The following is a 72,089-nucleotide window of genomic DNA, read 5'->3' on the forward strand; positions in this document are numbered from 1 at the left end:
GAGTGGCTCTCATATTAATAATTGTTGAACTAATAAAGAGCCCATTTTACCTTGTCTTCTCCTTTTGAATGAAATGTTTGCAGATTCCAGCTTAGTCCACGGCACTCTTGTACAATTATTATTTTCATATCGTTCAATCGTGCATGTGAAAGGCAATAATGACGATATTCGATGAACTGGTCGTGGCAAAGAGAAACTGGTATGAACTCGACTTGTTCTGTTTGTGTAAATATGTTTAACCTAGTATCCATGATTTAGTCCATTATGATTAAACATGTTTGCAATGACAATTAGAGATTATAGTTTCTCATGCCATGCATAAGTAGTTAGGAGTGGATAATGATTTATCTTGGATATCAACATTGTATTAAAATGATTGTGATGTAGTATGATGATATGGTATCCTCCTCTGAATGTTCGAGTGGCTTGACTTGGCACATGTTCATGCATGTAGTTGAATCAAAACCAACATAACTTGTATAATATTTATGTTCATGGTGTTCATATCCTACTCATGCTAGTGTCCAATGTTACTTATGCATAATGCATGGTTATGACCATTGTTGCTCTCTAGTTGGCCGCTTCTCAATCTAATTGCTAGCCTTCATCTATACTAAGTGGGAATTCTGCTTGTACATCAAAAACCCCGAACCCAAAAGTTATTCCAGATGAGTCCACCATACCTACCTATATGCGGTATTACCCTGCCACCCTAAGTAAATTTGCATGTGCCACCTCTAAAAAACTTCTAAATAAATATCCTTTTTGTGTGCTTGGATCATTCATGGAACGACAGGAGGTGGTCGGTATCTTCCATGCTAAGCGGGTTATTCTCAGGCCAAGTGTTTATTCACTCACCCTCGCACGAGAAAAGGGCGGTAATAGGGATGCCCAGTCCCAAACTGCAAATTGAAAAAGAGTCAATCTCTCAAATAATCAAACAAAAACTCCCAATGGAGTCAAAACCTTTACTTTTATCGCTTGGGAACTGGCACTAGCGTGCTTAGCAGGGAAGATATTGATAACTGATGGTCGTGAAGTAAATGAGAAGGGTGCATGTCTCAAAATATCATTTACCTCTGTTTTAAAAACTTGAGCTCTGGCACCTCTGCAAATCACTACTTCCCTCTGCGAAGGGACTTTCTATTTACTTTTATGTTGTGTCATCACCTTAAAACAAGCGCTAGAACCTGAGAGCGCGGTTGTCATGACTTATGCATTGTGTGTAGCTAATGTTGGGTGCATCATGACTGGATCTTTTATACCATGAATTACAATGTTTGGTTGCTGCTTGAACTTTGGAGGTGCTCTGCATTTATGTTTTGCGGTCTCAGAAAGGGCTGGCGAGATACCACTATTGTCATATTATATCATGGTTGTTTTGACAACGTGTTGTTGTTTGAGATCTTTTATTATTGCTCGCTAGCTGATTATGTCATTGATATGAGTCATTATAATCTTTAAGAGTTATTGTCGGTGTGGTTAGTTATAATGTTGGCTGAGAACCTGGGTGTTGCTTAAGCTTATTTATGCAAACAAGAGCGAAAGAGTTTGTAAAAGTTTTTATTTTCCACTTTCAGTTTATCAACTGAATTGCTTCAGGACAAGTAAAGGTTTAAGCTTGGGGGAGTTGATACGTCTCCAACGTATCTACTTTTCCTAACATTTTTCCTCTTGTTTTGGACTCTAATTTGCATGATTTGAATGAAACTAACCCCGGACTGACGCTGTTTTCAGGAGAACTACCATGGTGTTGTTTTTGTGTAGAAATCAAAGTTCTCAGAATGGAACAAAACTTTGCGAGGAATTTTTATATAATAAATAAGAATTTTTGGAGCCAAGACTTACCGGAGAGGGGCCCCTGGGTGGGCACAACCCACCAGGGTGCACACCCCTCTCCTGGCGCACCCAGGTGGGTTGTCCCCACCTGGTGGCCCCACAGACCCTGAAACCGAAGCTCTAAAATCCTATTTTTCCAGAAAAAACAAGGGAGAAAGAATTATCGTGATCCACGAGACGGAGCCACCGTCACCTCTTGTTCTTCAACGGGAGGCCAGGTCTGGAGTCCGTTTGGGGCTCCGCAGAGGGGGGGGGGGTCTTCGTTCTTCGTCATCACCAACCCTTCTCCATCGCCAATTCCATGATGCTCCCCATCGGTAGTGAGTAATTCCTTCGTAGGCTCGCTGGTCGGTGAGGAGTTGGATGAGATTCATCATGTAATCGAGTTAGTTTTGTTAGGGCTTGATCCCTAGTATCCACTATGTTCTTAGATTGATGTTGCTATAACTTTGCCATGCTTAATGCTTGCCACTTTGGGCCCAAGTGCCATGAACTCATATCTGAACCATTTATGTTATCACAATTATATCCATGTTTTAGATCCGATCTTGCAAGTTATAGCCACCTACTACGTGTTATGATCTAGCAACCCCAGAGTGACAATAACCGGGACCACTCCCGGTGATGACTGTAGTTTGAGGAGTTCATGTATTCACTATGTGTTAATGCTTTGTCCCAGTTCTCTATTAAAAGGAGGCCTTAATATCCCTTAGTTTCCAATATGGACCCCGCTGCCATGGGAGGGTAGGACAAAAGATGTCATGCAAGTTCTTTCCATAAGCACGTATGACTATTTATGGAATACATGCCTACATTATATTTACGAACTGGAGCTAGTGCCGTATCGCCCTAGGTTATAACTGTCTCATGATGAATATCATCCAACAAGTCACCGATCCAATGCCTATGAATTTATCCTATATTATTCTTGCTAAGTTAGTACTGTTATCATCACTGTTACAGTTGCTACAAAATTACTGCTATCACTGTTACCGTTACTGTTACTGTTGTCACTACTATCAAAACTATCACATTACTTTGCTACTGATCACTTTGATGCAGATAATTAATCTCCAGGTGTGGTTGAATTGACAACTCAGCTGCTAATACCTTCAAATATTCTTTGACTCCCCTTGTGTTGAATCTATAAATTTGGGTTGAATACTCTACCCTCGAAAACTGTTGCGATCCCTTATACTTGTGGGTTATCGGGCATCAAATAACAATTATTTATGTCTAAAACTAATCTCGAAGGTAGATGTAGAGGTAGCGTGCCAACGGCGATCACATCGACCTTGGAGCCATTTCCGACGCGCATCGTCACCTCGTCCTTAGCCAATCTTCGTTTAATCCGTAGCCCCTGATCCGAGTTGCAAATATGAGCAATAGAACCAGTATCAAATACCCAGGCGCTACTACGAGCATTAGTAAGGTACACATCAATAACATGTATATCAAATATACCTTTCACTTTGCCATCCTTCTTATTATCCGCCAAATACTTGGGGCAGTTCCGCTTCCAGTGACCAGTCCCTTTGCAATAGAAGCACTCAGTTTCAGGCTTAGGTCCAGACTTGGGCTTCTTCCCGGGAGTAGCAACTTGCTTGCTATTATTCTTGAACTTCCCCTTCTTCCCTTTGCCTTTTTCTTGAAACTAGTGGTCTTGTTAACCATCAACACTTGATGCTCCTTCTTGATTTCTACCTCCGCAGCCTTAAGCATTGCGAAGAGCTCGAGAATCATCTTGTTCATCCCTTGCATATTATAGTTCATCATGAAGCCTTTATAGCTTGGTGGCAGTGATTGAAGAACTCTGTCAATGACACTATCATCCAGAAGATTAACTCCCAGCTGAGTCAAGTGGTTATGGTACCCAGGCATTCTGAGTATGTGTTCACTGACATAACTGTTCTCCTCCATCTTGTAGCTATAGAACTTGTTGGAGACTTCATATCTCTCAACTCGGGCATTTGCTTGAAATATTAAATTCAATTCTTGGAACATCTCATACGCTCCATGACGTTCAAAACGTATTTGAGATCACGATTCTAAGCCGTAAAGCACGGCACACTAAACTATCAAGTAGTCATCAGATTTAGCTTGTCAGATGTTCATAACGTCCGGAGTTGCTCCTGCAGCAGGCCTTGCACCTAGCGGTTCTTCAAGGACGTAATTCTTCTGTGCAACAATGAGTATAACCCTCCAGTTATGGACCCAGACTGTGTAGTTGCTACCATCATCCTTCAACTTAGCTTTCTCTAGGAACACATTAAAATTCAAGGGAACAGTAGCACGGGCCATTGATCTACAACAACATAGGTATGCATAAACTATCAGGACTAAGTTCATGATAAATTAAAGTTCAATTAATCATATTACTTAATTACTCCCACTTAGATAGACATCCCTCTAGTCATCTAAATGACCACGTGATCCATATCAACTAAACCATGTCCGATCATCACGTGAGATGGAGTAGTTTTAAATGCTGAACATCTCTATATTGATGATATCTACTATATGATTCACGTTCGACCTTTCGGTCTCAGTGTTCCAAGGCCATGTCTGTACATGCTAGGCTCGTCAAGTTTAACCTGAGTATTCTGCACGTACAAAACTGTCTTACACCCGTGGTATGTGAACATAGAGCTTATCACACCCGATCATCATGTGGTGTCTCAGCACGACGAACTATCACAATGGTGCATACTCAGGGAGAACACTTATACCTTGAAATTTAGTGAGGGATCATCTTATAATCTACCACCGTACTAAGAAAAATAAGATGCATAAAAGATAAACATCACATGCAATCAAAATATGTGACATGATATGGCCATCATCATCTTGTGCCTTTGATCTCCATCTCCAAAGCACCGTCATGATCTCCATCATCACCGGCTTGACACCTTGATCTCCATCGTAGCGTCGTTGTCATCTCGCCACTATTGCTTCTACAACTATCGCTGCCATATAGTGATAAAGTAAAGCAATTACATGGCGATTGCATTTCATACAATAAAGCGATAACCATAAGGCTCCTGCCAGTAGTTGCCAATAACTTTCACAAAACATGATCATCTCATACAATAACTTATATCACATCATGTCTTGACCATATCGCATCACAACATGCCCTGCAAAAACAAGTTAGACATCCTCTACTTTGTTGTTGCAAGTTTTACGTGGCTGCTACGGGCTTCTAGTAAGAACCGTTATTACCTACGCATCAAAACCACAACGATTTTCCGTCAAGTGTGCTATTTTAACCTTCAACAAGGACCAGCCGTAGTCAAATTAGATTCAACTAAAGTTGGAGAAACAGACACCCGCCAGCCACCTTTATGCAAAACAAGTTGCATGTCTGTCGGTGGAACCGGTCTCATGAACGTGGTCATGTAAGGTTGGTCCAGGCCGCTTCATCCAACAATACCGCTGAATCAAAATAAGACGTTGGTGGTAAGAAATATGACTATTATCACCCACAAATCTTTGTGTTCTACTCATGCATATCATCTACGCATAGACCTGGCTCGGATGCCACTGTTGGGGAATGTAGCATGCAATTTCAAAATTTTCCTACGATCACGCAAGATCTATCTAGGAGATGTATAGCAACGGGAGGGGGAGAGTGTGTCCATGTACCCTCGTAGACCAAAAGCAGAAGCGTTAGGTTAACACAGTTGATGTAGTCGAACGTCTTCACTATCCAATCGATCAAGTACCGAATGTACGACACCTCCAAGTTCAGCACACATTCAGCTCGATGACGTCCCTCGAACTCTTGATCCAGGAAAGTGTCGAGGGCGAGTTTCGTCAGCACGACGTCGTGGTGACGGTGATGGTGATGTGATCAGCGCAGGGCTTCGCCTAAGCACTACGATGCTATGACCGGAGGAGTAAACTATGGAGGGGGGCATCGCACACGGCTAAGAACAATTGATGTGCTATGGGGTGCCCCTGCCCCCGTATATAAAGGGGGAGGGGAGGAGGCCCCCAGCCTAGAGGGGGCGCTCCATGGGGGGAAACCGAATAGGACCCTAAGTCCTATTCGGCCCCCCTTTCCTTTCTTACGGAGGGGGAAAGGGGAAGGGAGAGGGAAGAGGAGAAGGAAAGGGGGGCTCCCCCTCCCCTAGTCCAATTCCGACTCCCCATGGGAGGGAGGCGCGGCCACCCCTTGTGGTCTGCCTCCCCTCTCCCCTATGGCCCATGTAGGCCCCATTACTTTCCCCGGGGGATTCCGGTAACCCCTCGGTACTCCGAAAATACCCGAACCACTCTGAAACCATTCCGGTGTCCGAATACCATCTTCCAATATATCAATATTTACCTCTCGGCCATTTCAAGACTCCTCGTCATGTCAGTGATCTCATCCGAGACTCCAAACAATCTTCGGTCACCAAAACACATAACTCATAATACAAATCGTCATCGGACGTTAAGTGTGCGGACCCTAAGGGTTCAAGAACTATGTAGACATGACCGAGACACATCTCCGATCAATAACCAACAGCGGAACCTGGATGCTTATATTGGTTCCTACATGTTCTATGAAGATCTTTATCGGTCAAACCGCAATAACAACATACGTCATTCCCTTTGTCATCGGTATGTTACTTGCCCGAGATTCGATCATCGGTATCCCCATACCTAGTTCAATCTCGTTACCGGCAAGTCTCTTTACTCGTTCCGTAATGCATCATCCCGTAACTAACTCATTAGTCACATTGCTTGCAAGGCTTATCATGATGTGCATCACCGAGAGGGCCCAGAGATACCACTCCAAAATTCGGAGTGACAAATCCTAATCTCGATCTATGCCAACCCAACAAACACCTTCGGAGACACCTGTAGAGCATCTTTATAATCACCCAGTTTACATTGTGACGTTTGATAGCACACAAGGTGTTCCTCCCATATTCGGGAGTTGCATAATCTCATAGTCAAAGGAATATGTATAAGTCATGAAGAAAGCAATAGCAATAAAACTTAACGATCATTATGCTAAGGTAACGAATGGGTCTTGTCCATCACATCATTCTCCTAATGATGTGATCCCGTTCATCAAATGACAACACATGTCTATGGTTAGGAAACTTAACCATCTTTGATTAACGAGCTAGTCAAGTAGAGGCATACTAGGGACACTCTATTTTGCCTATGTATTCACACATGCATCAAGATTCCGGTTAATACAATTCTAGCATGAATAATAAACATTTATCATGATATAAGGAAATATAAACAACAACTTTATTATTGCCTCTAGGGGATATTTCCTTCAGTATTATCTTTGAATTCTAGTCTCCTTTTCAATTTTCAAGGCATTGGATTTGTATTTGCTCAGAAGTAAAATGAGAGAAAAAAGAAGAGGAAGGGAAAACAATACACCAATGAAATTATTCCCTTGGATATCGGAGTACTGTTTTTTGGATATTAGAATTGAGAAATGGAGGGGGCAGGGGGGTTGGTACAATTCAGATGATTGCTTAATATTGAGTGCTTGAAGTAAAGTTGAAATGACTCTACAATAAAATAATAAAACCCGTGTATGAAATTTAGTGTGTTCAAAGTTATTAGGACTTAACCAATCTAAGAGTACTTGCATTACTTACTATGAAATAGGAGTGAGTGATCCTTCAACATATTTTTTCACTAACTAAACTATGGACTCTTTTGGCATTCTCTTTGTTTAGAGACACATGTTGGTCAGATGTGAATTTGTTAAAAAATGTGTACGTCTTTTTAATAGAGAAAAATTAGCCTCTCACATAAAGAACCTTTAAATAGTGGAACAACATGTGAAGTATGAGTGTATGCCACAATATCAGGATCAAGTTTTATAAAATCACCACTATTTAGGGTGGAAATTTGAGAAAGCCACAATTATTGGGGCTAAGGCTAACAACATAGAATAAGCTCGCGGTCTTACTCTATCTAGTCATACAGAGACTCAGACAAGGTTGAACCCCGACTGTCTTTGATTCTACCTAGCGTTCAACCCTCACCGACCCCTGTTGCTTATTCCCGCTTCACCAAACTCACGCCTCAAAACTCGTTATTGACTCTTTCCTCGCCGCCACAACCAATAATCACCTCTTGGCAAGTGGTCCACATCCCTGATAGTGGCACCATCTGCGTTGAAATCAGATCCAGGCCGCCATCTTTTTAAGGTGTTGTATTATCACTAATTGTGTGGTATGATCATTAATGTGCTTCGTGGAGTCTCTGCTAATAACTGCTTCATCGTGCATGGCCTTTAGCCAAGGAGCGATGAGTTTCGCCCTCTCATGGCCAAGGTCATGTCAACGAAGCTGCTAGTCATGGACACGATACCAATGGAGAACACCCTGCCACCATTACCATGTACTGGCGAGAAACCGTGGTGAGCTTTTCTTAGAGTTTTACACCACACTCACTTGTCGATTTTGGTGCACTCTCGCCTGACTGTAATAGAGGCGAGTGTTATGCTCGTGCTAGGGCTCATGCCAATCATGATCGAACTTCTAGGTTGCACTCTCGATGCTCAAGCTTGTGGCCAATACTAGCGCAACCTTCTTCGTCGACGTAGTCGACTATGCCATCGTGCTTGCTCTTTTCGCCACATGCACTGATAGGTGGGATCCAAAGGTCATATTTTCTGATCAACTATCTGAACTGATCGATCTGAGTGGGCTACCGATGAGTCCAATATTTACGTTTTTACCTCATTTTGTGCTTTAGTAGTAGGCTTTGCCAGATTTTACTTCATTCGCGCAACTCTTTTTGCTTGTTTTTGCCAAGATGCCACTTACGAAAGTGTTTGGGAGTTTTGAGGAAAGAATATCAAGATATGGTGATAAAATCACACCAATTAACATGATAAAATATTACTATAAATGAATAAATCAAAAGGGAGAAGAGAGATGGTTCGCAGAGGAGTTCATAGTGCTTGATGACGCTCGTACCACTTGTCACAATGCACACCAGCGCCTCAGTCTAGTACAGTATTTCACCCTTGCATGATCAAATCGAGGATCAAACATCGATAGCAACTAGAAACCACTCTAGAACGCAGAACCATAGCCTCCAGAAGGCATTGAGAGGGGAAATCGGTAATGACGACTCCGTCATCGCCATCACCTTGTGCAAGGAGACACGGACATCAACCATCTTCATCGCCATCCCATCTCCATTCCATTGTAGTACCGAACCCTAGTGGATCCCTACGTGTATTACTTTGATTTATCATCCATGTTTGTCATCGCTATTCATATAATGCTTGCCATGTGTGAGTAGTTTTCTTAGTTCTCATGGATATGGATGAACCTTGGTATGTATAGGTGTCGAATGCTTATGTGGATATGAGATTCTCTGTTGAATGCTTGATTTAATAACCGCCGTGAATGTTGTGAAGGAGTCCCACTCAGTATTTTCACCTTGAATACTACAGAGCATATTACTGTCTTTGTAAATGCTAAGATGTTGAGGTCATTCGAGGTGATAGCAAAATTCTCTCTACCCTACCTTTGCAACTGATAGGATAATAACAGAGAACTCTTAGTGCGGTCACGTCCAAGGGAAAACCCTTAATTGTCGTATTGAGAACCGGAACTGGGAAACCACACTAGTGATGTGTGTGGTACAAAGTCTAACTCGAGTAGAACATATACCCTATGTTTGTACCCGGATCCGCCTAATTACAAATATCAACAGTGGCTCAAGTATCCAACCTAGAACTATGCAATAGCATATGTTACGTTAGTCATGTACCGATGAGAAGTCCGGACTCCCTGAGAATGCCTTAATTCTCTTACTTATTTTATCGCTTTATTCACCTCGTTGTGCTCTTTTACTTCTTTTATGCTATTTACTTTTGTTTGCACTCTACTCAAAATTATCACAACCATTCACCTTCATTTTACTTTGCGTCTACTTAACTTGCAGGCACATTTCATAAGTCTCTATAAAGGACAAAATCCAATTCATGTGCTGCATGTAGGATCGATACTCTTATTCAAAAAGACTACAACTAAACCGTGTGTACATGCAAAGCCATCAACTACCTTTAGCCCCAATAATTTGGTTTTGATGTTTTTTTCCAGAAAGTTGTTGTTTTCTAAATCTTTCGTCTGAATACATGTGGTTCATTGATATTCACTCTTGAAGGTTTACAAAGACTTTTCTCCATCGTCTTCAATACTCAGTCTTTTTTCAGAAAAAATTACATTCTATTCATCAACTATCAAGATAGTACAAAGAACATAAGAAATAAAAATTACATTCAGATCCGTAGACCACTTAGCGATGAGAGCGAGCCTTAGGCTCACCACCGCCAACGCCCCTCCCTCACCGGAGCCAGTCAAACTTGTTATAGTAGACAGTCGGGAAGTCGTCATGCAATGGTCCTACAGGACCAGCGCACCACAACCGATGCCGATGAAAAGAAGCATAGATCGGAAGCATCCAACCTGTAGACACACGAATAGGGACCGGATCCACTGAAGTTGAACGTCGGCCAAATCCCGTGAGATCTGTCAGAGACAAACCTCCACATGCCCTCCAACGATGCTAGAAGCACCGTTGTGACGAGGCCTAGGCGGGGATTGTTGGGGAACGTAGTAATTTCAAAAAAAATCCTACACACACAAGATCATGGTGATGCATAGCAACGAGGGAAGAGTGTGATCTACGTACCCTTGTAGACCGACAGCGGAAGCGTTAGCACAACGCGGTTGATGTAGTCGTACGTCTTCACGGCCCGACCGATCAAGCACCCAAACTACGGCACCTCCGAGTTTTAGCACACGTTCAGCTCGATGAAGATCCCCGGACTCCGATCCAGCAAAGTGTCGGGGAAGAGTTCCGTCAGCACGACGGCGTGGTGACGATTTTGATGTTCTACCATCGCAGGGCTTCGCCTAAGCACCGCTACAATATTATCGAGGATTATGGTGGAAGGGGGCACCGCACACGGCTAAGAATATGATCACGTGGATCAACTTGTGTATCTAGGGGTGCCCCTTGCCCCCGTATATAAAGGATCAAGGGAAGGAGGCCGGCCGGCCCCTATGGCACACCAAGGAGGAGTCCTCCTCCTAGTAGGAGTAGGACTCCTACTAGGAGGGGGAAAGAAGTGGGGAGGGAGAAGGAAAGGGGGGAGCCCCCCCCCCCTCTCCTAGTCCAATTCGGACCAGGGGGGAGGAGGCGCGCGTCCCACCTTTGGCTGCCCCCCTCTCTCTCTGCTAAGGCCCATATGGCCCATTACTTCTCCCGGGGGGGTTCCGGTAACCCTCCGGCTCTCCGGTTTTCTCCGAAATCACCCGGAACACTTCCAGTGTCCGAATATAGCCATCCAATATATCAATCTTTATGTCTCGACCATTTCGAGACTCCTCGTCATGTCCGTGATCACATCCGGGACTCCGAACTAACTTCGGTACATCAAAACTCATAAACTCATAATATAACTGTCATCGAAACCTTAAGCGTGCGGACCCTACGGGTTCGAGAAGAATGTAGACATGACCGAGACACGTCTTCGGTCAATAAACAATAGCGGAACCTGGATGCTCATATTGGCTCCTACATATTCTACGAAGATCTTTATCGGTCAGACCGCATAACAACATACGTTGTTCCCTTTGTCATCGGTATGTTACTTGCCCGAGATTCGATCGACGGTATCTCAAATACCTAGTTCAATCTCATTACCGGCAAGTCTCTTTACTCGTTTCATAATACATCATCTTGCAACTAACTCATTAGTTGTAATGCTTGCAAGGCTTATGTGATGTGCATTACCGAGAGGGCCCAGAGATACCTCTCCGACAACCGGAGTGACAAATCCTAATCTCGAAATACGCCAACCCAACATTCACCTTTGGAGACACCTGTAGAGCTCCTTTATAATCACCCAGTTACGTTGTGACGTTTGGTAGCACACAAAGTGTTCCTCCGATAAACGGGAGTTGCATAATCTCATACTCATAGGAACATGTATAAGTCATGAAGAAAGCAATAGCAACATACTAAACGATCGGGTGCTAAGCTAATGGAATGGGTCATGTCAATCACATCATTCTCCTAATGATGTGATCCCATTAATCAAATGACAACACATGTCTATGGTTAGGAAACATAACCATCTTCGATTAACGAGTTAGTCAAGTAGAGGCATACTAGTGGCGTTTGGTTTGTCTATGTATTCACACAAGTATTATGTTTCCGGATAATACAATTCTAGCATGAATAATAAACATTTATCATGATATAAGGAAATAAAATAATTACATTATTATTGCCTCTAGGGCATATTTCCTTCAGTCTCCCACTTGCACTAGAGTCAATAATCTAGATTACACAGTAATGATTTCTAACACCCATGGAGCTTTGGTGCTGATCATGTTTTGCTCGTGGAAGAGGCTTAGTCAACGGGTCTGCTACATTCAGATCCGTATGTATCTTGCAAATCTCTATGTCTCCCACCTGGACTAGATCCCGGGTGGAATTGAAGTGTCTCTTGATGTGCTTGGTTCTCTTGTGAAATCTGGATTCCTTTGCCAAGGCAATTGCACCAGTATTGTCACAAAAGATTTTCATTGGACCCGATGCACTAGGTATGACACCTAGATCGGATATGAACTCCTTCATCCAGACTCCTTCGTTTGCTGCTTCCGAAGCAGCTATGTACTCTGCTTCACATGTAGATCCCGCCACAACGCTTTGTTTAGAACTGCACCAACTAACAGCTCCATCGTTTAATGTAAACATGTATCCGGTTTGCGATTTAGAATCATCCGGATCAGTGTCAAAGCTTGCATCAACATAACCATTTACGATGAGCTCTTTGTCACCTTCATATATGACAAACATATCCTTAGTCCTTTTCAGGTATTTCAGGATGTTCTTGACCGCTGTCCAGTGATCCACTCCTGGATTACTTTGGTACCTCCCTGCCAGACTTATAGCAAGACACACATCAGGTCTGGTACACATCATTGCATACATGATAGAGCCTATGGCTGAAGCATAGGGAACATCTTTCATTTTCTCTCTATCTTCTGCATTGGTTGGACTTTGAGTCTTACTCAATTTCACACCTTGTAACACAGGCAAGAATGCTTTCTTTGCTTGATCCATTTTGAACTTTTTCAAAACTTTGTCAAGGTATGTGCTTTGTGAAAGTCCAATTAAGCGTCTCGATCTGTCTCTATAGATCTTGATGCCCAATATGTAGGCAGTTTCACCGAGGTCTTTCATTGAAAAACTTTTATTCAAGTATCCTTTTCTGCTATCCAGAAATTCTATATCATTTCCGATTAGTAATATGTCATCTACATATAATATCAGAAATGATACAGAGCTCCCACTCACTTTCTTGTAAATACAGGCTTCTCCAAAAGTCTGTATAAAACCAAATGCTTTGATCACACTATCAAAGCGTTTATTCCAACTCCGAGAGGCTTGCACCAGTCCATAAATGGATCGCTGGAGCTTGCACACTTTGTTAGCTCCCTTTGGATCGACAAAACCTTCCGGCTGCATCATATACAACTCTTCTTGCAGAAATCCATTCAGGAATGTAGTTTTGACATCCATTTGCCAAATTTCATAATCATAAAATGTGGCAATTGCTAACATGATTCGGACAGACTTAAGCATCGCTACGGGTGAGAAGGTCTCATCGTAGTCAATCCCTTGAACTTGCCGAAAACCTTTTGCGACAAGTCGAGCTTTGTAGACAGTAATATTACCGTCAGCGTCAGTCTTCTTCTTGAAGATCCATTTATTCTCCATTGCTTGCCGATCATTAGGCAAGTCAACCAAAGTCCATACTTTGTTCTCATACATGGATCCCATCTCAGATTTCATGGCTTCAAGCCATTTTGCGGAATCTGGGCTCACCATCGCTTCTTCATAGTTCGTAGGTTCATCATGATCTAGTAGCATGATTTCCAGAACAGGATTACTGTACCACTCTGGCGCGGATCTTACTCTGGTTGATCTACGAGGTTCAGTAGCATCTTGTTCTGAAGTTTCATGATCATTATCATTAGCTTCCTCACTAATTGGTGTAGGTGTCACAGAAACAGGTTTTTGTGATGTACTACTTTCCAATAAGGGAGCAGGTACAGTTACCTCGTCAAGTTCTACTTTCCTCCCACTCACTTCTTTCGAGAGAAACTCCTTCTCCAGAAAGTTTCCGAATTTAGCAACAAAAGTCTTGCCTTCAAATCTGTGATAGAAGGTGTATCCAATAGTTTCCTTTGGATGTCCTATGAAGACACATTTCTCCGATTTAGGTTCGAGCTTATCAGGTTGAAGCTTTTTCACATAAGCATCACAGCCCCAAACTTTCAAAAATGACAACTTTGGTTTCTTGCCAAACCACAGTTCATAAGGCGTCGTCTCAACGGATTTTGATGGTGCCCTATTTAACGTGAATGCGGCCGTCTCTAGAGCATATCCCCAAAAAGATAGCGGTAAACCAGTAAGAGACATCATAGATCGCACCATATCTAGTAAAGTACGATTACGACGTTCGGACACACCATTACACTGTGGTGTTCCGGCTGGCGTGAGTTGCAAAACTATTCCACATTGTTTCAAATGTACACCAAACTCATAACTCAAATATTCTCCTCCACGATCAGATCGTAGGAATTTTATTTTCTTGTTACGATGATTTTCAACTTCACTCTGAAATTCTTTGAACTTTTCAAACGTTTCAGACTTATGTTTCACTAAGTAGATATACCCATATCTGCTTAAGTCATCTGTGAAGGTGAGAAAATAACGATATCCGCCACGAGCCTCAACATTCATCGGACCACATACATCTATATGTATGATTTCCAACAAATCTGTTGCTCTCTCCATAGTACCGGAGAACGGTGTTTTTGTCATCTTACCCATAAGGCACGGTTCGCAAGTACCAAGTGATTCATAATCAAGTGGTTCCAAAAGCCCATCAGTATGGAGTTTCTTCATGCGCTTTACACCGATATGACCCAAACGGCAGTGCCACAAATAAGTTGCACTATCATTATCAACTCTGCATCTTTTGGCTTCAACACTATGAATATGTGTGTCACTACTATCGAGATTTAATAAGAATAGACCACTCTTTAAGGGTGCATGACCATAAAAGATATTACTCATATAAATAGAACAACCATTATTCTCTGATTTAAATGAATAACCGTCTCGCATCAAACAAGATCCAAATATAATGTTCATGCTTAACGCTGGCACCAAATAACAATTATTTAGGTCTAATACTAATCCCGAAGGTAGATGTAGAGGTAGCGTGCCGACCACCATCACATCGACTTTGGAACCATTTCCCACGCGCATCGTCACCTCGTCCTTAGCCAATCTTTGCTTAATCCGTAGTCCCTGTTTCGAGTTGCAAATATTAGCAACAGAACCAGTATCAAATACCCAGGTGCTACTGCGAGCATTAGTAAGGTACACATCAATAACATGTATATCACATATACCTTTGTTCACCTTGCCATCCTTCTTATCCGCCAAATACTTGGGGCAGTTCCGCTTCTAGTGACCAGTCTGCTTGCAGTAGAAGCACTCTGTTTCAGGCTTAGGTCCAGGTTTGGGTTTCTTCTCTTGAGGAGCAACTTGCTTGCTGTTCTTTTTGAAGTTCTCCTTCTTCTTCCCTTTGCCCTTTTTCTTGAAACTAGTGGTCTTGTTGACCATCAACACTTGATGCTCCTTCTTGATTTCTACCTCCGCAGCTTTCAGCATTGCAAAGAGCTCGGGAATAGTCTTATTCATCCCTTGCATATTATAGTTCATCACGAAGCTCTTCTAGCTTGGTGGTAGTGATTGGAGAATTTTGTCAATGACGCAATCATCTGGAAGATTAACTCCCAATTGAATCAAGTGATTATTATACCCAGACATTTTGAGTATATGTTCACTGACAGAACTGTTCTCCTCCATCTTGCAGCTATAGAACTTATTGGAGACTTCATATCTCTCAACCCGGGCATTCGCTTGAAATATTAACTTCAACTCCTGGAACATCTCATATGCTCCATGACGTTCAAAACGTCGTTGAAGTCCCGATTCTAAGCCGTAAAGCATGGCACACTGAACTATCAAGTAGTCATCAGCTTTGCTCTGCCAGACGTTCATAGGTGTTGCTCCAGCAGCAGGCCTGGCACCCAGCGGTGCTTCCAGGACGTAATTCTTCTGTGCAGCAATGAGGATAATCCTCAAGTTACGGACCCAGTCCGTGTAATTGCTACCATCATCTTTCAACTTTGCTTTCTCAAGGAACGCATTAAAATTCAACGGAACAACAGCACGGGCCATCTATCTACAATCGAACATAAACAAGCAAGATACTATCAGGTACTAAGTTCATGATAAATTTAGGTTCAATTAATCATATTACTAAAGAACTCCCACTTAGATAGACATCCCTCTAATCCTCTAAGTGATTACGTGATCCAAATCAACTAAACCATGTCCGATCATCACGTGAGATGGAGAAGTTTCATTGGTGAACATCGCTATGTTGATCATATATACTATATGATTCACGCTCGACCTTTCGGTCTCTGTGTTCCGAGGCCATATCTGTATATGCTTGGCTCGTCAAGTATAACCTGAGTATTCTGCGTGTGAAACTGTTTTGCACCCGTTGTATTTGAACGTAGAGCCTATCACGCCCGATCATCACGTGGTGTCTCAGCACGAAGAACTTTCACAACGGTGCATACTCAGGGAGAACACTTCTTGATAATTAGTGAGAGATCATCTTAAAATGCTACCGTCAATCAAAGCAAGATAAGATGCATAAAAGATAAACATCACATGCAATCAATATAAGTGATATGATATGGACATCATCATCTTGTGCTTGTGATCTCCATCTTCGAAGCACCGTCGTGATCACCATCGTCACCGGCGCGACACCTTGATCACCATCGTAGCATCATTGTCGTCTCGTCAATCTTATGCTTCCACGACTATCGCTACCGTTTAGTGATAAAGTAAAGCATTACAGTGCAATTGCATTGCATACAATAAAGTGACAACCATATGGCTCCTGCCAGTTGCCGATAACTTGGTTACAAAACATGATCATCTCATACAATAAAATTCAGCATCATGTCTTGACCATATCACATCACAACATGCCCTGCAAAAACAAGTTAGACGTCCTCTACTTTGTTTTTGCAAGTTTTACGTGGCTGCTACGGGCTTAAGCAAGAACCAATCTTACCTACGCATCAAAACCACAACGATAGTTTGTCAAGTTGGTGTTGTTTTAACCTTCGCAAGGACCGGGCGTAGCCACACTCGGTTCAACTAAAGTTGGAGAAACTGTCACCCGCTAGCCACCTTTGTGCAAAGCACGTCGTGAGAATCGGTCTCGCATAAGCGTACGCATAATGTCGGTCCGGGCCGCTTCGTCCAACAATACCGCCGAACCAAAATATGACATGCTGGTAAGCAGTATGACTTATATCGCCCACAACTCACTTGTGTTCTACTTGTGCATATAACATCAACACATAAAACCTAGGCTCGGATGCCACTGTTGGGGAACGTAGTAATTTCAAAAAAATTCCTACGCACACGCAAGATCATGGTGATGCATAGCAACGAGGGAAGAGTGTGATCTGCGTACCCTTGTAGACCGACAGCGGAAGCGTTAGCACAACGCGGTTGATGTAGTCGTACGTCTTCACGGCCCGACCGATCAAGCACCGAAACTACGGCACCTCCGAGTTTTAGCACACGTTCAGCTCGATGACGATCCCCGGACTCCGATCCAGCAAAGTGTTGGGGAAGAGTTTCGTCAGCACGACGGCGTGGTGACGATCTTGATTGTAACATCCCAAAATTCTAAATTTTGGAATCTTATATTAAATAATTCTAATTTGTTTATTTGATTGTTGAGTGATTGATTGTGTGAAATTGAGTGGAATTTGAAACTTTTTAAAAGTTTAATGAGAGGGAATGAAATGACTTTCCCAGGCTTTCTTTTTGACTTTTGATCTCTGGGGATTCAAATTCATTTTATCATCATAACACTAGTGTGAAGATGACATGACTTCTTCCATTTGAAATGAAAAGGGTTTTTGAAAAAAAGAATATTTGAATTCCATCTGAAAGTATTTCAAATTCATAAACTTTATGCAACTCAATGATTTTCATGAGGGAAGATAAAATGACTTCTTCAAAGTATATGAAATATGAGTTGGAAGTATGAAGAAAGGTTTGAAGATGGTTTGAATTTTTTTTAAATTCAAAACCATTTGGAGTTATTTGGTTTATTTCGAATTATTTTTCTCCAAAATTAAAATATATGGAAAATAGGGTAAAATGATTCCCTACATTATAAAAATGGAGAAAATTTAGTTTGAAATAATTTTGGTATCTTAATGTAATTTTATTTGAATTTTAATTGCATCAGTAGCACTTTTTGATTTATTCGAATTTATGTGAATTTTATTTCACCATGTAAAAATGTACATGTTGTAGGATTTATTCTTCCGGTCATTTTGATATATAATATGTCTATATAAAAGTATTATTGTTTTTCCTTTATTTAGTTTTCTTGTCTGTGCTTTATAAAAAAAATTAGCCGAAGCCAACGGACCAAGGGCCCACCTAACTTTCTCTCTCTCTCTCTCCCTCGGCCCATCTATGCGCCAGGCTGGCCCAGCAGCCACGCGCACGCCCGGAGCCCCTTCGCCTCGGTCGCCCGCTCCCTCCTCGCTCGCCCTGTGCCGCTGACCGCTGGGGCCCACTGCCCGATCGCCCCGCCCGCATCTTCCTCTTCTTCCTCCGCACGCCAGAACCACCGCCGCCGCCGCCGTATCCCGGAGATCGCGGGATCCTCCCCCGATTCGCCCCCTCCACCAAGGAAACCCCTCCCCCTATATATATACCCCTCCCCTCACCCCGTTCTGCCCCTTCCTGACTCATGAACCCCTCTCCATCGCCTGCAATCCCTCGCCGAAGCCCGAGCTCCGCCGCCACGCCATTGCCGCCGCAGCACTCGACCCCGACCACTTTGCCGCCACCTAAGATCACCATCGTAACCCCATCGCTCGTATGCATCTCCCCGTGCCTTCGCCCGAGCCCGAAACCCACCAGAGCGCCGTCATCCGCCGACGCCCGAACGCCATCGCCGCCTCAACCTCACCGTCGTCCTCCTCTGACGTCCCCGAGCTCACCGCCGACCACCATCGGCATCGCCGTTGTCTTCCGCATCGCCTGGGCGTCTTCATCGTCGTCGAGGACCACCGGAGGCCTCATCTGCATCGTCCCCGAGCCGCCACCGCCGCCGACGACCTCGCCGGAGCTTGCCCCACCGCGGTGAGCCATTCCCCTCCGTCCGATCTGTTATTGACGCGCTAGATTAGATCTAATGAACGGTTAGGTTTTTCTGTTTATAGATCGGTTTAGTTCCGGTTCGTTTCAGTTTTTTTCGGTTCAGATCGGTTCAGGTCGAGTCGGTTTAGCCGATCGGTCTTTCTGTTTTAGCCCGTACACGTTTCTACTATTTTCCGCTCGAGCGTTGTTTAGTTTCAGCTCGCACACCCCGTAGCGCCCGTTAGTTTTTTTTCATTTATGTTTTAAAAATAGAATAGTTCTGATTTTATATTGCTTATAACTTTTTATGTTTTAGATCCAAATTGATTGATTCTTTTTGCATTAGATTCAAAATTTGTTGAAATTTCTGTTTGTGCCATTGGATTTCAAATTTGAGTAGTTTAAAATTGAATTTGTTGAAATTTATCCAAATCGCTATTTTGGCCGTATCTTGAGTTTTATGAAATATTTTTGATTGATTCTTTTTGCTACTATTTTGTTACTGTTTTGTCTATCCAGTAGCTTATAGTTATTCATTTTTTAGTTTAATTTAATTAGGTTTATTGCAAAAACAGTACTGTTTTGCTTATGTAGTTGTTTTAGTCATATAATTAGTGTTTTTAATTATTTTTAGTTAATTCCTTTTGTAATTTTTTACATGTTGTCATATGTTTATGTTAGACTGCAGTAGATAAATTTTTGTAGTTATTTACTAGTGTTTAGCTACTATTTTAGTATTTGTTTGTTTAGTTCATAGTGATAGTTGATAAAAGTAGTTCCATTAGTTTCAAAAGTAACTCTTTTTGCCACTTCATTATATGTTGTCATTGATTCTGTTATTTAGGAGTAAATTAGTTTGATAATTATTTTAGTATTGTTTACTTTTGTCTTTTGCTAGTTGTTATAGTTGTTCTGGTGTTAACTAGTCAGTTACAATAGTTTTCATACTAGTTCCTTTTGCTAGTAAATGCTTTAGTAAATTTTTTGTTGTTGTTTTATTAGAATTTTATTTTCTTTACTGTAGAAAAGTTATTAGAGTAATTTAGTGATGTTATGTAAGATTTGTGTGAATTTGGTCTCCACTAGTTTTCCTTGAAGTTTTCTTTCGAAGTTTTCCTTTGGTTTTTATTTGGTTTTCTTCTTGTTTTTTATTGTTATTTTGAGTGCTAGTATTGTTTGCTAGGACGATTGCTTATATGATTACCATGTTTGACTATATAGATTTACATCGGAGTGACGAATAGTTTTATCAAGTTTCCGAGAGCGTTTATATCTTCATCAACATACCAGGCAAGTTCACTTTGACCATGTTTTTCATACCTATATTTTTATTGCATTTAGTGTCATCCTTGCAACAACTTCTCCAGTAGTGATATTGATTCTTGTAGTTGAGTAGAATGCATGAGGTAGGAACCCACCTCCCTGTTACCAAGCCCGGGACGTATATAGTTTTAATGCTACGCTGTAGTAGACGGGGTTTGGTATGAGTGCTCGGGAGTGGTGTGAGAATGAAGGACTTTACGTCAAAGACGACAACTTCATGATGGCATCTGCAAGGACTGCATCTTCAGGACTCCTCAAGATTTCGAGACTCGAGACAAGAATTCAATACACACTACTGGGTGAAGGACGGTTGACGGGCACCCTGGAGAAACCAGTGGTTGGCCGGGATGCATGGAGAAGCGCCATGACATCTTGCGGAAAGCTTCACCCAGACTCAAAGAGACGGAAGGATACTTCATGCCCCGGAAGCTTACCTGTGCAACCGCAAGTCACTATGGGCTCTGGCTTGGTTGACCTTAGTTGTGACTCTGGCTGGGACGGTGCTAGCAGATGTAGAACTACGGTAGGATTGGATGAGCACCGGACAGTGGTCAGAGGAACTCTTCGGAAGACCATGTTTCGGTCATCTTGTTCTCAAACACCCTGAAGTGCGAGAATGTAAAGAGAGGGATCGAATCTTGCGGGTAAAGTGTACAAACCTCTGCAGAGGGTTAAAACCTAATCGATTAGCCGTGTCCCCGGTTACGGACAATTTGAGCCTCTGGACTTGGATCTATCTCGGAACTCTCAACACCGGACTGATAACTTAATTGTGGGCAACTTATGATGATTTGGGCTATGAGACATCGGTTGGCGGAACCATGTCATGACAGAAAACTCCGTAGTACAGACTCCTGATATTCCTTTGTTGTAGGGAAAATAAAACCAGCTTTTACGCAAAAACATCAGACACAGAGCCACAAAGCCATATTGCATATAGAATAGTTTTATCATCTGTTTTCCTCATATTGTGATCTTGCCGGTACATTCAATGTACTGACCTACACGGCTGCAACGTCTCATGTTGCAGATATGTTCCTTCCGACGAGTAAGAGTATGGTACAGGGTTACGGTCTACACTCAACCTGCCGATGGCGTTGATGGGACTCCACACCTGATTGTTTGTTTCCGCTGAGACTTATGAGGTATATATCAGTTTTACGTTATTTATACATGTGATTGCACTTTGATATATACATTGATGTACTGTGTGTGCCAGCATACCGATCCAGGGATGGCACAGATACACAGAGGCTTGACCGTCTGAGGTCGGGTCGCTACAGATATGGTATCAGAGCACATGTTGACTGTAGGACGTGACCCTAGAAATCGGAAAGCCCCTAGGACAGGAAATCTCTAAAACTTTATTTTCAAAAGAATCCATTACTTCTCATCTTTTCTGATTTTATCAAATATCCTCTCTTACCTCAAATAGTTAGAATATACCCCTTTCCCTTTTGACCACACGGAGGATCAACTAAAGCCGCTCCAAGAAGGACAAGATATCGGACAACCGATGACCATTTCAGAGTAAAGAGGATTTCACCATGCATTAGAAGAGTTGAAGCTACAACGGTTGAAGACTCCGAAGACTTGAAGAATCTGAAGAATTATTTGACCTTTAGAAGACCAACCCCATGTTATATACTTACGTTAGATGCGACGATTTGTGAGCTGTCATTTGTTTGATGTTTTCCGACAGCCACAAATAAAACCCATTTTCAAAACTATTGTTTGTATTGTGTGTATCCCTCCCCACCCCTCTCTTATCTCACCCTAAAACCCTTGGACCCAGTAGATGATGAATGAAGTTGGACTGGTATTCTCTGGACCGAAAACCCAGTCAGAAGCAGAACCATGGATTCAGAACATGGAAAATCACTTCGGGAGCAATTTGATTTCAAGGAAGAATGAAGTATCGTACGCTCTCCAGTACTTTGAAGGAAGTGCTGCGACATGGTGGCAGATGCATCAAGCTATACAGGGATGGGATGGAGCAAGGACTTGGGAAGAATTCAAGAGGACTCTGACAAGATCCTGTCTTATCCGGAAGCACCATGATACCCCAAGAAATAAACCTTGTGCCTGCAAGATTTGCGGAGAAATAGGACACACCCAGGAGGAACACAAGGATGGATGCCCTCATTGTGAGGAGAAACACCCAGCTGAGGAATGCCCAACTAGTCAGGTGACTTGTTTCTTGTGTGAAGGAACCACCCACTACCCAGCTCAGTGTCACATTTACCCACAGTGCAACAAATTATTCAGAAGCAGGAAGAAGGAATGACAGAAGCCCTCCGAGAAGTTATGAAAGAACCTGTGATTAAGGAAAGTGTTGAAGACCCTGATGGAGAAAGCCTCAATAGATTTTACTCCAATGCCTGTTATTCATGTGGAGAAGAAGGACATTTTTCACAGTATTGCACCAAGGAAAGAAAAGAGTATCTGGGATACTTCCCGACAGAAGCAGTGGAGTTTGATCCACGGGGAATAGAACGTTTGATCAGAATGAAGAAAACCAGGAAGAGAAAACAAAGACACCCTCAGAACAACCCAATTTCTGCAAAGAGGGACAAGAGTCATATTACCTGTTTTGAATGTAAGGACGTCGGGCATTATGCCAATGATTGTCTCGAAAGGAAGCAAGGAACTCAAGGAGCAGGCACCATCACCAAGAAGCCTCGATACATGCCGGAAGTTATTTGTTTTCGTTGCAAGGAAGCAGGACATTTTGCTAGGGATTGTTCAAATCATGAGAAAGCTGGAGCTGAGTAGTAGAGATGTTGATATCAGTAATAAGGGTAGTAAGGAAAACACTTTTTCATGAGAATGCGGGGTTGAGTTATGTAATAGATTACTCAGAGATTGTAATAATTCATGACTCAATAAAGTTGATATGTCATATGCTGAAAGGCTTTAAGGAGTTGTTATGTTTTATCTTGGAAATTAATATTATGGGTGAACATGGAAGAAAATGAGTTGTGATGCATAAACTGGATGTTGGAAATTGAGTTTGAAGTTCTTGTTTGGATGATATGAATGTGTACCCAAGGAGATATGTACCTTATTTTGTGCACCATTTTTGATTTTACAATTGCAGATGACGGCCCTTTATGAGTCTTTCCTCAAGGGACCGGAAACGATCATGACCCTGACAAGTGATCATGATTACCCAAAAATCCTGAAGGACATGATGAAGCATATTCACCTTGAAGGAGATGCAGTCTACAAAGGCTACCCCTTCATGCAAAAGGGAGTGGAACTTTGGTATGTGGAGGTACACCTCCACCGTATGAAAGGAGTTTGCCCAAAGACGATGGGGCAGTACTTTTTCATCTCACGTGTACCACAAGCAACTTTCTTCGACGCTGTTCGTGAAGCAGCCATGGAAGCCATATGCCAGATCGGAGAAATACTTGAAGCAAGACTCCGTTATACTCAGGAATACCTAACAGAAGTGCATGTAGAGATGATGGAGACGAAGCTCAAGGCCACCATGATGAAACAGAAGATTAAAGATTTCAAGGAGCATGTCGCACAATTCCAGTGGGACTGAAGGATCCTCAAGGAGGAAAAATGAAAAAAATGTGAAGTAATGCTTGACCATACCAAACCATGTGGATGGCGGCATTTGTAATGAAGTACCTTTTTGGAATTTGGATTTACGAAAAATGGTTAAGGATATAATAAAAGATTTGATATGAAAATAATATGATTTATGGATGAACTAATGCATTTCATTTTTAAGTGTGGTAGTACTTCGTAAAGCCACAGGATCAATGAAAAAAGAAAGGCGTTGTTCATGACGGTCCGCAGAAAGGAGCCAGACGAAATAAGTTGGAGTTTGATTATGATGGTTACCCCAAGAGTATGACCAAATGAAGTACTATTGGATTTAAAGGAGGTGTAATGTTGGAATATGGAACAACTGTAACTCCACGGATGAGTTAACACTATGCAAGTGCTGAAGTGGACCCATAACCCACAGGCCCAGGATTTGACCAAGGCACAAGCACAATCTTGTTGAAGGAAGAATTCTGGAAGAATATGTGAATTGATCAGCAGACGTTACATAGGATGTTACGTAAACCCCGAGATTTTGAAGAATGATAGATGTCTTGTTCAGCTTGCAGAAACAATGGATTTATTCGAACTCAGTTCGTCGACAAGAGAAATTCTGCAATGCTTGTGAGTATGCCCAAGTGTTAGAATACGTGATTCGATGTCTGCATATGTAGTAATGGTTCAAGTACGGGATGGATTGGCCCCCATACCGGAGACTTCTATCATGAACTATCATATGTTGATGGAAAATCAGAGAGCCTTGAAAACACTAGAAGAGTGTCGACATGATAAGCCAAGACCATAGAATGGTAGGATGATTAATCCATGTACCAGGCACCTTTTGCCAATCGTAGGATATACGGTGAGATTCAACCAAACCCATTTTTATGTAGGAGAAACCATACATGGTTGACCACCATGGGAATTTCGATAGTTATTTAGTATTGGCGACAGACCGGTCAGCTAAGAAGACCCAGTCTCAGAAGAACGTCACCAGGATGAAAGAACACGTGTTTGAGGAAAAGGTTATGCCCCGACCGGAAGAGCACCCGTGAAAGAGCTATTCCGGAGTATATGAGAACACCAACACCAGCAACACAAAAGGAAGGAGTACATAAGTTTCTGTCAGAAACATAACCCTGCTTTTAAGTGTGGTAGCACCCCAGACCTCTCCGGACAATGGATTTATTGGAAGACCCCCAAACCCTAACCTTTTCTTGCTAGCCTCTTCGAATCTCGAGGACGAGATTCATTTTAAGTGTGGTAGATTTGTAACATCCCAAAATTCTAAATTTTGGAATGTTATATTAAATAAATAATTCTGATTTGTTTGTTTGATTGTTGAGTGATTGATTGTGTGAAATTGAGTGGAATTTGAAACTTTTTGAAAGTTTAATGAGAGGGAATGAAATGACTTTCCCAGGCTTTCTTTTTGACTTTTGATATCTGGGGATTCAAATTCATTTTATCATCATAACACTAGTGTGAAGATGACATGACTTCTTCCATTTGAAATGAAAAGGGTTTTTGAAAAAAAGAATATTTGAATTCCATCTGAAAGTATTTCAAATTCATAAACTTTATGCAACTCAATGATTTTCATGAGGGAAGATAAAATGACTTCTTCAAAGTATATGAAATATGAGTTGGAAGTATGAAGAAAGGTTTGAAGATGGTTTGAATTTTTTTAAATTCAAAACCATTTGGAGTTATTTGGTTTATTTCGAATTATTTTTCTCCAAAATTAAACTATATGGAAAATAGGGTAAAATGATTCCCTACATTATAAAAATAGAGAAAATTTAGTTTGAAATAATTTTGGTATCTTAATGTAATTTTATTTGAATTTTAATTGCATTAGTAGCACTTTTTGATTTATTAGAATTTATGTGAATTTTATTTCACCATGTAAAAATGTTCATGTTGTAGGATTTATTCTTCCTGTCATTTTGATATATAATATGTCTATATAAAAGTATTATTGTTTTTCCTTTATTTAGTTTTCTTGTCTGTGCTTTATAAAAAAATTAGCCGAAGCCAACGGACCAAGGGCCCACCTAACTTTCTCTCTCTCGCTCTCGCTCGGCCCATCTACGCGCCAGGCTGGCCCAGCAGCCACGCGCACGCCCGGAGCCCCTTCGCCTCGGTCGCCCGCTCCCTCCTCGCTCGCCCTGTGTCGCTGACCGCTGGGGCCCACTGCCCGATCGCCCCGCCCGCATCTTCCTCTTCTTCCTCCGCACGCCAGAACCGCCGCCGCCGCCGCCGTATCCCGGAGATCGCGGGATCCTCCCCCAATTCGCCCCTCCACCAAGGAAACCCCTCCCCCTATATATATACCCCTCCCCTCACCCCGTTCTGCCCCTTCCTGACCCCCGAACCCCTCTCCATCGCCTGCAATCCCTCACCGGAGCCCGAGCTCCGCCGCCACACCATTGCCACCGCAGCACTCGACCCCGACCACCTTGCCACCACCTAAGATCACCACCGCAACCCCATCGCTCGTCTTCATCTCCCCGTGCCTTCGCCCGAGCTCGAAACCCACCGGAGCGCCGTCATCCACCGACGCCCGAACGCCATCGCCGCCTCAACCTCACCGCCGTCCTCCTCTGACGTCCCCGAGCTCACCACCGACCACCATCGGCATCGCCGTTGTCTTCCTCATCGCCTGGGCGTCTTCACCGTCGTCGAGGACCACCGGAGGCCTCACCTGCATCGTCCCCGAGCTGCCACCGCCGCCGATGACCTCGCCGGAGCTCGCCCCACCGCGGTGAGCCATTCCCCTCCGTCCGATCTGTTATTGACGCGCTAGATTAGATCTAACGAACGCTTAGGTTTTTCTGTTTATAGATCGGTTTGGTTCCGGTTCGTTTCAGTTTTATTCGGTTTAGATCGGTTCAGGTCGAGTCGGTTTAGCCGATCGGTCTTTCTGTTTTAGCCCGTACACGTTTCTACTATTTTCCGCCCAAGCGCTGTTTAGTTTCAGCTCGCACACCCCGTAGCGCCCGTTAGTTTTTTTTTGTTTTTTTATTATTATTTTTCGTTTCTGTTTTAAAAACAGAATAGTTCTGATTTTATATTGCTTATAACTTTTATGTTTTAGATCCAAATTGATTGATTCTTTTTGCATTAGATTCAAAATTTGTTGAAGTTTCTGTTTGTACCATTGGATTTCAAATTTGAGTAGTTTAAAATTGAATTTGATGAAATTTATCCAAATCACTATTTTGGCCGTATCTTGAGTTTTATGAAATATTTTCGATTGATTCTTTTTGCTACTGTTTTGTTACTGTTTTGTCTATCCAGTAGCTTATAGTTATTCATTTTTTAGTTTAATTTAATTAGGTTTATTGCAAAAACAGTACTATTTTGCTTATGTAGTTGTTTTAGTCATATAATTAGTGTTTTTAATTATTTTTAGTTAATTCCTTTTGTAATTTTTTACATGTTATCATATGTTTATGTTAGACTGCAGTAGATAAATTTTTGTAGTTATTTACTAGTGTTTAGCTACTATTTTAGTATTTGTTTGTTTAGTTCATAGTGATAGTTGATAAAAGTAGTTCCATTAGTTTCAAAAGTAACTCTTTTTGCCACTTCATTATATGTTGTCATTGATTCTGTTATTTAGGAGTAAATTAGTTTGATAATTATTTTAGTATTGTTTACTTTTGTCTTTTGCTAGTTTTTATAGTTGTTCTGGTGTTAACTAGTCAGTTACAATAGTTTTCATACTAGTTCCTTTTGCTAGTAAGTGATTTAGTAAAAATTTTGTTGTTGTTTTATTAGAATTTTATTTTCTTTACTGTAGAAAAGTTATTAGAGTAATTTAGTGATGTTATGTAAGATTTGTGTGAATTTGGTCTCCACTAGTTTTCCTTGAAGTTTTCTTTTGAAGTTTTCCTTTGGTTTTTTATTTGGTTTTCTTCTTGTTTTTTTATTGTTATTTTGAGTGCTAGTATTGTTTGCTAGGACGATTGCTTATATGATTACCATGTTTGACTATATAGATTTACATCGGAGTGACGAATAGTTTTATCAAGTTTCCGAGAGCGTTTATATCTTCATCAACATACCAGGCAAGTTCACTTTGACCATGTTTTTCATACCTATATTTTTATTGCATTTAGTGTCATCCTTGCAACAACTTCTCCAGTAGTGATATTGATTCTTGTACTTGAGTAGAATGCATGAGGTAGGAACCCACCTCCCTGTTACCAAGCCCGGGACGTATATAGTTTTAATGCTACGCTGTAGTAGACGGGGTTTGGTATGAGTGCTCGGGAGTGGTGTGAGAATGAAGGACTTTACGTCAAAGACGACAACTTCATGATGGCATCTACAAGGACTGCATCTTCAGGACTCCTCAAGATTTCGAGACTCGAGACAAGAATTCAATACACACTACTGGGTGAAGGACGGTTGATGGGCACCCTGGAGAAACCAGTGGTTGGCCGGGATGCATGGAGAAGCGCCATGACATCTTGCGGAAAGCTTCACCCAGACTCAAAGAGACGGAAGGATACTTCATCCCCGGAAGCTTACATGTGCAACCGCAAGTCACTATGGGCTCTGGCTTGGTTGACCTTAGTGGTGACTCTGGCTGGGATGGTGCTAGCAGATGTAGAACTACGGTAGGATTGGATGAGCACCGGACAGTGGTCAGAGGAACTCTTCGGAAGACCATGTTTCGGTCATCTTGTTCTCAAACACCCTGAAGTGCGAGAATGAAAAGAGAGGGATCGAATCTTGCGGGTAAAGTGTACAAACCTCTGTAGAGGGTTAAAACCTAATCGATTAGCCGTCTCCCCGGTTACGGACAATTTGAGCCTCTGGACTTGGATCTATCTTGGAACTCTCAACACCGGATTGATAACTTAATTGTGGGCAACTTATGATGATTTGGGCTATGAGACATCGGTTGGCGGAACCATGTCATGATAGAAAACTCCGTAGTACAGACTCCTGATATTCCTTTGTGGTAGGGAAAATAAAACCATCTTTTACGCAAAAACATCAGACACAGAGCCACAAAGCCATATTGCATATAGAATAGTTTTATCATCTGTTTTCCTCATATTGTGATCTTGCCGGTACATTCAATGTACTGACCTACACGGCTGCAACGTCTCATGTTGCAGATATGTTCCTTTCGACGAGTAAGAGTACGGTACAGGGTTATGGTCTACACTAAACCTGCCGATGGCGTTGATGGGACTCCACACCTGATTGTTTGTTTCCGCTGAGACTTATGAGGTATATATCCGTTTTACGTTATTTATACATGTGATTGCACTTTGATATATACATTGATGTACTGTGTGTGCCAGCATACCGATCCAGGGATGGCACAGATACACAGAGGCTTGACCGTCTGAGGTCGGGTCGCTACATTGATGTTCTACCGTCGCAGGGCTTCGCCTAAGCACCGCTACAATATTATCGAGGATTATGGTGGAAGGGGGCACCGCACACGGCTAAGAATATGATCACGTGGATCAACTTGTGTATCTAGGGGTGCCCCTTGCCCCCGTATATAAATGATCAAGGGGAGGAGGCCGGCCGGCCCCTATGGCGCACCAAGGAGGAGTCCTCCTCCTAGTAGGGGACTCCTACTAGGAGGGGGAAAGAAGTGGGGAGGGAGAAGGAAAGGGGGGCGCCGCCCCCCCTCTCCTAGTCCAATTCGGACCAGGGGGGAGGAGGCGCGCGGCCCACCTTTGGCTGCCTCTCTCTCTCCACTAAGGCCCATATGGCCCATTACTTCTCCCGGGGGGGTTCCGGTAACCCTTTGGCTCTCCGGTTTTCTCCGAAATCACCCGGAACACTTCCGGTGTCCAAATATAGCCGTCCAATATATCAATCTTTATGTCTCAACCATTTCGAGACTCCTCGTCATGTCCGTGATCACATCCGGGACTCCAAACTAAGTTCGGTACATCAAAACTCATAAACTCATAATATAACTGTCATCAAAACCTTAAGCGTGCGGACCCTACGAGTTCGAGAACAATGTAGACATGACCGAGACACATCTCCGGTCAATAACCAATAACGGAACCTGGATGCTCATATTGGCTCCTACATATTCTACGAAGATCTTTATCGGTCAGACCGCATAACAACATACGTTGTTCCCTTTGTCATCGGTATGTTACTTGCCCGAGATTCGATCGTCGGTATCTCAAATACCTAGTTCAATCTCATTACCGACAAGTCTCTTTACTCGTTTCGTAATACATCATCTTGCAACTAACTCATTAGTTGTAATGCTTGCAAGGCTTATGTGATGTGCATTACCGAGAGGGCCCAGAGATACCTCTCCGACAATCGGAGTGACAAATCCTAATCTCGAAATACGCCAACCCAACATTCACCTTTGGAGACACCTGTAGAGCTCCTTTATAATCACCCAGTTATGTTGTGACGTTTGGTAGCACACAAAGTGTTCCTCCGATAAACGGGAGTTGCATAATCTCATAGTCATAGGAACATGTATAAGTCATGAAGAAAGCAATAGCAACATACTAAACGATCGGGTGCTAAGCTAATGGAATGGGTCATGTCAATCACATCATTCTCCTAATGATGTGATCCCATTAATTAAATGACAACACATGTCTATGGTTAGGAAACATAACCATCTTCGATTAACGAGCTAGTCAAGTAGAGGCATACTAGTGACGTTTGGTTTGTCTATGTATTCACACAAGTATTATGTTTCCGGATAATACAATTCTAGCATGAATAATAAACATTTATCATGATATAAGGAAATAAAATAATTACATTATTATTGCCTCTAGGGCATATTTCCTTCAGGGATAACCTTATTTCATCTTTAAAGAGCTGCCATCGCTTGCCTCTCAGAGCAAGAAACAAACCCTAACAGAACTCACGAAAACATCCAAAAATAAAGTCCTCCGACCAGTAAGGGTCTGGATCCACTGTGCCTCCATGGCCCTAAGACTACAAAAGATGAGGCAGACTGTCGACACAGGAAACCCACGCATCGGGTTGCCCTTGCATACGAGCGAAGGAGTACTCTTCAATACTTAGTCATTGTAAAAACATCAAATCTCTTAATACACGCCGAAAGATAAATCTTCCGTCATGCTAAACTCATCTTCTGTATATCTAAAAGATCCCAATAAAATAAACAAGCCATATCTTACTCCATCCGTTTTTATTTACTCTGCATATTAGATTTGACTGAAGTCAAACTTCATAAAGTTTGATCAAGTTTATAGAAAACACTATAAACATTTACTATAACAAATGTATATGATGTGAAAGTACATTCAACAATGAATCTAATGGTATTGATTTGTTATTGTATATGTTAATATTTTTGTTTATAAACTTTGTTAAAATTTGCAAAACTTGACTTTCAATAAAGCTAATACGTGAACTAAATAAAAATGAACCTACTCCCTTCGTTCCATAATGTAACATGTTCTACATTATGAGACGGAGTAGTAATAAATTAAATTCATTCAAGCTGGTTGAGGAAAAGAGCTGAATAAACCGCAGCAAACCTACAAGATCCAATAAACCTGATTTCTTTCCCTCTCCCTCCCTCTGTTCTCTCTGCACTAGAGAGAGGAGGAGTTGGCCAATCCGGACAATACATTATCCTCTGCCCCCTCATCCATCCCTCCGCCCTCTCCATAACAGCGCAGAATTCTGCTCTGCTCTGCTCCTCCCTCCCCCTGCATCTCCCGCCCGCCTCGCCCGACCCCTCTCTCGCCCCCCTTCCCAGCCGCCGGAGATGGCGACGCTGAGATGCACCAACCACACCCTCCTCGGCTCGCCGACCTGCCTCGCGCGCCCGCGCCGGGCGGTGGTGCGCGCCGCCGTCGCCGTCCAGGCCGAGGCGCAGCCCAAGGTCTCCCTCATCCGGATTGGCACGCGCGGGAGGTGATCAATTCGAACCCTTCGTCACAGATTCTCGGTTGCTTGGTGTACAAGAATCGCGTCTCTGGGTGTTAACTCGGTTGGATTTGGGGGCGGCAATGTGCCGGAGGCGCCCGCAAGATCCTGTCTTTGTTTCCCTAGGAGCTCCCGTTTCGAGATGCGGCTCTGACCGACCCGATTGCGTTTCTAGGTGCCAGATATTGCCTGATTCTGACGCGAATTGTTGAGGACGTTTACCAGGATTTGCATTTTAGCTGGGGCTTCGATGGAATCGTGGAACATCGGTAGCACCACGCCGTTGACCTTAATCGTGCTAAATAGTGAACATTTTCCAGTCAGCAAAACTGCACCTATACATGTCAGCAGCTCGATTCGGGGTCAACGTGAGATGTTTCAGAGATTTTTAGTTCGGTGAACTTGCTCTGGGTTTCACGTGGATGTATACAGAGTTTCGTTTAGCTTCTGGCCACCTTTTGCTTGTTTTGGCCTACTGAATTCATGATTTGACTTGGTGGAAATTTGTGTGGCTTCGGCCTTCATTTTTAGGGGTGGGAGACAAATTCAAAGTACAAAAGCGTCCTGTCGAATTCTAGCTGTCTTTTTCAATGTTCAGTTCGATGTGTTTTTATTTCTCTCCTCTGTACCAAAGTGTCTTGCTTGCACATGCAAGTCTATAATCCAAATTGCTGACTATGTAGGACAGTCCTCTTGCTCTTGCACAAGCCCGTCAAACCCGTGACGAACTGAAAGCTGCACACACGGAGTTAGCCGAGGATGGTGCCATTGAGATTGTCATCATAAAGACCACAGGAGACATGATCTTGGACAAACCCCTGGCGGATATAGGAGGCAAGGGTTTATTCACCAAGGAGATAGACGATGCGCTCTTGCAGGGAAGCATTGACATCGCGGTCCACTCGATGAAAGATGTCCCAACATATCTACCCGAAGGCATGATATTGCCCTGTAACCTCCCACGAGAAGATGTGAGAGATGCATTCATATGCCTGACTGCAAAAACTCTTGGGGAGCTTCCTGCTGGTAGTGTTATCGGAAGTGCTTCCCTGCGGAGGCAATCTCAGATTCTCTATAAATATCCATCACTAAAAGTAAGTCTACTTGTGATGACTGCATTAGTGCAATACGTCTTTCCTTATGTTTTGTTCCTTGTTGTTTTTCATTCTAAAAATAATCTATGCTAACCCATCACTGTTAAACTCATATTTTTCTTTTCCATACATAAAACTGCCTGAAACTTGTATAAGGACATACTCCCTCCGTTCCAAATTAGATGACTCAACTTTGTACTAACTTTAGTACAAAGTTAGTACAAAGCGTGGGTCATCTATTTTGGAACGGAGGGAGTATATCACAGATTGCTATTTTGAAGGGATGTTGTTTCATGTCCTTATGTGCCAAGCAGTATTCTTGCAAAAAAAAAAAATCTTATCTAAAACCCATCCAATCCCACTGTAAATCAGTCTTCTACTTTAGTAATATGTACTGCTTTATTATTTTACAAGCCATTTTTATTAGAGACTCTTCTTGGTTAATTTTGGGCTTAACAATAGTGAATTGGTTTTCAGGTTGTTAACTTCAGAGGAAATGTTCAGACACGGTTAAGGAAACTTAAAGAAGGAGATGTACATGCTACATTGTTGGCACTGGCTGGACTAAAACGGTTAGGCATGCCAGAAACTGCAACATCTGTATTATCAGTAGACGAAATGCTTCCAGCAGTCGCTCAAGGCGCTATTGGAATAACTTGCAGGAGCAATGATGATAAAATGGTAGGTCGTCTAATGTTTCAATCTGCTAGCAGAGTAAAAATCTTAGATGCTGCATGCATGCATAATGCCATACCCAAATGTGGTACCAGCTGTGTTATGCCGCTATGTTTTAATACTTCAATTTTGCATGTGCCTCTGATAACCTGATAGGTTCAAGTGTCTATTTTGTGGTCTTTATTGGCCATTGTACCACATCATGTTCTTACAAAGATGCAGTTGTGTTCAATTCTGCATTGTCGACCAACTCTTCATATTTCACATCTTTATTGAGGTTTCTTAACATGCTCCCTCTTACCTCCCCTTTTCACTTGAGAGGTAAGAGTACAAAATAGATCTGAGCCGTTGGTTGCATTGAGTAGTGGGTTTGATTAACTCTTACCTTCTTACCTGATTACCTCCCATGTGAAAAGAGGGGGTAAGAGGGAGCATGTTAAAATTGCTCGGCTATTAGCCATTTTGCCTAGCTTGCCTCCAATCATTTTTTTGTTGTTGAACTTTTACCACACCATGTTGAATATTTTAGTTTTCGAAATTACTCAGAGAGCATGGAGTTAGAACATTCTGATTTCCTATTGCATACTGTTGTTTCATTCTGTGTTGTGCGTAGGTGCCCTGAGTTTCATTCTGTGTTGTGCGCAGAACACACCAGCCAATTGCCTGAGTTTTTCTTTTGTTTACACCATCTAGTTAAAGATGCTGATCCCCCCTCTTTCCATTTTTTGTGTGTAGATGGAGTATCTGTCCTCTTTGAATCATGAAGATACCAGATTAGCTGTTGCATGTGAAAGAGAATTCTTGTCTGTTCTTGATGGTAACTGCCGAACTCCAATTGCGGCATATGCTTATCGTGACAAGGATGGGAACTGCTCATTCCGGGGGCTATTGGCTTCACCAGATGGCTCTATAGGTATGGTTTTCTTTTCAATTAAGCTCATATGATATGAACTAGCCATATTTTGTTAGGCAATAATTTCTGTGTTTGTGCATGATTGTTCTTATAGTATACGAGACGTCAAGAAGTGGAACATATTCTTTTGATGACATGGTCGCGTTAGGTCAAGACGCCGGCCACGAACTGAAATCAAAGGCCGGACCTGGTTTCTTCGATGGCTTACAATAGGAAATCCGCCATGCCCTAATAGCGTTCATTTTTTTTACCATCTTCTCGTAGTTATGATAGAAGTTTGTACTACATATTGAGCTGTACCAATCAAATTTGTATCTCTGTTTTTTTGGCTCTGCGGGTTAGAACTTAGAACACGGTTTAGTGGTTTGTTATCCTTCGATTTTCATCGAGTTCTGGAAGAGGCTTCTGCTTGCAGTATTGTTGTAACATTGTAATGTGATGTAATTTTGCAGATGTTTTGCTGTTTCAGGAAATAACCAGTTCTGAATCCGCTGTTTGCCAAGGTTGTTTATTTTTCTTTATATTCATTTTTGAATGGTTTCCAGGACGTCTCTCATGTAGTATGCTACCACGCTTGTGCTACCTAATACCGATCATTGTTTTTTTTTTGCCAGGATAGTACGATCATATCTACTACTCCCTTTGTAAATAAATATAAGAACGTGGAAAAGTAGTGATCTAAACGCTCTTATATTTCTTTATCGAGGGAGTACCTTGGAAAAATGCCAAAAAGTCATGTTTAAGTCTTGCAACAAATTTATATGACGCAATCTATCTTGGTGTTAGAAATGATTTCATTATCAAAGCATCCTTTAAAAAAATGACTAAAATGTGGCACTTCTCTTAGGTTGGGAGCAGCGGTAGCACATTGGCACTTATGATTATGAGAATTTCCTGTGTCATATTATGACAATTTAATATGTCCACATCATATCAAGTCATGAGAACTTAAATTCACAAGATCACATGTACTCCCTCCGTCCCATAATGTAAGACGTTTTTTGATACTACACTCTGATAGGCTGACAAATGAACTGCTCAGTAGAACAGGAAAGAGCCCCCTCAAGAAGAGAACAACAGGTTGGCAACACAGACTGATAATCTTAACACAAGAGTGCCTGGCCCTCACAGGCTCGCAGCTAACGACCGTTACAATTGCAACATTCCAAGTTCATCAGGGTGGTAGATTGCTTGTTAGATTGGCTCTTGCTGGAACTAAATAACAGATTCACTATGTAATAGATCTTGGTCAACTGTTCTGATTCTGCCTGGCTGACATGTTAGCCATGTCTTCAGCAGTCACTGGCTTGTGCATCTGCACAAACAGGAAGCTTGAGTTAAGACAATCTGATAAAGTTTCACAAGTTCTTTTAGTAGATACCACTACGTGTTACCATACCTAACCGGCTAACAAAATGAAAGGAATATTGGCCAAACAAAGATACATCATGTTGGTCAACTGTAAGCTCAGCACAAGTAGGTCCAGGAACAACACATTACAGAATCAATCAAACGAACAATAATGTTTAGTTTGCAAAGCATTGTCCATTTAACAGTCACGAAGAGAATGTGGAACTTGGAATGCGGAGTTACTAACATAATCAAACAAGCCAAGCAAGGGTACAAGTTAACTCATTGTATGGGCATAGATCATATTGACTTCACCAGTGTCTTATGAACCTTACCCTGACTAACATGGTCAATGGTCGTCTGCCAAATATATGGGGGATGGAAGCTAAACAGTACAAAAGCATAACAGCTCGTCTGCTCAAAATGGATTAAACAAATTCTGGAAGAAAAATAACACTCACTGCATACACAATGGTTAACATAATCAAACTCACCAAGCAATTAGTAGAAGTTAATTCATTCTATGGGAATAGCTCATATTGACTTCACCAAAATTTTGTCTTATGTACCTTACCCTGACTAACATGGTCGACAGTCATCAACCAAATATTTTATTATGTACTTTACCCTGACTAACATGGTCAACAGTCATGTACCAAATATCATCAACCAAATCTCTACTCCTAATGGAGCAGTTGGTAGTCTCGCTTCCAGGTTTTTTTTCGTCCCACCACTTTCGTCCGGTTTTTTTTCGTAGGTTAACCGTCGTAGATTTTTTTCGATGCTGGTTTCTTATTCACCGGTTTATTTACCCCTCAGCTCTTTCCTTGCAAATCAGCACTTTCCAAACGTGCACGCAATCACGGATCTAAATTTACTAACTTATTCAAATCAACCGATACCTTCCATTATTGCAAATTTCTTTAGGAAACAAATAATAGATTTTAAGGAAACAAATAAAAGATTTTAAAGACGCATCATACTTTACTAACAATCACTAAAAATCAAATCTAAATTAATTAACCTTACCTTAAATCACTCAATCACTTTAATTAGAAAACATTTTCTTTCCTAACTGCACCCCGCTTAGTGTGCACATAACAATCCGAAGTAATTAGAGTCACATGATTGAATCCATTTATTTAGAGCGACATGATTGAATTCATTTATAACAATAATCCTCACCAAAAGTGCGTTTAGCAATTTTAGAGGGCGGACCAAAACTCTGCCATCCGCTCACCCACGTTTGTTTAGGTACAGGAAAAAATGGCATAATATATGGAAACAACACGACCGGGGCGGCGGCGCAATCTTCGGGGATAGGGGATTGGAGGAGAAGGATTGGCCTGGCAGCATGACCGGGGTGCTTCCCCGCGGCCGCGGCCGTCCTCGCGATGCCACCTACCCGAAATCAATGCTGCTCCCTGCCGTCAGCCGAGGCGACGCCGCCTGCCCTCCTACCCACGGTCCGCTGCCGCGTGCGGCTAAGGCGGGAGGAGTAGCGACGGGGTCGAGGTCCTTCATGCGTTCCGGGATGGAGGCCATGATTTCATCGAGGTCGTTGCTGCCTCCTACACTAAGGGTGTGTCGCCGAGATTGAGGCGAGCATGAGGAGCTGTGGCCACCGCCATGGTCACCCCATCGCAGGGGATGGAGCACGCCGCTGGCCTACAACTTGTGGAAATCACTGTTTCTCTTCAGGTCGCGTGGTGACCGGATCTTGCCGATGTGTCCCTCCCCGACGACCTCCTCTTTGCCCGGTTGGCCGGCATGGATCTCGCCATTGCTGCCCTCAACTTCTCTGCCTCGAGCTCGACGGTCAGCCACCATGGATCCCCCAGCTGGAGGGTCACGTGAACCAGCCGTCCTCCCATGCTGCAGCGGCGAGAAGGTGACATGGCTCTCCGTGCACGAATAGTGGAGTTCAGTCAAGTACTTATATACTTGGCCTCTACTGCTGATCCATGTACATGGAGAAGAACAGACAACCGCTCATTCATGCTTCGTTCCACTCCTTTGCGCTACATTACTGGAGGTGACATTTTCCTATCTCTCTATGTTGTAACAAGCCTGCTGCCTGCATAGTTAATGGATTTTTTATTTAAATTTATCGCTGCTTAGTGCTTTGTTGCAATTGTTCACCCAAGATTCTTATATATAATCTGAGCGTATGTAGGCATACTTAGCTTTGCTATTCCATTTTTTCTGGCGCATAGAAATAAGAGTATTGTCCAGATTAGGTATTCAATTGAGTATGGTATTTGGATTGCTATCAGAATGTCTTTTCTATGCATGTGATTTCTCACATCTGGTTATAATATTTGTGAAGACGTGCATTGCACGTGCACTTGGAAGCGGGCCCGTGGCCCGCGCTGGACGGCGCCGACGCCGACCCGAGCCACCTCGTCCGCGTATTCTTGGAGCTTTGGCTGGTCGATTTTCATGAAATTAATTCCCTCAGTTCTGGTGGCAAATATAATACACATAATCCATATTGTTATGCATTAGCGTGTATGTGTGAAATAGATGGATTATGGTCCCGTACCCAATAAGATGGATATGTGTGTGTGTTAGAGAGAGAGGGAGAGGGGGATAGAGAGTGAGGAAGAGGGAGGGAGAGTGTGTGTCTGTGTGTGTGAGGATTTGATGGTAAAAAAGGTCGCCAATGTCGTAATATTGAACTCTTAAAGTTAATGTGGCCCCGTTGCAACGCACGGGCATTCTTCTAGTATTTTATTATGTACTTTACCCTGACTAACATGGTCAACAGTCATGTACCAAATATTTTAGGGATGGAAGCCGAACAGTACAGAAGCATAACAACTCAACTGCTAAAAATGGATCAAACACATTCTGGAAAGAAAGGAAAAAACACTTACTGCATTCGCAATGGCTAACCAATGAAAGCACCGTGGGAGAGGATCCTCTGCTGATGGCATGGTGTCATGGTTCCAGTAAGTTATGTTCTGGAATTCTGCACGGGATACAAAATTGCTAGCCTCCTCATCCATGCCCTGAGCATCCTTTTCTTCGTTCTTCTTCTTCTCCAGTACATAACCTACAGGTAAGTTTCAGACCACCAAACTCGAGCAACATACAAGAAGATGGTGCCAAACTCAGACATTGTACTGAAAACATGGAAGAGTAGAGTGTGACCAACATCATATCATACCATCGCTATAGTCCAGAAATACTCTTTTTTTTTGACAAGTGAGAATGAGATAGTAGGGGAGAACCCCTACTGCACGTGTGTGTATATTAGTGCCTGTTTGGCAACCCACCAACTTCTGAAAATTCAAGGATCTGCGGAGCGAGGAATTAGCTGCTCCCTGATTTGCAACTACAGCTCCGGCTGCTCCGGAGCGGAGTTGTGGAGTCAGAGTGACTCCGAACAGGGCCTTAATAGTCCAGAAATACATTGTTATATTTATAAACCTAGTATCCCTAGACAATTTTACATTCTGCCAGGAATAAGGCATCTAAGATTTTTGTTTCCATGCGGGTTTGACACAAGATAATAAAATAGTAAAAGACCATGTCACAATTCAATGGCCATTTCTGTGGTGAGCTAAACCAAATTTCACGTCCCTTGCGAAGGTTTCCATTATAAGCACCACCCTGTTGAAATGAATTAAGCCTATCTAAGTAAGTACACTCTGGCACATTTTAATTTAACACAGGATCAGGTCACGATACATCTTTAAATATCCAGATCTCAAAGAAAAGCTTTAACATCAAGCAGTAGCGCGCACATTTCTCATATATGGATAGAAGGACAGCATAATTCCAACAGAGAGAAGTTTGCTTTGTGCAGTTTTTCAAATCTGTTCCAGAGCTCCCAAATCTAAGTATCGTCACCGTTTCCACCGAGCAGAAACAGGTTTACATGGCACCATCAGATCGCGGGAGCTCACCTCGGTAGCCATCGGGGAGCGCGACGGTGGCGCCCTGCAGGTTCCTCCCGCGGAAGAAGGCCTCCTCCACCTTCACCCCATCCACCTCCACGCCTGCGCGCACGCACGCACCCACCAATTCGTCAACCAAACAGACAGAAGGTAGACGGACGAACAGAGAGAGGAGGGGAAACGAGCGAACGGACCAGTGTCCCTCGGCTTGAAGTAGTCGGAGACGGCGGCGGCGCTGTTGTGCCTGATGCCGCAGGGCAGGAGGTGCACCCGGCCGAGGTCGGTCGCCGCCGGGGATAGGTCGACGCCAGCGGCGGCGGGAGGGGTGGCTTGCTCCATGGTTTTGGTTTGGGGGTTTCAGAGCAGTCGCCACGTCCCGCTGGTGGACTGGTGGTCTCTTCGTTGGTGCGGCACCCCTGGTGAGCCGAATAAAGATGGGCCCGGTTCCAGCGGCCCACGGTTCATGCAAGCCCGCGTCTATCCTTTTTCTTCTTATAAAAAAGAAAGAAGTCCATTTTCACCCCAAATGCAGTCTGAGGGACAAATAACCCCACTCAAATTTGGTACGATTATAGCCCCCAAATCCTTGAAACTGGGTAAATCTCACCCTTACGTGGTTTCCGTTTGATTTTAGGCGGTTTTGGGAATAGATCGTGTGACGTGGCATGGTATTTGGGGATGCATAGATAGACAGTAAAGCTCGCCTGCTCCTCATGCACATCGTCTCTGTCGCTCGTGGCGCCGCCTCCTGTACGCGGCGTCGTTCCCGCTGTTCCTCTCGCTCTACGCGCTCCTCGAGGGCACTGGCAATGGTGGCACTCCCTTCACGGCCTACGATCCGATTGCCGCGCGGTGGGACGGGCTGCCGCCGCCGCCGATCTCGTTGCCACCCCCGCGCTCTACCACCAGTCGTTCCTCTCTCGCTGGCTGCCGCTCCAATCCGTGGCCGCGGCGGGGCGGCTCATCCTCATCGTGGGGTTCACTTAGCCGCTCCAGCCGGCGCTTTGCAGCCCACTCGTGTTTGACCCGGCCACCGCGCCCGTGCCGCGCTGGTTGGTCGCCCCGCGCAGTTGCATGGCGGGCGCGGCGCGCGGCCGCCTGTTCGTGGCGAGAGGCATGGGCGCTAGCTCCGACCTCGCTGTCGCGCGCTCCGGGTCGACAGGGGACCCCGCCACGCCGTTCGCGCCGTGGGAGCCGCTCCCGCCACTGCGGGACGGGCGGTTCAGCCGGGACGCCGCGGATGTCGTCTGCGCGGGTGGAAGGTCTGCATAGTCAACGTACACGGCAGCTGCGCCAAGGAGGGCGCCGTGTTCGACCTCGTGGCCGGCCGGTGGGAGGACATGCCGCCTGGCATGCTCGCTGGGTGGAAAGGTCCTGCCGCGACGTCCCCGTGACATCGCGCTCAACGCTTCCGAACGAGGATTTGGACGAAGAGGTAAAACATGTACGAGGAGAAAAGCAGGGTTGAGGATTTGGACGGCAGATGCAGCGGCGTCCTCGTAGCCATGGTCTACAACGACATGCATTATGAATGAAGGAAAAAGAATGAGCGAGGATGACTGGTCTGGTGCCACGTCAAAAGAGTCAAATGTTTAGCTTCTAAGAAAATAGAGTCAAATGCCTAATCATATTCTAAAACCGCCTACAATCTGACAACTCAGCAGCAAAACCACCTAAGGAGGAGATTCATCCGGTTTTGAGGATTTGGGGGTTGAAATCGTACCAAATTCGAGTTGAGGGGAGTATTTGTCCATCAAGACGCATTTTAGGGTGAATGGACTTCTTTTTATAAAAACAGAGAAAGGCCACAACCTTTTAGTCCAGAAGCCCAGAAGCCTCTTAGTCCCCACGCAGCATGCTCTTCCCTAAAAGACAGGAGAAGGGTTTTTACACCGCAATGTAGCCCGAACTTGGGTAAACTGCCGTGTCTTCGTTCGTCCTCCCTAGCTCAAGCGCGCCGGAGCATTGTCGTGAGTTTGTGAGTCGCGAGACAAAGCGTAGCGGGTACAGCGAGCGCACCCCAGAGTTCGAATCTTGTTGGGTCCTCGGAGCCTCGATTCTGACAGGTCGCCGCCGCGACGACGAGGTCAGAGCAGGAAAGCCACATCAGGGCCAGCATCGTCGCTGCCCTAGCCCTGATTGGCGAACCAGCCACCAGATCCGCCGTTGACCGAACCTTAGGAAGCCACCAGAGACAGAACCAGGGCATATTTATTGGCCGCCGCCATCATCATTGAAAACGTACCAGCGGACAAGCACACACGTAGCCCTAACCTATCTACACTACATCGACAGGTTCCTTTCCCCTCCCGTCGCCGAATAAGGGTGAAGGAGCCCCTCCTTTCGCTGGTGAAGAACGCTGGCAGGCGGTTCGCCTCCGGTTACGCCCCTGCAAGAGAGGGGAAAGCGGAACTGACAATGTTGTACAAGGACTGGCCTTCCAAACAGGTACAGGGTGGGTTTAGGGTCACTATTGACAAGGATCGATGAGTATATGGTATGGACTTTAGGGATTTATACATTGAGGTTCATTTGCGTCACGCTCTACAATCTCAGGGTTTAGAACAGACTTCACTCTGGACCGACCGACAGTGTGCGTGCGCGGTTGCGGGGCGCTTCAGGCGAGTCAGAAGCCAGTCTCGTGTGAAGCGAGACATATAACTCGTGCTACCCCTAAAAAAACTCCCGTGCTGAAATCTGGCTGTAGCAAATCCTGTGGAGAATCAATATTACTCGTTTTTTTAGGGAAAGCCATCATGGCGGTTTATATTTCATGTGAAAACAAGGATACATCGTTCGATAAAACATCCACTAGAAACGCTGGAGGCTCGGTCTTCCAAACAATAGTTCGAGGTGTCTTCGAGTTCCTAGCCAATACATCTGCCGCCATATTGGCTTCCCTAGGACAATGATTAAATACTATAAAACTGAAATTACGAGCTAAGAAAGAGCACTCTTCATAGATGGCCGCCGCCGGCCCGAGGGAGTTCCCACCGCTCTGCATAACCTCAATCACCTCCATGCAATCTGCTTCAACGTATAGTTTGTTGCATCCAGATCATTTGCTAGCAGCAACCCATCTCTCAGTGCCCTTGCTTCTGCCGTCGCCGCGTCCTCCACAAAGGGAATATCACCGCATGAGGCAGCCATGAAAATTCCCATGTCATCACGTAATATTGCTCCTGTATTCCCAGAGCCACTATCCAGATCAAAACCAACATCTATATTAAGTTTCACAGTGCCTTCAGGTGGCTTCTCCCAAACATGTCTCCTAATCCTCGTCTTCTTTTCTCTTGCTCTCGTGAAATTCTTTGCTAATACAGCAATGGCCTGTGCTGATCTGGCTGGGTCCTGTAGGAGATCCTCATGAACGTAGTGGCGTCGTTCCCACCACACGTACCACACAGTAGTGGCCACTGGTTCATTACGTTGGACCCCTGACATCGAAGGCTGCAAATTGCTCCTGGACAAAAATAAATCAGCTAGCGCCGAGCCTCCTTCACAATTTGCAGCAGCACATACTTCAATTACCATATGTCCCAGCCCCAGGATGTGCCACTCTTCTTGAACCCTAGGGCATAAGAAGAGGGCATGTTTGATACTTTCACAATCAGCAGTACATAGAGGACACCGCGAGCTAGTCATCATATGTCTGTTAGCTAGAACCCCCATGTAAGGGATAGCTCCAAGTAAAGCTCTCCACACATGAATTTTTATCTTGGCCGGCACACATAATTTCCAAATGGTTCTCCAAATAGGATTAGTACTTGAGGATTGAACTGAGTTTGTCATTCTCAATTTTCGTCCATGCTGGAGTTCCTATTCTTCATAATAAGCTGACCTTACAAAGAAAATACCATTTTTATTGAAGTGCCAAGAGACAAAATCGCTCATCATTCCGAGGGCCAAGGGAATGTTCAGAATACGTTGCACATCAATAGGCCAAAACAATTCATTAAGCAACTGCTCATCCCAAACTCTATTCTCTTTCATCTATTAATTCAGAAACTCTTGTGATAGCAATATTGCCTCTTGGTGTCATTACTCTCCTTGTAGGACTACTTGGGATCCATGGAACCTTCCATTTATTTATTTGAGAGCCGTCCCCTACCCTTCATATACGCCCTTTTTTAAAAGTTTGAATTCCACTCCATAGACTCTTGCCATGTGTAAGAACTACCCTTCTTAAGATTGCAGTTAAGAAGGTTGCCATCAGGGAAGTACTTGGCTTTCAAAACTCTAGCACAAAGTGATTCTGGTTCAGCCAAAAGTCTATGGAGTGAACAATACATTCTGGAATGAATATTACTCGTTCGCTCGATCATTGGACCTAAAAGCATCTTCAACAGGCACGCTAAACAGGCACCGCGCCGCAAAATCTCCCGTTTTAGTGCGCGCGCAACCCGGCGGATGGCTCCAGCGGGCGCGCAATAATCGCGCGCGCGGTATAAGCAGTTGGGCGCGCGCGTGGATGCGGTTCATCGCGCGGTGTATTTGCGGCGCCCGCTTCCGCGCGCGGCACACTCGACGCTCGCGTTGCGCGCTCTTCTTCTCCCCCTCCAAAGCCTCGCGCGCGCCGGCGCCGGCGACCCGCACCCATGGACGCACGCGCCGGCACCCCGCTCACCCCGTCCTATAGCCGCGACCCCCTCGCCCCCGCCCCCCTCCCCCCCGCCGCCGCCACAAACCCTAGCCCGGGTGGCGTTGGCCTCGCCGCCGCCGGAGCTCCTCCGACGAGCGGCCTCGCGCGCGGCCTCTTCATGCCGCCGCAGATGACCTCGGCGGCGGGTGGCGTCGCGCCGGCGCCGGCCCGAGCCGCCGCCACCCCCTCCTCAAAGCTCCCCAATGCGGCGCGGCCAAAGATTTTAAACTTGGTTGGATGAACTTGTGGGCATGAACTTCATCAATTTGTTTGTGTGAAATTTTTATTGTGTTGAAAATATTCATCATTTTGTGTTGAAAAATGCCATATGCAATGCATCGGCGGGTCACGCGCGCTGCATTTTGGCGCGCTGCTGGAGCGACGCGCGCGCTGCATTTTAGCGCGGCCGCTGGAGCCAGCGCTGCGCGCCGCGCCAAACCAACCGATGCACGCGTGGCATATGTGTTTTTTGCGCGCGGCGCGACCGGAGATGCTCTAATAACACATTCCTTGTGTATACGATATTTAAACAACCCGGCTTTGCCTCAAGAATAGAAAAAAACAATCCGGCTTGGAGTCCAATCCGAGTCCGATCGTCGCTCTATGCTGCCTGCATAGCGGTTGATTTTCCAAGCCTTTTGCATGCACGCGCACCTCCCGAGTCTGTATAAACAGCCTTTGCCTTGCCGCCGAATCATGTACTCGTACAACCACGATGCGTTCCTTTCGCCGTTTCGCGGCGAAAGCGGCCACTGGCGCAAATTCCTCCCCTGGTACCCCTGTCCGCTTATCATGATCCTCCTCGTGGCCGCCTTCTTGGGCCTCCTCGTCACGTTACTCACCGCTGTCCGCCCCGTCCATGTGGCCGTCGAAGACGCCTCCCTCGCCCGCCTCGCCCTCGCCGGGCCCAACGGCACCAGGCTCGCTTACGACGTGTCCCTCGCTGTCTCCGTGCGCAACCGCAACTGGGCCATGCGCGCCGTGCTCGCGCCGCTCGAAGCTGAGCTCTTCTTCGCCGGCGAGCGCTTCGCCCGCGTCCGGATCCAGGGGAGCTCGCGCCGGAGTGTCCGGCCGGGAAAGACCGAGGCCTACAATGTCGTGGCGGCGGGCGAGGGCGGGTGGCAGCGCTCGTGAAGGAGAGTGTGGCGGGTGGCGGGTTCCGGCTGGAGCTGAAGCTTGCCGGCGAGGTCAGGTACCCGCCGCACCGCACGCGCAGGCTGGAGGCCGCCTGCCCGCTGAAGCTGCCTCTGGCGTCGCCCGCGGGGCAGGCAAGGTTCAAGAAGGTCGAGTGCGTGGTGTAATCATGGATGACGATGTAGCCTTCTTCATCTTAGTAGGATGGAAGTTATTTATTCTTTGTGCCTTCCCGTCCTGTCAAATTTGTGTGATGTCCCCCCCCCCCGGGCGGCAGCTCGACGTCTCCTCCCATGCTCCGTACCGGCTCTACCACGATCATAGCCTGCATCACGGCCGCACGCAAAACTCTTCATCAGAAACCCAAAAACCTGATGTTAATCTGATCTTTTTTAAAAAAAAAGAAGGATATACTCCCGGCCTCTGCATCTAGACGATGCATACAACTATATTATTAATTATTCATAAAAACCATACAATGTGATATATCAATAAACCTGAAGCCATCATCTTGGCAACACCGTTGCTACTCCTATCCACTTGATAAAGACGTGCTGAATATACGGACCTAATACCAAACCGACATTGCATCAAAGCCTAACATCTAAAGCCGGGTGTCCCATCCAAGACACTACCTGGATTGGGTCCCACATTGATCTGACACACTCCCAGTGAGCACCGCACGCTGTAAGGGCCGTCACCTCCATCATCCCTCGGTCCATCCTCAGAGCAGAACTGAAGCACCGACCTTGCCAGGCCTATCTGCCATTAACGCCACCATGACGCCAGACAGCTTCCTCCTCCTGCACGAGTCCATCTCCGCGCATCAGACGCCGAGTCTCCACAGCGCCGCGCCTCCAAGATCCGCCACCATCAATGTGCAAGATGAAGCACCGCTCCACCAAAGTCGTCGTCCTCTAGTCTCTCGAGCCCGTGTGCACCTCCAAGAATGACGCCCCCAGGGGGAAAACGACACCAGAGAGCCGCCGTCATCCGATCTACTGATATAGGGTTTTCTCCGGAGGTAGCAGAGAGTGGGCTTGAACTTCTCCACGGCGATGCCTTCAGGAAGGAAACAACGCAGACAGCGTCGCCATCGCCAGCCTTGGCAATAGCCAAAAGCAGGTTTTACCCAGATCTGATCGAAGACCTTCATCTCTCGTGCATGGGTTGCCGCCATCCTTACCGGGATCTGGATGATCCCGCTGACAGATCTCGGTAAGGAGAAGCCCCCCCCCCCCCCCACCGAGACCCGCAGGCCGAGCAGGGGAGGCCGAGACCGCGTCCGCAGACCAAATCCACGATGGATCCGTGCCCGCGCCGCCGCCCCGGAGTCAGCCCCGCGCGCAGCCGTCATCGCCTGCCGAGGCCCACCGCCGCGCGCCCCGCCACTGCTTGCCGAGGATTGCCACCTCGCGCCAAACCGCGAGCGCCGCAGGACACCGTCGCCCGTGGAGGAAGGGGAGCCGGGAGAGGGAGTCCCCCCGCCGCCGCCGTCTGCCACGCGAGTTTCACCCGGGGGCGTCATCCGGCGGCGGCGCGAGGAGGGGAGGCGGAGAGGGTGGCGGCAGCGCCTAGGGTTGGAGAGCCCCCGAGTCAGCCAGGGCGGGGACGACGCGAGGGACCCGCCCAAGTGTATATGTACCATGTTAATCCGATCTAAGATGCTCTTTAGATGTTTTCTCAAAGAAAACAGTACGGGTAATTACTTTCCAATTGCTGCAAGCAGCATGTTAAACATGTCTTAAAAGGATTGCCACCCAGCACCAACAGCCATTCCTGAAATCATACACGCACACAAGTGACATCGCCAATTTGCTCTGAACAGATTGACATACTTAACAAAAAGCGTGAAGCTCTCGATGATGATGCATTTACCTGACAGCACCGGCTGGATGCTGTTGAGGGATATGGTGGCAGCCAGAAGATAGCCCAGTCTTGCAGTCTCCCTGAAGCCTCGGAAGTTGCCTCCTCGCCACAAGGGCGACGACCGTGAAGATGAGCCCGACGGCGGCCGACGTGGTCACGGCCACCACGACCGATAACTTTGCTGCTTTCGGGTGTCTGGCGCCAAGCTCGTTCGCCACGCGAACGCTGGCCAAACCAAAACACGAGAAACAGGACAGGTGAGAGTCATTTCTTCTGCTGTTTGAGAGCACAGAAACTCATCAGAGTCAGAGGAGATGCGCGCGTACCTCACTGCTGTGGCATTGAAACCGAATGCTACCGTCAGTGTCCAGATGTTGTAGTTCGTGCTGTTGCAGCAAAATTCGAGCAAGCATCGGTAGAGATTATCTATGTCCACTTCAACTTTGAGAAGCAAAAACAGACACTGTTGACAGGTGCACTAACCATATGGTCACGGCCCCAACAACTTGAATCACTGGGTTGTTCAAGGAGTGAAGTGCACCATAGGTCCTCGAACCATTTCAGCAGTATCACGTAGGTCCTCGAACTATGAAAATCATCATCCGGGTCCTCAAAGTACAATAGGTGTACTATCATGGTCCTCAAACTATTTCAAAGGTGTTAAGTAGGTCCTTGAACTATTTCAGAGCTGTCACATATACACACACTTATTACACTTCAAGGAATTTTTAGGACCTAGATGACACTTTTCATAGTTTGAGGACCTACGTGACACAGTGATTCAAGTTGTTCAAGCAACCCACCAGAATGAGTACCACATTTCTAAGCTGCAGAACAAAAATACGGAGTAGAAAATACGAGTATATGTCATTCAGTGTTAACTGTACCACACTGAAGAACACGTACATTTCATCCATAATTGGCCGAGAAAGAAGATACGAACCACAGCATGACGGGCGACGCGAGGGAGAACGTGACGAAGCCGCCGAGGCTGGCGAGCGCCTTCCGCGAGAACCCTCTCCACGCCTCCGGGAAGGACCCGCCGATGACGTACGCGAACTGCGCCGAACCGAGGAGCCACCACGACACGTTGCCCACCACGGCCGCCCCGACGAGGCCGCGACGGAGCCTGGCTACGTCGACGACGACCCAGTTGAGCAGCGCGTGCACGGCGACGAAGGCGCCGGAGATGAGCGTCATGACCCACACCCGGCTCTGCGCCTGGAAGAACTTCTGCATGGTGAAGTTGACCGCGTACGCGAAGAGCTGCGGCACGCCCCACCGCGCGTACCGTCCCGCTGCGGGCTGCGGCTGATTATATAACTAGAAGTAGCAGCTTAACTAACGAGCAGCGCGATTATTCGGCTACTGGGTAAGCCCGAAGCCGAGGCCTTGGAGATGACGTTGATGACGATGGAGACGGCGGCGAGCTCGACCTTGCCGATGCGGCCGGCGATAGGCCACGGTGATGAACTCGATGAGGAACTGGAAGAGCCCGGTGAGGATCACCGGCCCGGCGATGTGCCACAGGCTCTTGCACTCCTCCGGCAAGGTCTTGCGGCCGGCCGCCACCCGCTCCTCCGGTGCCACCATATCTATTCTTCCGGCGCACGCATGTAAGAACTCTACTTCGAACGAACCCGTTGCCTCACACGCACACACCAAGCCACCAGCGACGCACACACGCCAAGTTTTGTTTACGTACGGGTCAAGGTTGGGGTCCCACGTTCCAGCTGCTGATCGACCGACGCCTGCAGTGGGCTGCATGCACCGTGTTATGCATGGTTCGAGCAGATCGGCTTCACTTTAGCTACATTTCAGTCAGCTGACTTTTTATTTTGTGGTCAGTCAATTTTCTGTTCATTGGATCATGCTTTGAGATCTGTGTTGTTTTTATTATTTTTTCTGTTTAATTCTGTTGTTTGGCTGGGCTGCAAGGAATCGTTTGACGCGTTGTTTTGCTTAGTCAAATCGGTACCGGCCGATTTCTTTGTCTTGGTTGCGCCCGTTAATTCTGGGTAGCATATTTTATTTTTCTTTTTTGTTTCCTTTATTGGTTATAATTTTGTTTCTTGGGGGTTTTAACTGCATGTAATTATATACACACAAATACTATATAATATGTACCAAAATTTCATGATTATACGATTATTTTTGCATATTCCGAGAAAATGCAATTTCGGCGTAAAGTTGTGTGTAAGTTTTTGTTATATATTTTTCTTCTTAAAGAAAATACCAACGCCACTAATTCATTCTTTTTAAAAAAAATTATTTTGATGTTGTTTTCGTCTTTACTTCATTTTCATTCTACTTTAAGGTTAATACCAATGCCACAATTCATTTGTTCTCAGATTTTGTTTTTGCAAAAAATCTACTTTTATACGATTATTCTTGCATATTGTAAAGAAGCACATTTTTAATGTATATTTCGTGCAAATTTTGTCATTGTTTGTTTTAAAATCTTTTTCGCATTTTTTTGTCCTTAAATGGTAATACCAATGCCGATCATTCATTCTTCCTTAGGAAATTTAATTCTTTCTCTTATGGGTATTTTTGCTTCATTTTTTATTTCTATTTTATGTTTCTACGCATTTCTTTTTTTCCTTTGTTGGTTATTTTTTGTTTTTTGTGGGTTTTTGGCTGAGTGTAATTATATACAAACAAATACTATATAATATGTGCCAAAATTTCATGATTATATGATTATTTATATATATTACGATAACGTGCAATTTCGGTGCAAAGTGGTGTGTAAGTTTTTTTAGTCTTCTTCTTAAAGGAAATATATTATTTTAGTTGCACTATGTGTAAATTATAGTAGAATGCAAAAGATGCATTATTATATGCTTATTCGTTGCATATTTCAAAAAGTGCAATTTCGGTGCAAATTGTGTGCATGTTTTGAAAAAATTTCTTTTGCATTTTGTTTCTTCTTAAAGAGTTTCATTCTTTCTTAGAAAACTTCATTATTTTGATTTTATTTTAGGTTTTTTTATTCTAAAATGGTAATACCAATGCCATGAATTCATTCTTTCAAAGAAAACTCCATTTTTATTGTTTTATTTTCATTTCATTTTTGATCTTGTTTTAGTTTTCACTAATATATATTTATTCCTGCATATTATAAAAAAAATGCAATTTATGTGTAAGTTGTCTGCAATTTTTTCATCATTTGTTTAATTTATTTTCAATTTTCCTTCTTTTTGAATGGTAACACCAATGCCAATAATTTGTGCGAATTTAATTTCTTTCTCTTTTAAAAAGTTCTTTTGATTTTGTATTAGTTTTAGTTTTAATAACTCTCCATCCGCACAACAAAAAAGCTAATGATGAGTGTGTGTGTGGTGCTTGTGTGTGTATGCATGTGGGCGTGTCTTCATGTTTATGTACGCGTGTGCCTACATGTACGTGCTCTTGCGTCACAGGCTAACATAGTTTCGGCCGCCAAAGTCCACGGTTTTCATGCATGCTTTGAGATGAATATGTGAGGCTACAAGGTGGTTAAGAAAAAAAGTGTCTGGCCCTAAAATAAAATCTAGTCGACTGGGCTATAGCCAGTCGATTTTGTGACCGTTCGATTATGCTTGGAGATTTGTGTTGTTTTCTTTTTTTTTCTATGTCATTTTGGTGGTGAGTTGGGTTGTGTAGAATCGATTGACCCCTATTTGTGGAAATTTAATTCTTTCTTTTGTGGGTATTTTTGCTTCATTTTTATTTCAGTTTTATGTTTCTATGTGTTTTTTCCTTTTTTCTCTTTTCTTTCATTTATTTCTTTTTTGTCGTTTTTTGGCTAAACGTAATTATATACAAACAAATACTATATAACATTTTCCAAAATTTCATGATTATATGATTATTTTTGCATATTACGATAAAGTGCAATTTCGGTGCTAAGTTGTGCGTAAGTTTTTCTTTATTTTTTGACTTCTTAAAGGAAATACATTATTTCAATTACACTATGTGTAAACTATGGTACAATGAGAAAAATGCACTATTATATGCTTATTCTTTGCAATACTTCAAAAGGTGCAATTTAAGTGCAAATTGTGTGTAAGTTTTGAAAGTTTTTTCTTTTTCATTTTATTTTTTCTTAAAGGGTTTCATTCTTTCTTAGAAACATTCATTATTTTGATTTTGTTTATGGGTAATATAAATTTATTCCTTCATAGGAAAATAAATTTTCACAAAAATCTACTATTATATGCTTACTCTTGCATGTTATAAAAGGGTATTTGTTGTGCAAATTGTATGCTAAAAAATTCATTATTTGTTTTCATCATCTTCTTCTTAAATGGTAATACCAATGGCACTAATCATTTCTTCTTGAAAAAATTTTATTGCGAAAATTCCCTTATTATATGCTTATTCTTGCATATTATTAAAAAACATAATTTTAGCGTAAATTTTGTGCAAAAATTTCCACCATTTATTTTTTAGTTTGTTTATTCTTAAAGGGTACTAGCTGTAGCACTAATTCATTCTTCCTTAGAAAACAACATTATTTTAAATTTATTTTATCTTCTATATTTTTTATGGGCAATACCAATGCGACTAACTAATATTTTTTATAAAACTTATCATTTGCGAAAATTTGACTGTTATATTCTTATTGTTGCATATTAAGAAAAGCCGCAATTTATGTGTAAATTATGCACAAATTTTGTCATTATTTTTTTGTTTTCTTAAAAGGCAGTCCCAATGTTACTAATTCATTATATCTTAGAAAGTTTATTTTTATTTTAGGCTCGATTGAATAGGGACGGGCATGATTGTGCTTGAATATTACACAGGAGAATCAGATTATGTTACGTACGTATAGTTGCCACCATGAGAATAAGATTAAGTACCTACAGTTTTCATTAAAAAAAAGGTTCTGATACATACATCCGGACGCAGCAAGAAAGAAATACATGCATGCGTGAAGTGAAATGAGTAGTTAGATGATGAAGTGAGCAGGTCGTACAAGAACGCTCGAGTAGAGCAAATCGACTGAAAAAGTTATTGGTCGGTCGACTAACCGGAAAACGGAAATCAGCCTGTCCGGAGTGTCACGACCAAAATCAGCCTGTGTGTATGTTGAGCTTGCCCTTGTTGAATTATTGATTTGCCAACATGAGTTCAAGAAAGAGTGTAATAGCTTGTACATAATGAATGAAAACAATTATTCAAAATTACATAATTTCATTCCTCCATGCAAAAATAACAACACTTCTCTTGCTCCCTCTAGTGATACACATTTGGTACTGTAGATAGGGATAAAAATGGAGTGGAAACTTTCTGATTTATCGGAAGAAATATGAAAATAGAGAGCAAATATGAAAACAGAAATGAAAATTTGCAAAACGGAAGTGGAAATGAATTTTTTATACGAAAAACGGAAACAAAAGCGAAACTGTGTTTTCCAGTGAAACAGACGTGAAAATGAAACTTTTCGTTTTCGTGAATGTAGAATTTCTGTTTTTACTATAGGCTCAAACAGCACACAATGACATAATAAGCAGAATGGATCATTTGAATCCCAACTTCTATTACCACACCCATACTCAACTAGACCCTATACACAATTGTCCAAATACTGTTGCAATACTATGCTAAGTTGCTAATATAATCATATTATTTCCTAGCCATGTTACCAATGTTAGGGAACGTAGTAATTTCAAAAATTTCCTACGCACACGCAAGATCATGGTGATGCATAGCAACGAGAGGGGAGAGTGTTGTCCACGTACCCTCGTAGACCGAAAGCGTAAGCGTTATAACAACGCGGTTGATGTAGTCGTACGTCTTCACGGCCCGACCGATCAAGCACCGAAACTAAGGCACCTCCGAGTTCTTGCACACGTTCAGCTCGATGACGATCCCCGGACTCCAATCCGGCAAAGTGTCGGGGATGAGTTTCGTCAGCACGACGGCGTGGTGACGATCTTGATGTTCTACCGTCGCAGGGCTTCGCCTAAGCACCGCTACAATATTATCGAGAATTATGGTGGAGGGGGGCACCGCACACGGCTAAGAGATCTCAAGGATCAATTGTTGTGTCTCTGGGGTGCCCCTGCCCCCGTATATAAATGAGCAAGGGGGAGGCGGCCGGCCTAGGAGGAGGGCGCACCAAGGGAGGAGTCCTACTTCCAGCGGGAGTAGGATTCCTCCTTTCCTTGTTGGAGTAGGAGAGAAGGAAAAAGGGGGAGGGGAAGAAGGAAAAGGGGGCTGCACCCCTTGTCCAATTCGGACCAGAAGGGGGGGGGGGTGCGCCTCCTTCCTTTTGGCCTCTCTCCTCTATTCCCGTATGGCCCAATAAGGCCCATATACTCCCCGGCGAATTCCCGTAACTCTCCGGTACTACGATAAATACCCGAATCACTCGGAACCTTTCCGATGTCCGAATATAGTCGTCCAATATATCGATCTTTACGTATCGACCATTTTGAGACTCCTCGTAATGTCCCCGATCTCATCTGGGACTCCGAACTCCTTCGGTACATCAAAACTCATAAACTCATAATATAACTGTCATCGAAACCTTAAGCGTGCGGACCCTACGGGTTTGAGAACAATGTAGACATGACCGAGACACGTCTCCGGTCAATAACCAATAGCGGAACCTGGATGCTCATATTGGTTCCTACATATTCTACGAAGATCTTTATCGGTCAGACCGCATAACAACATACGTTGTTCCCTTTGTCATCGGTATGTTACTTGCCCGAGGTTCAATCGTCGGTATCTCAATACCTAGTTCAATCTCGTTACTGGCAAGTCTCTTTACTCGTTCTGTAATACATCATCCCACAACTAACTCATTAGTTGCAATGCTTGCAAGGCTTATAGTGATGTGCATTACCGAATGGGCCCAGAGATACCTCTCCGACAATCGGAGTGACAAATCCTAATCTCGAAATACGCCAACCCAACATGTACCTTCGGAGACACCTGTAGAGCTCCTTTATAATCACCCAGTTACGTTATGACGTTTGGTAGCACACAAAGTGTTCCTCCGGTAAACGAGAGTTGCATAATCTCATAGTCATAGGAACATGTATAAGTCATGAAGAAAACAATAGCAACATACTAAACGATCGTGTGCTAAGCTAACGGAATGGGTCATGTCAATCACATCATTCTCCTAATGATGTGATCCCGTTAATCAAATGACAACTCATGTCTATGGCTAGGAAACATAACCATCTTCGATTAATGAGCTAGTCAAGTAGAGGCATACTAGTGACACTCTGTTTGTCTATGTATTCACACATGTATTATGTTTCCGGTTAATACAATTCTAGCATGAATAATAAACATTTATCATGATATAAGGAAATAAATAATAACTTTATTATTGCATCTAGGGCATATTTCTTTCAGTCTCCCACTTGCACTAGAGTCAATAATCTAGATCACATCACCATGTGATTAACATCGATAGTTCACATCATCATGTGATTAACACCCATAGTTCACATCGCCATGTGACCAACACCCAAAGGGTTTACTAGATTCAGTAATCTAGTTCACATTGCTATGTGATTAACACCCAAAGAGTACTAAGGTGTGATTATGTTTTGCTTGTGAGAGAATCTTAGTCAACGGGTCTGCCACATTCAGATCCACATGTATTTCGCAAATTTCTATGTCAACAATGCTCTGCATGGAGCTACTCTAGCTAATTACTCCCACTTTCAATATGTATCCAGATTGAGACATAGAGTCATCTGGATCAGTGTCAAAAACTTGCATCAACGTAACCCTTTACGATGAACCTTTTGTCACCTCCATAATCGAGAAACATATCCTTATTCCAGTAAGGATAATTTTGACTGTTGTCCATTGATCTACTCCTAGATCACTATTGTACTCCCTCGCTTAACACAGTGTAGGGTATACAATAGATCTAGTACACAGCATGTCATACTTTATAGAATCTATGGCTGAGGCATAGGGAATGACTTTCATTCTCTTTCTATCTTCTGTCGTGGTCGGGCTTTGAGTCTTACTCAATTTCACACCTTGTAACACAGGCAAGAACTCTTTCTTTGACTGTTCCATTTTGCACTACTTCAAAATCTTGTCAAGGTATGTACTCATTGAAAAAACTTATCAAGCGTCTTGATCTATCTCTATAGATATTGATGCTCAATATGTAAGCAGCTTCACCGAGGTCTTTCTTTGAAAAACTCCTTTCAGACACTCTTTTATGCTTTGCAGAATAATTCTACATTATTTCCGATCAACAATATGTCATTCACATATACTTATGAGAAATGCTATAGTGCTCCCACTCATTTTCTTGTAAATACAGGCTTCACCGCAAGTCTGTATAAAACTATATGCTCTGATCAACTCATCAAAGCGTATATTCCAACTCTGAGATGCTTGCACCAGTCCATAGATGGATCGCTGGAGCTTGCACATTTTGTTAACACCTTTAGGATTGACAAAACCTTCTGGTTGCATCATATACAACTCTTCTTTAAGAAATCCATGAAGGATTGCAGTTTTGTTATCCATTTTTCAGATTTCATAAAATGCGGCAATTGCTAACATGATTCGGACAGACTTTAAGCATCGATACGAGTGAGAAAATCTCATCGTAGTCAACACCTTGAACTTTGTCAAAAACCTTTTTCGACAAGTCTAGCTTTGTAGATAGTAACACTACGTACTATCAGCGTCCGTCTTCCTCTTGAAGATCCATTTAATCTCAATGGCTTGCCGAACATCGGGCAAGTCAACCGAAGTCCATACTTTGTTCTCATACATGGATCCTATCTCAGATTTCATGGCCTCAAGCCATTTTGCGGAATCTGGGCTCATCATCGCTTCCTCATAGTTCGTAGGTTCGTCATGGTCAAGTAGCATGACCTCCAGAAAAAGATTACCGTACCACTCTGGTGCGGATCTCACTCTGGTTAACCTACGAGATTCGGTAGTAACTTGATCTGAAGTTACATGATCATCATTATTAGCTTCCTCACTAATTGGTGTAGTAGTCATAGGAACAGATTTCTGTGATGAACTACTTTCCAATAAGGGAGAAGGTACAATTACCTTATCAAGTTCTACTTTCCTCCCACTCACTTCTTTCGAGAGAAACTCCTTCTCTAGAAAGGATCCATTCTTAGCAACGAATGTCTTGCCTTTAGATCTGTGATAGAAGGTGTACCCAACAGTCTCCTTTGAGTATCCTATGAAGACATATTTCTCCGATTTGGGTTTGAGCTTATCAGGATGAAACTTTTTCATATAAGTATCACAATCCCAAACTTTAAGAAACGACACTTTGGTTTCTTGCCAAACCACAGTTCAGATTGTGTCGTCTCAATAGACTTAGATGGTGCCCTTTTAAACGTGAATGCAGCTGTCTTTAATGCATAACCCCAAAACGATGTTGGTAAATCTGTAAGAAACATCATAGATTACACTATATCCAATAAAGTACGGTTATGACGTTCGGACACACCATTATGCTGTGGTGTTCCAGGTGGCATGAATTTATGAAACTATTCCACATAGTTTTAATTGAAGACCAAACTCGTAACTCAAATATTTGTCTCCGCGATCAGATCGTAGAAACCTTATTTTTCTTGTTACGATGATTTTCTACTTCGCTCTGAAATTCTTTGAACTTTTCAAATGTTTCAGACTTATGTTTGATCAAGTAGATATACCCATATCTGCTCAAATCATATGTGAAGGTCAAAAAATAACGATATCCGCCGCGAGCTTCAACATTCATCGGATCGCATACATCAGTATGTATTATTTCCAATAAGTCAGTTGCTCACTCCATTGTTCCGGAGAACAGAGTCTTTAGTCATCTTGCCCATAAGGCATGGTTCGCAAGCACCAAGTGATTCATAATCAAGTGATTCCAAAATCCCATCAGCATGGAGTTTCTTCATGCGCTTTACACCAATATGACCTAAACGGCAGTGCCACAAATAAGTTGCACTATCATTATTAACTTCGCATCTTTTGGTTTCAATATTATGAATATGTGTATCATTATGATCGAGATCCAATGAACCATTTTCATTGGGTGTGTAACCATATAAGGTTTTATTCATGTAAACAGAACAACAATTTATTCTCTTACTTAAATGAATAACCGTATTACAATAAACATGATCAAATCAGATTCATGCTCAACGCAAACACCAAATAACACTTATTTAGGTTCAACACTAATCTCGAAAGTATAGGGAGTGTGCGATGATGATCATATCAATCTTGGAACCACTTCCAACACACATCATCACTTTACCCTTAACTAGTCTTTGTTTATTTTGCAACTCCCATTTCGAGTTATTAATCTCAGCAACCGAACTAGTATCAAATACTGAGGGGTTACTATAAACACTAGTAAAGTACACATCAATAACATGTATATCAAATATACTTATGTTCACTTCGTCATCCTTCTTATCCGCCAATCACTTGGGGTAGTTCCGCTTCCAGTGACCAGTCCCTTTGTAGTAGAAGCACTTAGTCTCAAGTTTAGGACCAGACTTGGGCTTCTTCACTTGAGCAGCAACTTGCTTGCTGTTCTTCTTGAAGTTCTTCTTTTTCCCTTTGCCCTTTTCTTGAAACTAGTGGTCTTGTCTACCATCAATACTTGATGTTTTTCTCGATTTCTACCTTCGTCAATTTCAGCATTACAAAGAGCTTGGGAATCATTTCTGTTATCCCTTGCATATCATAGTTCATCACGAAGTTCTACTAACTTGGTGATGGTGACTAGAGAATTCTATCAATCACTATTTTATTTGGAAGATTAACTCCCACTTGATTCAAGCGATTGTAGTACCCAGACAATCTGAGCACATGCTCACTTCTTGAGCGATTCTCCTCCATCTTTTAGCTATAGAACTTGTTTGAGACTTCATATCTCTCAACTCGGGTATTTGCTTGAAATATTAACTTCAACTCCTGGAACATCTCATATGGTTCATGAGGTTCAAAACGTCTTTGAAGTCCCGATTCTAAGCCGTTAAGCATGGTGCACTAAACTATCAAGTAGTCATCATATTGAGCTAGCCAAACGTTCATAACGTCTGCATCTGCTCCTGCAATAGGTCTGTCACCTAGCGGTGCATCAAGAACATAATTCTTCTGTGTAGCAATGAGGATAAACCTCAGATCACGGATCCAATCTGCATCATTGCTACTAACATCTTTCAACACAATTTTCTCTAGGAACATATCAAAATAAACATATGAAAGCAACAACGCGAGCTATTGATCTACAACATAATTTGCAAAATACTACCAGGACTAAGTTCATAATAAATTTGAGTTCAATTAATCATATTACTTAAGAACTCCCACTTAGATAGACATCCCTCTAATCATCTAAGTGATCACGTGATCCAAATCAACTAAACCATGTCCGATCATCACGTGAGATGGAGTAGTTTTCAATGGTGAACATCACTATGTTGATCATATCTACTATATGATTCACGCTCGACCTTTCGGTCTCCAGTGTTCCGAGGCCATATCTGTATATGCTAGGCTCGTCAAGTTTAACCTGAGTATTCCGCGTGTGCAACTATTTTGCACCCGTTGTATTTGAACGTAGAGCCTATCACACCCGATCATCACGTGATGTCTCAGCATGAAGAACTTTCGCAACGGTGCATACTCAGGGAGAACACTTATACCTTGAAATTTAGTGAGAGATCATCTTATAAAGCTACTGTCGAACTAAGCAAAATAAGATGTATAAAAGATAAACATTATATGCAATCAAAATATGTGACATGATATGGCCATGATCATCTTGCGCCTTTGATCTCCATCTCCAAAGTACTGTCATGATCTCTATCATCACCGGCATGACACCATGATCTCCATCATCTTGATCTAGATCAATGTGTCGTCACACGGTCGTCTCGTCAACAATTGCTCTTGCAACTATTGCTATCGCATAGTGATAAAGTAAAGCAATTATTTGGTGCTTGCATCTTATGCAATAGAGAGACAACCATAAGGATTTTGCCAGTTGTCGATAACTTCAACAAAACATGATCATCTCATACAACAACTTATATCTTATCACGTCTTGACCATATCACATCATAACATGCCCTGCAAAAACAAGTTAGACGTCCTCTACTTTGTTGTTGCAAATTTTACGTGGCTGCTACGGGCTTAGCAAGAACCGTTATTACCTACGCATAAAAACCACAACGATAGTTTGTCAAGTTGGTGTTGTTTTAAATTTCGCAAGGACAGGGCGTAGCCACACTCGGTTCAACTAAAGTTGGAGAAACTGACACCCGCTAGTCACCTGTGTGCATAGCACGGCGGTAAAACCAGTCTCGCGTAAGCGTACGCGTAATGTCGGTCCAGGCCGCTTCATCCAACAATACCGCCGAACCAAAGTATGACATGCTGGTAAGCAGTATGACTTATATCGCCCACAACTCACTTGTGTTCTACTCGTGCATATAACATAAACGCATAAAAGCTAGGCTCTGATACCACTGTTAGGGAACGTAGTAATTTCAAAAATTTCCCACGTACACGCAAGATCATGGTGATGCATAGCAACGAGAGGGGAGAGTGTTGTCCACGTACCCTCGTAGACTGAAAGCGGAAGCATTATAACAACGCGGTTGATGTAGTCGTACGTCTTCACGGCCTGACCGATCAAGCACCGAAACTACGGCACCTTCAAGTTCTTGCACATGTTCAGCTCGATGACGATCCCCGGACTCCGATCCAGCAAAGTGTCGGGGATGAGTTCCGTCAGCACGATGGCGTGGTGACGATCTTGATGTTCTACCGTCGCAGGGCTTCGCCTAAGCAGCACTACAATATTATCGAGGATTATGGTGGAGGGGGCACCGCACACGGCTAAGAGATCTCAAGGATCAATTGTTGTGTCTCTGGGGTGCCCCCTGCCCCCGTATATAAAGGAGCAAGGGGGAGGCGGCCGGCCTAGGAGGAGGGCGCGCCAAGGGGGGAGTCCTACTTCCACCGGGAGTAGGATTCCTCCTTTCCTTGTTGGAGTAGGAGAGAAGGAAAGAGGGGGAGAGGAAGAAGGAAAAGGGGGCTGCACCCCTTGTCCAATTCGGACCATAAGGGGGGCACGCGCCTCCTTCCTTTTGGCCTCTCTCCTCTATTCCCGTATGGCCCAATAAGGCCCATATACTCCCCGGCGAATTCCCGTAACTCTCCGGTACTACAATAAATACCCGAATCACTCGGAACCTTTCCGATGTCCTAATATAGTCGTCCAACATATCGATCTCTATGTCTCGACCATTTCGAGACTCCTCGTCATGTCCCCGATCTCATCTGGGACTCCGAACTCCTTCGGTACATCAAAACTCATAAACTCATAATATAACTGTCATCGAAACCTTAAGCGTGCGGACCCTACGGGTTCGAGAACAATGTAGACATGACCGAGACACGTCTCCGGTCAATAACCAATAGCGGAACCTGGATGCTCATATTGGCTCCTACATATTCTACGAAGATCTTTATCGGTCAGACCGCATAACAACATACGTTGTTCCCTTTGTCATCGGTATGTTACTTGCCGAAGATTCGATCGTCGGTATCTCAATACCTAGTTCAATCTCGTTACCGGCAAGTCTCTTTACTCGTTCTATAATACATCATCCCACAACTAACTCATTAGTTGCAATGCTTGCAAGACTTATAGTGATGTGCATTACCGAGTGGGCCCAGAGATACCTCTCCGACAATCGGAGTGACAAATCTTAATCTCGAAATACGCCAACCCAACATGTACCTTCGGAGACACCTGTAGAGCTTCTTTATAATCACCCAGTTACTTTGTGACGTTTGGTAGCACACAAAGTGTTCCTCCGGTAAACGGGAGTTGCATAATCTCATAGTCATAGGAACATGTATAAGTCATGAAGAAAGCAATAGCAACATACTAAACGATCGTGTGCTAAGCTAACAAAATGGGCCATGTCAATCACATCATTCTCCTAATGATATGATCCCGTTAATCAAATGACAACTCATGTCTATGGCTAGGAAACATAACCATCTTCGATTAACGAGCTAGTCAAGTAGAGGCATACTAGTGACACTCTGTTTGTCTATGTATTCACACATGTATTATGTTTCCGGATAATACAATTCTAGCATGAATAATAAAAATTTATCATGATATAAGGAAATAAATAATAACTTTATTATTGCCTCTAGGGCATATTTCTTTCAACCAATTCATTAAATTTGTTTGATTCTTGCGTGCATTTCTCTACAATTCGGGGGATTTTTAAGTTCTGACCAATGCCCATTTTTGTTTTCGTGTCCGCTCTGTATTACCTCCGTGTCTGTTTCCGATAGCATTTGTTTTCGTTTTCATTTTCGGGATTTCTGTACTTGTTTCCGCTTCTGCAATAAATAAATAAATACGGTAGCACTCAGTTTCGTCCGTTTCCACTTCGTTTTCATCCCTAACTGTAGATATTGATATATTCTACTAAAAACTTGGTCAAAAATGCACATGTTTGACTTTACCCGAATCAGATTCAGGCGGATAATTCTTATATTGTACCCTATTCCGTATTTATGCTTGAGTTCGGAAGTGGAACAGATGCGGATTGGAATATCAGATTATGTGAATTTTAATACCGATTATGCGGATTCGGACATGGTACAGTAACAGACTGTTGTTGGATCGAGAACGATCATTTACCATATTCATATACGAGTAATATATAAGTGTTTTTAACTAAAATTATACATAAACAATGAGCAAATATTAACATGTATACACTTTTAAAATACATAAACACGACATGCTACTAAAATGTGCCAAATAAATCACTAATAAGCATATGTCTTGTCTCATAAGCAAAGATAGCATTCACTTATTGCTAGTTAATACTTAAAATTTCACTCATAAATTGGATTCAGAATTTAAAAGGTCTGATTATCCGGCTAGAGAAAGCGGATTATCCTAATGTGTCGTATATCTGTAATACCATATCTTATACAATAACCTATCAACGTACTTGGATTCGGATCTGCTTGTTGTGGGATGTCAAAAATCTCTTACCACATCCTAAAGAGCGGGTTCAGAAACGGTTTCAAACGAAAGTCCTAACCACTTTCACCCTTAATAACTGCACATTGCCATTAGCTTCAGGCACGTCTTGTTCGGCTAGTCCACGAGCAGGGAGAGGGAGGCGCGGCCAGCGACGAGCGAGCACACGGGTGGTGCAAGAGGCGACATAGAGCGGGCGGAGACTGCCAGTGGTGGGCAGCGTCAGCGACCTCGTGGGGCCAGCACTAGCGGCTTGTAGGTGAGCACCGTGACTGGCAGGCAGACGGGGCGAGTAAGGAGCTGGAGGGGCGATCGGTGACCAGCGAGAAGAGGCTGCGGCGACAGCGAGCGGAGAGCGGCAAGGATGGCCTCACGGAAGAAGCCAATATCTGGTACGAATTGAGTACATGTTAAAACCATATACATACGAGTAAACTAGATATACATATGCGTATAGCAACAGGGGTAGGCTAGTCTTTTCACTACCCTGTTAATGTAAAAAACAATTAAAATAGAGCTAATGGCATACAAATCAAGGTTGCAACGTCTTAAGTGGCAATTGTGCGAATCAATTCTCTAGAGTGGCAAATCAACGAGGCCCCACAAAAGAAGTGGCAAAAATACAAATCTCTGAGGCTATGCAGTTGTCTCGCGATTTGTTGCACAACAAGAAATTGTCATGCACGCCACACCCGGCAATAAACGCACTCTGGTTCACCGAGATGATATCTCCAAGGAGTGGTGCGAGCCAGAGCGAGAGGACTTTTGCGAACAATTTCGCAAGGAGATGGATCAGGCTAGGGCGATAGTCGAAGAGCGAAGAGGCGTCAAGTTTCTTGGGCAACAAGGAAAGCAAAGCTTCATTGAGTTTGTGGAAGCCGCACCCGTTCATCTGGAATTGCTTATGAAAAGCCTCGCAGATGTCCAACTCCGAAGACATTCATCACCTTCTCGTGGGTTGCGTGTTATGGAACCGCACTGCCTGGTGCAAGTTCACTAAACCACCGCCTGATGGACGTGCTACCCTCTACATCTGGTGGAGCATGGTGCTGGGCCGCGTCACCTTCATGCCTACGGAAAGGCCTTGCTCCATTGTCTCCTTGGTGTCTTGGGCAATATGAAAGCATCATAATGTTGTTATCTTCCATCATCGGCACCCCTCAATCGATGATCTGTTCTCGACCCTTCAAGTTGAAGTGCGCGCTTGGGCCAAAGCCGGCGCCAAAGGGATGCAAGCCTTGCTTGATGTAACATAAAACTTACATTTTGGGGCGAGCATCCCCTCTTCTGCTGCTCATGAGAAGCCCCCACATGCCTCACTAGTATACATGTTTGAGATTCCCAAACCTTGTAACCAACTCTACCTATCAATGCAATAATACACTTTTAAAGTTTTGAGTTGGTGGTCGTCCGTTCAGTTCCAATGCCCACCCCATATTCATCCTGACAAGTGGACCATTCAATTTTTCACATGCGAGGCAGCAGCCAGGCAACCGACAATTTTTTATGGGCGATGCTACGCATCGGCCGTCGGATCTTTTTTCAAGATCCGCTGCCTTGAGAGCTATTTGATCTGGCCCTATTCAGCAGTCCGACCCTTCCATCATCATTGCAACATAGATAATGTTGCAGAAGTCTTATAACAAACCTTGTGTTGCAGAAACATTTGCAATAGAGTTTTTGTGCATAATTTTTTCGTCTTAACTTTTCTGCAATATGGGTGTTGTTGCGGAAGAACTTCTGCAACACATTTGATGTTGTAGAAAAAAATCCCAGGATTACAAAGATATGCATCCAGTGGTGGAGGTCTTTGCCGACTAGTGAGGAAAGGAGAGGAAACCCATGGAGGGAGGGAGGAGCCAGGGGCGGTGAAGGGCAGCGCTCCGGCGACCAGCCAGACGGTGCGGCGGCGCATGGATTGAATCGGCGAGGTGGTTGGCGCAACTCTAGATCCAATCGAGATGGATGACTCAAGGGTTTTGAAACACCTAGTGTGTTGCAATTAGGAGTTTTGCAATAACTAGCGTGTTGCACTAAGATGTACTACGTTGTATGCTGGCGGATCGAACTTGGATTAACGGCTGTGCGGCTGATAGAACTCTATGCGTGATCGGCCGGTTGATTCTAATCATTTCTCATTTGTTAGAAGGAAACATAGCGATCCCTACCTCTCGCGATGCTTCTCAGCTCCTCCAGGCCTGCACCAATCCAGTGCCTCGGTGCTGCTGAGCTTCGTCAATTACTCTTCCCGTATCATGACTCACGAAAGCCTTGGTTCAAAATTCAAATTGCCATGCCGCCACCCGAATCCTCCCCGGATCCACGCTCTGTTTCCGTCGCGGCGCGACCCTCGCTCGCTCTCGTGTGTACTGCGTGGAGGCTGCACCCGCCGCCGGCACCGATTGCTGATGACTCACCACCGCTGAAGCGTGGAAGCTGCAACTCCTGCATGTCTCCTCGCTCGTCGTCGCCTGGAGGCCTAACCACCCACCACATGTCCGGTCGGATTCCCTGCGGGCGTGCAAGCTCCAGAACTGGACCGCGTCCTAACAAGCGCAGTGCCACACCACATCAAACTGCACCGCGGCCTCTCGAGCGCGGCACCGCACCACGTCGAGCGCTTACATTTCCATCCAAGCTCATGATGCCTCTTTATTTTCTGCTTTCTATACGTCTCCACACCACATGTACACCATGTCTGCCTAATTAATTCTTGAACCAATCATATTATAACTTACTGAACTGCAGCTCATGATTGTAATTTTGGATTCTCATCATCTTCCATGCTTATGGCCTAACTGAGTAATGATTTCAAATGGATTATGGCTTAATGAACTTCACAAGGGCCATGTATGAGACAGAATCTTGGATTCTAAAATTTTCTTCCACAGTGTTCAGAATTCCTAGACGTTTTGGGCTACTGCATGCAACTCTTGAGTTGTTCCTGCTTGCTTTAGGTAATGAAGCAATACACATGCGAGGAAAGAACTGTGAAACATGTGAAAGACCATGCATGGGTGGATCTTTGATGGCCAAATTATGCTGGTGTATGAGTAAGTATTGGCATTTCAAGATACAAAATGTGTGGCGGTAGCCGTATAAGATCATCCCATCCTGGTGTATGTCGATGTTAGATCTTGCAATTTTGTGGCATGCTTCTGAGTACCAACTCTGCACTAAAAATCTCTTAATTCGTATGGGATGGACTCTTACTAATTTTGTGGCTCCACATAAATCCTATTTGTGTTAAGGGTGTCATTGAACAACAAAGACTCTTGTTTAATGTGATTATATACTCTCTGAAAAATCTCTCTGTTATTTTTGGCTCCATACTTTCTCCCCCACCGCATTCCACCTGGTTTCGTGGCGTAGCTTGGGCATCTTACTAGTTGAGGGGGAAAATCCAAATCTCTCAATGAGCATAGGCGACCCTGATTATGACCACCCCCATCATCAAGTTTTGTGGTGTGGCCACACTTATCGCCTAGAAAGTGGCTTCAGAAGAATTCGTGTTTTATCTTGTAAATCTTTATTAAATAATTTAATAAAAATAATTGTGTGCAGTTTTTAATGCAAAGGCTAGGGTTTAATCTCATTTTCTAAGAAAAATGACACTTGGAAAGAAAATGGCACCAAGACGAGCCCCCACGCGAGGTGCTCAAGATATGTTTTACAGTTGTATCAGCGGTGGTTTCTGTCAAAGCTACCGGCTGAGGAGTGCCATTGTAGTTTCGTAGATGGCCGAGGCCTCCTACAGGCTAGCGACCGAGTCGTCGGCTGGTCTCGTTGGACAAGTAAAAGTATCTTTAATAGATGATGTAAAATACATTACCATAAAATGCTAGATGTAAAATTTACATCATCAAAATACACCCAACTCCAAAACATGATGTAAAATACATGAGCCGCGCAGCCGCCGCTCTAACAGGTGATGTAAAGATGGTCAACGACCGTGCGGTAGCAGTGTTATAGCCGCACTCCGGCAACACTGCAACTGCACTCATTCGAATCAAAATATCACATGGACATATAAAATAAACAACATTTCAATTTCAATATGAACTCAACTTCCATAGCAAACAAAGTTCATAATCCAACAAACAAAAATGCATCATATCAAATAAAGTTCATGATCCAACAAATAAAAGTGCACGTAAACACAAGATAAAACATAGCATCTCAACTTTCATCCTCTTCGTTGTCACTTGTCACATTATGGACATTGGCATCATCACTAATGGGTTCTTTCTCAACGTTCTCATGCGTTGATGCATCAATGCCGCCACCTCCACCGGAAGAACCTCACATGCCACTCATGTTGCTACCGAAGCCACCTCCCGTGCCACTCAAGTTTTCACCGAAGCCACCATCCATGTTGCCACTGAAGGCACCACCCATGTTGCCACCAAAGACACCACCCACATTGCCACCAAAGGCACCACCCGTGGCACTTCCCATCATGTTCATGTAGCCACCCCTTCCACCAATTCCACCGCCCATGCCACCTCCCATTCCTCCCATTCCACCGATGGCACCTCCTATTCTACCCATTCCTCCTCTCGTTCCACCCGTGGAACCTCACATTCCTCCTCCCATCATGTTTCTCATGAGCATAGTCTTTTTCATGATCATTTCATCGCGACAAAGCTCAACATACGCTTTTTGCTTGGGGTCAAGGCCGCTTGTGTCCATGAACATAAACTTGAGGGCCCTATCCTCTACCATCTTAAGCTCATCGGACTGCGACTATCCCTTTAAAGGTAGTCCATCTTGGTTCGATGCGTTATCTGTCGAACCACATCTTTTGCAAAGTGCCCTCATAAATGAGGTTTAGGCTGCTGCTGCCGTCCATGAGGACTTGGTCAGTCGATAGCCATCAATGATAGGGTCGAGGACAAGGGCCGCAAATCCTTGGCCGTGAGGTCCCATCGTTTGGTCCTCCCAATCAAAAGTGATCAGCATGTCCGACCATCTGTTATTTGAGGTCACTACATGGTTGACGTGGCAGATCTCTCGAAGAGCTCTTTTCCGTTGATTTCTGAAGGAGTGAGTGTCGTATATCATTACCACCTCCTTGTCTTCGTACGATTGCTCGAAATAGCTAGGTGTAATTCCACGGCTTGTTAATACACCAAGGTTGTCGAGGAGTTTCACTCCTCCCCTTACTACCTTCCTTACAATCTAGCATGCTTGAAGCATGTGTGTCGGCGGTTTATCTGAGCAGACGGAGTGAATTGCGCTAGTCCAATATCACGTCTAGCGTCGATTTGGGTCCCTTAGCTGGTTGTTTTTTCTTCCGTGTCAGCTGATCTTCGGATCTATTGGTGCTGGAGCGCTTTGGGCGTCGGTTACGATGCGGGCGTCTGCCATCCTCGCCTGGCTCGGGTTGTTCCTGCCTCAGATTCTGGTACCGTTGATTGGCCAACCAGGCATCGTCCATAACGCAGTATCTTGTTACTATACCAAATAGACCGGCAGACATTCTGGGGTGTTTTGGTGCCATAGTTTTTCTGATTCCTTCGTCGTAACAGTTGTGAAGGAGTGCCGCTAAGGCCTCCCATTTCATACAATCTGGGATTTTTTTCTTGACGAATAAGAATCTCATGTAGAACTGTCAAAATGTTTCTTTTGTCTTTTGTATGATGAGAGCTAGATCCCAGATGTCTGCTGCCCCTGAGTTATCGGGGCAATAGGTGACATGGGGGTTGGGTGAGAAATTTTTATTTCAAACCGGTCTGACATCGGCCTCCTGGTGAGGTTTCACGAGGTTGAACTAGTATAGACCTTGGGATCGCCTGTGCAGCCTGGCTATTCTGGCCATCATTGTGATTCATCGGAACCGAGCTCCATGCTTGATCTGGTGAAATGTAACTTTCGTCCCCAGCTAGTGCGAAACCGACAATTGGGCGGTGATCCCCTATGGCTCCTTGGCCAGACCTAAAGTCATGGCCGAGGAAGTATCCAGAAAGTTTGGGTTGTCGACATCGATGTCTCGGTGAAATGCTTCGGTTGAACCGAGGTTTAGGTGCTCCAGCGTAGAAACTATGCCGGAGTGGATCAGTTCGTTGAGCGATGATGCCATTAGACCGTTTTGACCACACAGCGGGACCTGTATGGGCCACCAATGTCGGGGTTGAATCCGACAGATCTTGGGTAAGGGGTCCCAAGCTGATGATTTTAGCTTGATAGTAACAGAAAAAAGAGGAACACCATGTTTTACCCAAGGATGCATCAAGAGAGAATGGCTTCCACGCTATACAAATCAACACATCTTCGGTGTTCAAATAATTTGTGGTTCTTCCCTTCACACTGCCAATGAAGCCCTCCTCCATGTCGAGATTCTCATCATCAAGTTGAGTATCATATTCTAGCAGTGCATATACTTGAGAGAGATAAATCTTCGTTTGTGACACTTGTCATGCGCATGAATGTCTCATGATCAAGACTAGAAATGCACGTCACACAATCTCACCTGATACTCGTATGGGACATGAGAAAAGAACAATCAATAAAGAAAATTATTTGTTTTAACCTTTGCGACATTTCGTCAAGCACGTTGAGGGCGGCGGGGTTGCACGGCGGCCGCTTGGTGCTGCCACCACAGGATTTGGCCGGGGGCGCCTTTTTTGCCGGCGGCACATGTGCTCCGACGGCAGCCACGAGTCGGGTTGGAGCGAATCCGGTGCAGCGGGATGGGGTCGGCATGACAGTGATGGCCGCATCTGGAAAGGTGGGAGCACCAGGGGCGACCGCGACAAGGTGCGTCACAGCGGCCCGGGGAGTCGGTTGACGGGCGGGAGAGGGGGGAGGGGGCATGAAGTTTTAAAACAGGATGAGAGGGCATCATCTAATTCGAGAAGAAAGAGCCCACCCTAAAATCCGGGGGGGGGGGGAGGGGGGGGGGTAATTTTTTTTTTTTTGCGGGAAGTTTCTAGCAATTTTATAGTGGCCGGAGATATATGACCAAACATTCAAAAAAGAGAGAGGAAAAACTGCGAATTCATTCCATTGTTATTGTTTGCAACACATTGCCAGTTTTCTGCTAATTAAAGCCTGCTGGCTCCCGTACATCGTCAGACCCTGTTGGGCGGAAGAGTTTGGTCGTGACACTTGTTAGTACAGAGGCATGTGTTGAGCCTTCCTGGGCTGCAGTATCCACCTTTGTAGTCCTCGGTGATGCAGGCCGCGTCGCAGGCTGGGTTGGCGCAGACTGCATGATAGGTCTGGCTCGGCCCTTCGCATGGCGTATCCTTCTTCCCTGCTCAGTCAGTCACCGCCAGTTATCAGCTTAAGAAGTTAAGAAGATGCTGCCATGCTTAATAAGAAATTTCAGGGGAGAAAGGGCTCACCATAAGCAAAGGTGAGGAGGAGGAAGAAGAGGGCGGTCGCTGCAACCTTGGCACCCATGGCAGACAGTCTCAATCGATCCAAGCAGGTGAAAGAAACTCTTGTTGCTGGGGCGAGGAGAAATGGGTCTAGCTAGGAGTCTATTTATAGGATGGATTGCGCCTCCCTCAATACCTCAGATATTATGGATATAAAATCAATTTCTTGATTTTGGGCAGTACATGCGCCTTATCTTTCCAGGCATAGAATCGACATCATAAATGCCATTACTTAATGCCTCAAATCAGGATATGCATGTCCACTGCCGCAATTTACGTGGGCCTCCTAGCCTGGTTCCTCTCTTCTTTGTTGCTGTGAGTACGAGGTGCTATGCGTTGCCGTCGTCTAACCTGAGGGCTACCATCGTTTTTTTTACTTTCCTTTTTGCACTTTTTTGTGAAGTGTAAGTATAAATTCACATGTCATGTCAACACTTGAGTACTGGTACCCATACCAATCGAGTTGGAACGAGCTCTTCTACAACCATATATGTGTTCAGATATACTAATTATCAAGTTCGATCGTTCTTGCCACAATGCTCGAAAACTTGAACTTCCGTCAGCCCTGAACACGGCCAAACACCGGTGCAGGATTCAGTTTGGCCTACACTAGCTAGCATTATGGCTTACACCCGGGCCCTCTAGGGGCTCACCAAATCACCAATAGACAATGGTCAACACATGTCGCGCCGACTCAATCGGTTCAATGGAAAAGAAAGAACAATTATGAAGAGCACAAAAGATAACCGAAGGAACTAATAAGCACAAGCACCTGCTTTTTTCAAATTGACAAGCACAAGCAACTAGTAGGATGAGATAGCGATAAGTCTGACTAATAAGTTAAACCTCAGTCCACTGTGACTGAGAAATATAAGGTAGAGTACTTAATAGGATTTCTGACTCCTTAAGCCCAAGTCAAACTACATCATCGGAGCGACATAAGATCAAGTTCACAGCACCGAACGGCGCCGTCACACCACCACGTACGGGAGCCTGACCTGGTGACTGCCGCCGACCAGCTCCGTCCAGAGCACGGCACCGTGCGCCGGCTCTCCTCCGGTGGGCGCGGTCAGCACAATTTCCACCTCGAATGTCGCCTTCTCGCCCGCACCGCCGAACTCCAGCGTCCACGGCGTCACGGCCACGGCCACGTTGCTCGGCGCCGACCACGAGCCTGGTACGTGGCCGCGCCCGCCCCGACGTTGGTCGCCGTCCTGCTGAAGCGCATCCTCCCGGAGGTCGCGTTGGCGCCGAACGTGGCGATGAACGACGGGTAGTTCACGTCGTTGCTGGACGAAACGGAGCAACTGTACGCCGTGGACGACCGCGTGACCGCCGCGATCTGGGTGACGGTGTAGTTCGCGGCGCACAGGAGCGCGACGAAGTCCCGCGGCCCGGCGTCAAAGACGAGACCCGGGTCCAGAGCAGAGTTGGGGTTGACATGCCCCGAGCCCATGGCCAGCGGACTAGCCATGCCGTTGCCGTTGCCGGCGTCGGCGATGGGACGGTGCAGATTGTCGACCGCGCTCGCCGTGGTCACCATTGCAGACTTAATCATGGCCGGACTCCAGTCCGGGTGCGCCGCCCGGAGCAGCGCCGCCACGCCGCTGGCGTGCGGGCACGCCATTGAAGTCCCGGACGCGACTTGGAAGTCGCCGCCCAAAGCCGTCGACCCTACGTACGCCAACGGAGCAACGGGTGGCCAGGAAGCTAGTATACTGTCACCCGGCGCCAATATGTCCGGCTTGAGGACGCCCGCAAAACTCGGCGACGGCCCTCGGGAGGAGTAAAAGGCGACCACCGGCGCCGGTGCTCTGCCGAGGACGGTCTGCTGGAACTTGATCGTGGCCGTCGGCTGCGAGCTGGAGGTGATATACTTGAGCAGCGCGGGCGCATCCTCTGGGCTAATCGCGATAACCGGCAGCGAATACTCACCCATTAGAGGTTCGTCCGTCTCGGTCTGCGGGACGAAGATAGCGGCCGTGAGACCGGCCGCGGCGACAACCTTCATCTGATGGTCCATCGCACCAAGCCCAGTGTCGCGGCAGACGATAATGCTCTTCTTTGTCTCCAGACTTTGGAGCAGAGCTGAC

General features: G+C 44.3%; 3 protein-coding genes and 2 pseudogenes across 3 annotated transcripts in view; 2 read left to right on the forward strand and 3 right to left on the reverse strand.

The window, feature by feature from the left end:
• Positions 1-31,655: 31,655 nt before the first annotated feature.
• On the forward strand, positions 31,656-35,158 carry LOC543063 (porphobilinogen deaminase, chloroplastic). Its single transcript, XM_044552228.1, has 5 exons — positions 31,656-31,977; positions 32,678-33,083; positions 33,561-33,764; positions 34,494-34,671; positions 34,766-35,158. Exons 1-5 carry the CDS (start codon positions 31,829-31,831, stop codon positions 34,882-34,884), a joined length of 1,056 nt encoding a protein of 351 aa, XP_044408163.1. The 5' UTR covers positions 31,656-31,828; the 3' UTR covers positions 34,885-35,158.
• A 388-nt stretch (positions 35,159-35,546) lies between these two features.
• LOC123132438 (ribonuclease H2 subunit C) lies at positions 35,547-40,337 on the reverse strand. Its single transcript, XM_044552229.1, has 4 exons — positions 40,121-40,337; positions 39,936-40,028; positions 38,901-39,079; positions 35,547-35,986 (listed from the first exon to the last, which is right to left on the reverse strand). The coding sequence occupies exons 1-4, from the start codon at positions 40,263-40,265 to the stop codon at positions 35,921-35,923; spliced, it is 483 nt and encodes a 160-aa protein (XP_044408164.1). The 5' UTR covers positions 40,266-40,337; the 3' UTR covers positions 35,547-35,920.
• Positions 40,264-41,320, forward strand: LOC123129534 (F-box/kelch-repeat protein SKIP25-like; annotated as a pseudogene).
• A 6,126-nt stretch (positions 41,321-47,446) lies between these two features.
• LOC123129536 (protein DETOXIFICATION 33-like) lies at positions 47,447-49,164 on the reverse strand (annotated as a pseudogene).
• A 21,583-nt stretch (positions 49,165-70,747) lies between these two features.
• Positions 70,748-72,089, reverse strand: part of LOC123130447 (subtilisin-like protease SBT3) — a 2,616-nt gene continuing 1,274 nt past the window's right edge. The window contains exons 1-2 of the mRNA XM_044550342.1: positions 71,322-72,089; positions 70,748-71,151 (exon numbers count right to left, since the gene is read on the reverse strand). The exon at positions 71,322-72,089 is cut by the window's right edge and continues 1,274 nt beyond it. Of these exons, the coding sequence (XP_044406277.1) occupies positions 70,968-71,151; positions 71,322-72,089 (952 nt within the window). The 3' untranslated portion in view covers positions 70,748-70,967. The remainder of the gene's footprint in view (positions 71,152-71,321) is intronic.

The sequence above is a fragment of the Triticum aestivum genome, chromosome 6A (assembly GCF_018294505.1).
Source record: "Triticum aestivum cultivar Chinese Spring chromosome 6A, IWGSC CS RefSeq v2.1, whole genome shotgun sequence".
NCBI classification, from domain to species: Eukaryota; Viridiplantae; Streptophyta; class Magnoliopsida; order Poales; family Poaceae; genus Triticum; species Triticum aestivum.

Bases quoted from the DNA above. Each gene is read 5' to 3' on its own strand.
- LOC543063 (XM_044552228.1), top strand. From the start codon at position 31,829: ATGGCGACGCTGAGATGCACCAACCACACCCTCCTCGGCTCGCCGACC. The intron at 33,765-34,493 runs GTAGGTCGTCTA...TTTTGTGTGTAG, and splicing joins GGAGCAATGATGATAAAATG to ATGGAGTATCTGTCCTCTTT. The intron at 34,672-34,765 runs GTATGGTTTTCT...TTGTTCTTATAG, and splicing joins TTCACCAGATGGCTCTATAG to TATACGAGACGTCAAGAAGT.
- LOC123132438 (XM_044552229.1), bottom strand. From the start codon at position 40,265: ATGGAGCAAGCCACCCCTCCCGCCGCCGCTGGCGTCGACCTATCCCCG. The intron at 40,029-40,120 runs GTCCGTTCGCTC...GCGTGCGCGCAG, and splicing joins CTTCAAGCCGAGGGACACTG to GCGTGGAGGTGGATGGGGTG. The intron at 35,987-38,900 runs GTAAGTGTTTTT...CTGTTTGTGCAG, and splicing joins GGTTAGCCATTGCGAATGCA to ATGCACAAGCCAGTGACTGC.